The sequence below is a fragment of the Theropithecus gelada genome, chromosome 14, assembly GCF_003255815.1.
Source record: "Theropithecus gelada isolate Dixy chromosome 14, Tgel_1.0, whole genome shotgun sequence".
Lineage (NCBI taxonomy): Eukaryota > Metazoa > Chordata > Mammalia > Primates > Cercopithecidae > Theropithecus > Theropithecus gelada.
Genome location: NC_037682.1, coordinates 14144666 through 14215617, shown reverse-complemented (window position 1 = coordinate 14215617; position 70952 = coordinate 14144666). Strand labels below are relative to the sequence as shown.

General features: G+C 40.6%; 4 protein-coding genes across 8 annotated transcripts in view; 1 reads left to right on the top strand and 3 right to left on the bottom strand.

Moving 5' to 3' along the window:
- The window catches only part of STX3 (syntaxin 3), a 51372-nt gene extending 43957 nt beyond the window's left edge, over nucleotides 1-7415 (top strand). For 3 of the 4 annotated variants that reach the window (XM_025355660.1, XM_025355658.1, XM_025355661.1), the window contains one exon: nucleotides 2383-7415. In XM_025355660.1, coding sequence (XP_025211445.1) covers nucleotides 2383-2430 — 48 coding nt within the window. In that variant the 3' untranslated portion in view covers nucleotides 2431-7415. Of the gene's footprint in view, nucleotides 1-1200 lie in introns of all 4 variants that reach the window. The other variant, XM_025355659.1, reaches the window with a different exon arrangement.
- Nucleotides 7416-7673: 258 nt separating this feature from the next.
- On the bottom strand, nucleotides 7674-12695 carry MRPL16 (mitochondrial ribosomal protein L16). Its single transcript, XM_025355662.1, has 4 exons — nucleotides 12426-12695; nucleotides 11369-11434; nucleotides 9239-9387; nucleotides 7674-8377 (listed from the first exon to the last, which is right to left on the bottom strand). The coding sequence occupies exons 1-4, from the start codon at nucleotides 12478-12480 to the stop codon at nucleotides 7892-7894; spliced, it is 756 nt and encodes a 251-aa protein (XP_025211447.1). The 5' UTR covers nucleotides 12481-12695; the 3' UTR covers nucleotides 7674-7891.
- Nucleotides 12696-25272: 12577 nt separating this feature from the next.
- Nucleotides 25273-41081, bottom strand: GIF (gastric intrinsic factor). 2 transcript variants are annotated; one of them, XM_025357186.1, is made up of 9 exons: nucleotides 40941-41081; nucleotides 39437-39613; nucleotides 38590-38703; nucleotides 38004-38144; nucleotides 36301-36482; nucleotides 32725-32902; nucleotides 31361-31562; nucleotides 27391-27509; nucleotides 25273-25545 (listed from the first exon to the last, which is right to left on the bottom strand). In XM_025357186.1, the coding sequence occupies exons 1-9, from the start codon at nucleotides 41017-41019 to the stop codon at nucleotides 25484-25486; spliced, it is 1254 nt and encodes a 417-aa protein (XP_025212971.1). In that variant the 5' UTR covers nucleotides 41020-41081; the 3' UTR covers nucleotides 25273-25483. The 2 variants fall into 2 exon arrangements, with proteins under 2 accessions (XP_025212971.1, XP_025212972.1); XM_025357187.1 differs by having other exon boundaries at nucleotides 40811-41065.
- Nucleotides 41082-48299: 7218 nt separating this feature from the next.
- On the bottom strand, nucleotides 48300-62337 carry TCN1 (transcobalamin 1). Its single transcript, XM_025357110.1, has 9 exons — nucleotides 62154-62337; nucleotides 59673-59855; nucleotides 58336-58476; nucleotides 57282-57437; nucleotides 54839-55029; nucleotides 51657-51846; nucleotides 50446-50629; nucleotides 49016-49134; nucleotides 48300-48527 (listed from the first exon to the last, which is right to left on the bottom strand). The coding sequence occupies exons 1-9, from the start codon at nucleotides 62230-62232 to the stop codon at nucleotides 48466-48468; spliced, it is 1305 nt and encodes a 434-aa protein (XP_025212895.1). The 5' UTR covers nucleotides 62233-62337; the 3' UTR covers nucleotides 48300-48465.
- Nucleotides 62338-70952: the final 8615 nt, after the last annotated feature.

The window sequence follows — 70952 nt, the reverse complement described above, 5'->3', positions numbered from 1 at the left end:
GCGTCCAGCCTGAATCACCTTTTTTTGGTTGTTGTTGTTTTTTGTTTGTTTGTTTTTTGAGACGAAGTCTCGTTCTTATGCCCCAGGCTGGAGTGCAATGGCGTGATCTCAGCTCTGCAAACTCTGCCTCCTGGGTTCAAGCAATTCTCCTGCCTCAGCCTCCCAAGTAGCTGGGATTACAGGCGCCTGCCACCATGCCTGGCTAATTTTTGTAGTTTTAGTAGAGACGAGGTTTCACCATGTTGGCCATGCTGGTCTCAAACCCCTGACCCCAGGTGATTCACCTGCCTCAGCCTCCCAAAGTGCTGGGATTATAGGCGTGAGCCACCCCGCCTGGCCTGAATCACGTTTAATAGTAGTGAGCATATCAATCTGGTTATTGGGACTGTTAAGACTTTAGTGACTTTAAAACAAAAATTTTTTTTTTTTTTTTTTGCGATGGTGTCTTGCTCTGTTGCCCAGGCTGGAGCACAGTGGTGTGATCTCAGCTCACCACATCCTCTGCCTCCCAGGCTCAAGCGTCCTTCCGCCTCAGCCTTCTGTGTAGCTGGGACTATAGGTGTACACCAACACGCCAGGATAACTTTTATATTTTTTGTGGAGACGGGGTTTTGTCATGTCACCCAGGCTGGTCTTGAACTCCTGGACTCAAGTGATCCACCTGCCTTGGCCTCCCAAAGTGCTGGGATTACAGGCATAAGCCACTGCGCCCAGCCAGTGACTTTTAAAATATTTTTTCTGAATAAACTATAGCATATATTGTAAAAAAAAAAATCTATACAATACAGAAAATTAAAACTAATGAACTTTTAATATTATTGCTGATAACCTTGTGGCATGTTCACACACTCAGACATAGTTTTACATAGTTCAGACTATATTATCCATAGTTTTTTACCCAGTTACAAAATTATAAGCATCACTCCACAGCATTAAAATCTCTTTGTAAATCTAATTTCCAATATGAGATTGTGGTCATCCTCTCAAATATTTAACATTTTCACAATGTTGGAGGTTTATGTTATTTTGCTATAGCTAACAGTGTGACCTTATTTAATATTTTTCTCATTTAAATTTTGTCTTTATTATCAACTCATATAAGTTGGATTACTGAGATAAGAGGTATAAACATTTTTAAGACTTGGCACATAATACCCTGCCAATACCCAGAGCTGTGCCTTTCTTTTATATTTGTTTCAGTGTGTCTCTTCTTATTCCTCCTTCCTTCCATGTGACCAGAGGATCTAAAAGTCAGCTTATTATAGCATTGAGCATTCAACTTCATCTTGAAAGATAAGCAACAGTGAGATGAGCAACCTCTCATAGACAGGTGGTTTGTTGATTTTTTTTCCCCCCTCTTTTTTCTGGCACTTGGAGTCTAGCCCTTGACTTTTTTGCAGGTGAAGTTTAAATTTTGTTTTGGCTCTGAACAATCTGATTGAAATAGATGTTGAAATTTTAAAAAGATAGAATAGTTGTTATTTTTCCATATCCTTGGATGAAAGGTGATATGCAAATTCGTGGTGCCCCTTTCTATTCCTAATTCCAGGACTTCAGAAGGTGTATGAATCATTTTTCAGGACGTAACTCCTCAAAGAGGAGCAGACTAGTTAATACGTTGTTTTTGGTTGACTAACGTATCTTTAACCTGCTAAATTGCTGAGCAGTTGTTAAGCTGCTTTTTTTTTGTAGTTTATTCCATGTTCCCTAATAAAAGTCAAAACTGATGTGTTGCCTAGGTCTGGACTCCCCTTTTCCTCCATGTCACCCACGGGGGAGAGGTCTCTGAACAGGAGGGCAGACGGTGTGTTTATATTTCCTAGTAATGCGCCAGCTGCTTGCTCTAAGTTCATAGTATCCTCATTTTACAGACGGGGAAAGAGCAATGAAGTTAAGGAACTTGCCCAGGGCTACATAGCTCATAAGGTGGAGCCACCATAATACGACCCCTGAACTTTTTCCATGTGCTTTTCATTGTGCCCTTCTGCTTTCTAAAAGAAAGGCAGCAGGGAGTTCATGAAGATCGAGAACCCGAAAGCAGCTCCTGCAGCCTGTCTTTGTGGTGGTGCTGCTGTGGGACCTGCAGAGCAGGTGTTTTCACTAGGGATTGTCCCTTCCCACCACGTCTTCATGGGTGTGGACAGCCTGTGAGAAGGCTTATAAAAGGCCTAGAGGCTTTTCTATTTTTTTTTCCCTCTCATAGTAGGGCCTTTTGTCCTTTATACAGTAGGATATTTAACTCCAGGTTCTGTCCTGGGTTTGTGTATTTCATAGTGATTGCTGGTCTTTCCTCCCCACCTTCTAGGTTTGTGGCTGACTCCTTCTGTTGCCCTTTGCCGCCTTCGTGTGTATTGATCAGCTCCTCCTTTCCCTGCCTCCTAGAAACTGATTTCACTCCAGCCTGGTGTGGCCACCCTTGTCTTCAGATGAGAATGGAGTCTGAATGGCCTTCCTGAGAGCGAGTGCAACCCGTTCCTTTGTTTCCTTGCGACCACCCTTGGACCTGACTCAGCTAACAATCTAGCCCTGGGGGAATGTGATCTACCTGATGCGACCCTGAGTTCTCCTCAGAGCCTCCTCGTGCCCCACCAGCTCTCAAGTACCTTTTCTCCTGGACTGTGTGAACTACCCAGCTTCCTTCCTCCCTGTGGTGTGTCAGATTATGCCTTGCACCTGGGAAAGCTCTTGTGAGACCCTCCCAAGGTGCTGTATTTTTCTACCTCATGGAGTATTCTCCCAGAAACTGCAATGTTTTTTTTGTAGGGGAGTATCTTTAACAAAGCAGAAGGATTCTTCTAAGTTTGGCAACAATAAGGCTTGGATCTGCGTCTTCTACCTGGCAGGATGCCAATCCTGTTTGTTGTCCCTATGTCCTGAAAACATGAGGGACTGGCAGATGTCATTTTAGTCTGAAGAGCTGACTTGTTTGAAATTCAGCCTTAAATTAAGCTCTTAGTTGTTCAGCTTGGGGGGCAACTTGGATTTTTCTCTGTGTTGTAGTCTCTCGTATTTACTCAGGGAGGGACCAGGGTGATACAGTCAGCTGAAGTTACGCTTTGCAAAAGGCTGAGGATATGGAATATGTTTCCATGTCTGAGTCTTAGAAACTGGCTGTTCATTGTTAGAAAGCGATGCTTTGTGAAACTATTGCCTTGGGGCCACAAATAATCAGGGATTTTAAATTGGGCAAGGGACAAGGTGCTAGAATCCTAAGCTCTGGAAATATTTCATGACACTGGTGTATTCACTCATGTGTTCCAGATGTATTCTAATTGTGTATGAGATGTATGTACACATACGTGTGTGTCTCTCAGGAAGTAGGAAATAAAAATGGAAGCTATTATGACCTCAAAAAAAAAGAAAGCCAACTTTGAGCCAGGATAAAAATTGGGTAAAGGATATTTACTTACCTGCAAATGAATCCTTGTGGAAATGTGATCTTCCCATATCATCAAGAAACTTGTTTTCTGGATGAATACTGGGAGAATAAAATGAGAACTCTGGAGTGAGCTAAATTGATCCCAATTAAGTTCTTCTGCTTAGCAGACAGTAAGTATAATTTTTTGACACCCTTCCCCGCCTGCTGCCTATGCTAGGCTTGTCCTGAGAGCATCCCTCAGTAATTTGATATTCATGTGGCCTACAGGATGTCTCATCTGGAGGGCTGAGTCAGTTGGGGGACAGCACAGGCTACACAGTAGCTCTTCCTGCTACTGGGTTAATGAGTTTGGCAGGTTCTTTGTCTCACTCAATTCTTATCATGGAAGCAGCAGCAGCCGCCGCCGCCAGGAAATCTTCAAGTGTAGTGTCTGTGCTAACCCAATGGTAAATCCCTTAGATCCCCTCCTGTTCTCTGGCAGTCTCCTTGATTTTGGGTACCATGTATATTTTCAGCTTTGACTTTAATGCTTTCTAGGATAGGGTGAGCACCCTTAATCCAGGCACTGTCCGTTACGTTAGCTTCCTTTGCAAAGGCTACTTACTGCCGGTCACAATCCAGCACTCAGACAGAGCCAAGGGGAGGTCCTCTTGCCCATGGCTATGATGTCAGACAGTGGATGGGCTCTAGCCACAAGAGACAAAATCACTAAAGGCCTTTGCTCTCCTCTTACATTGAGGCCTGGGGCTTACAGTTTGGAATACGACATGTGAAGGTTTTTGTTGTTATTTGTATTTTTTAAATGTAAACTTGATTATTTTATTGCTAATTTAAAAATAAAAATGACTTTGTATTGATTGTGAAACGGTTCTGGCTCTGTCTCCATGCAGAAACACTGATCTGGTGCCACCGTGTGGTGATTTTTATTCAGGTTTTAGAATGCAGTTCACATCTTTTTAAGCCACGTGCTGGATCAGATTCAAAAGCGCAATTTTTGAATAAGGTTTAACTCTCACAGAATGCAGTGTACCTATGTGTTTCAGATTTGAGGTGTTCCCCCCAAAAGAATTTGGTTCAGTCCTTGGGAGTGTCTGGCTGTAGGAGAAAATGGGGGAGATCTGTCATGATGTTATCTAGAAGGCGGAATGACCACACCAAACATCCTCTGGGATCCTTTTGATCTAACTTTTGAATGTCTCACCAAAAATAACATTTCTGTTGGCATTCTGGGTCCTAGAAGCCAGATCCATCTCCTTTTTCCTTCTGTTGCTCTCTTCCTTCATACCCTCTTCCATGTCCACGTGCACTTGTCTCCCTGCAGAATACTTTTTGCAGTGATGTTTCTCATGTGTTCTTTCTTTCCTTGTCTGGATGAGCAGAAGAAGATCATGATCATGATCTGCTGTATTATCCTTGCGATCATCTTAGCTTCCACCATTGGGAGCATATTTGCCTGAAAAAGGTGAGCCATCTGTGGGGACGGTCAGGCCGCCTTTCACTTACTTGAAACCTTTGCGTCTTGGGGGCACTCTAGGTGCCTTAATCTGGGTGGGATTCAGTGCTAATAAAGGGTAGAGAAAACTAAGGAAAGGGATGTTTCAGAGACAGAAAAGTGAGTGAAGAATGAGCTGTTAGCAGGTAGTCTGTGGGAGGAGATGGGGGGACAGAAGGTGGCAATCTGTCCTATAACCTGGTGTGGCAGAATGCTTTGTACAGGTCAAGGATGTTGATTCCTGCTAAACAGTTTGAGCCTTGGTATCTGGAAGTGACAAAAGGAACAAGAATTCGTTCTTAATAAGGTGCATCTTCAACTTTTTGGAAGAGGGCCAGCCACACAGTAAATTCAAATTAAATTTCTTCCCTTTCAAGGTTAATGAAAGTTAACACAGCCTTGTGTATATAGTCCCTTACCCCGGGTAAGAGGGATTTGGTGATCCCAGCCACGAACACCACGCTATATAATCTATGATTTTTTTTTCCTCCATTTTTCTGTTATCTCCCACAGCCCTCACAGATTGATCGACTGGCGTTTCTAATCCTCCTTCCACTTCTGTGGCACCATCACTTCTCCACGCAGACTCCTCATCAGCTTCTCCTCTTTCCATTATGAAACTTCTTATGAAACAGGGCACCAATCAACTACTTACTAAGAATTATGCAAAGAAGAACAAACTTATACAGAATTGGGTGGAGGACAGGGACAGGGAGTACAGATACATAGCTGAATAGGCAGATGGCTTAAAGGAGGACTGCAGGGTAGAGAAGAAAGTGGAGTGGGTGCCTCTTTAGGAAGTGAAACTTACAGCCTGCACGTGCAGTATGGCTGTGAAGGGGCAGCTATCGTAGCACACCTGACTCAACAGGATCTTACTTGAACTGCTGTGAATTGGTCAAGTCTGGGCACTTCTGTTCTTCAAGCTCCTCTAGGTCTCACCTTTGACCCCTCTACATCTGTTTCCTCTTTCAGGCTCCAGTAGTAGTCTTAAAAGTGAAGTTTAAGGATAAGCACATGCCTATCTTGCTCACTGCTGTGTTCCCACTGTTTAGCACAGTGCCTGCTGCTTATAGGTACTCAAATATCTGCTGACTTAATTACTTATAATTAAGCTCTTATTTCAGTCGGGAACAAATCTTTGGGTTTGACTCCTAAACTCTTTAAGGTACCAATGAGAACACAGTTTGTTACTATCAGAGGCTGTGCAAAGCCGCTTGGGAATAGGCTGATCGACTTATGCAAAAATGCTACCAACCTTTCTCCCCATTACCACAACATAAAGTGCTTTTTCTGTGGGTGGTCGTGGTGGGGTTCTAGCAACAGCCTCTTAATCTGTGGAGAAGATGGCTGGCCCCAGGACTGTGGTTCAGTAACGAAATACAGGCCCACAAAATAAAAGAAACAGGTTTATAGTATGACTGAACTCACACATCAGTAGAACACTTTGTGAACCATAACAAAGAACAGATAAAGGTGTCAGGTGAGAAAGGTGAAATGAGGTTATCACTCACTTCACCTCTCACCTGATTTGTGTTGCTAGCTGAAACTGCTGGCCAGTAATTTATGTGTAAGAAACTGTTATAGGCCGGGCATGGTGGCTCATGCCTGTAATCCCAGCACTTTGGGAGGCCGAGGCAGGTGGATCACCTGAGGTCAGGAGTTTGAGACCAGCCTTACCAACATACCTACTAAAAATACAAAATTAGCCAGGCATGGTGGCTTGCACCTGTAATCCCAGCTACCTGGGAGGCTGAGGCATGAGAACTGCATGAATGCAGGAGGCGGAGGTTGTGCTGAGCTGAGCGCCACTGCACTCCAGCCTGGGCAACAAGAGCAAAATTCTGTCTCAAAAAAAAAAATAAAGAAAAACTGTTCTAAATACTGTCCCCAATTCCATTCAAGGTTCAGTTGTGTTCACCTTTAAAACCAGCTATGTGAATATGAGTTCTAGTGCAGATAACTTATTTAGTGATTATGTAACAAAAATCCATTTAAAAAATCACAGTATATGATGGTGAACAGCACACAACTGCTAAGTTTGTACTTTTGAAAGTAAATTATTTGTTTGATACCTTATTTTTTAAGAAAGTGGGATTAAAAAATATTTTGGTCAGTGCTATTTTCTACCCACCTTCAAAAGCCAATGGTTTAATATTTCTATTAATTTGTGCTTCCTTTAATTTGAATAGGGGATAGAACACTACAGCTGGTTACGTCTGGAAAACGTTAATCTGGGCAAACAGGGAGCTGGAGCTGTGAGGATCTGAGTCCCAGGGGGCCCTCATTCACTAGCTGTAAGAATTTACGTGTTTCATGGCACATAGCACTGTACTAGATTCTGCAGGGGCACAAACAGAGAGCCAAACGCCCTCCCTCTTTGGAGAATTTCAGACCTAGAAAAGGCCACACAGTTCTAACTTTTGTTATTGGTTCCTTTTGCTAAAAGGCAAAGGGTATGTTCCTTGCATATTGTCTAACATCCCCCTTCCAAGATTGTGAGAAGCTGGGTAACTGGGCATCAATAAATGTTGAATCAATTGATCTACGTAGTGTTGCTTTTTTTCTTACTCTAAAAATATGTTTTAAACCTAGTAAAATGTCACAGAAACTGGCTCCTGAAGTGTGTACATATAAAAGGCAGTATAAACATTTAAGTGAGACTTGCATCATAGATAGGGGAATGCAAACATTTGTTTCAGCCTTCATGTTCATCTTACACCCCAGGAGAACCAAGAACTCTTCACAGTCATTCAGGCCTATTTCTTAATCTTTTAAGGGATTAAGAATGACCAATGAGAATTTATATCCTGAAGTGATGTTCAAATTTTATTTAATAAAAATATAATACAGTTTTCTTTTTAAATCAACAAATAACATTGTTTTTCAGAAATCATCTCATATGCTGCTCCTTAGTTATGGCTTAAGAGCTACCCAAAGACATTAGTGGGTAGGCTGAGGGGAATATAAATGCAGAATCCTTCTTTCAATAGCCTATATACAGTTATCTCCTACAGTCACTACACACGTTTGGGCATGTAGAACTTGCCCCAGTATTTCCCCTTGTGGGTCAAGTCATATGGGCTCAGTACTTTCCGTATGCCCAGCATGTTGGCAGTGGCTATTCGCTCAAACGTCCAGGGGTTTTGGTTGTTACGTTCTCTTTCCTCTTGATCTTTTCGCATCTTCTCTAGAGTCTTGCGGCTCACAGCCTTTGCTGCGAAGGGCAACTTGTGGGCAACCTGGTCAAGGAAACCTTGCACTTCTTTGAATTCACAACGCCCACCCATCTCTACTACAAGGCGGCCAGCCTTCACAGGTGTCACGTAGTGGTCAATGGAACCTTTGCCTCCCCCCATGCGGTGCCCTACACCTTTGCGAGTGATGGGCTTGAAAGGGGCTGGTACTCGCCATATGGCAAACATGTTCTTGGGGTCCATAGAGCGGTTGATTGTCAGGCGCATCATTTCAAAGTGGCCCCAATGCAGGTAGCCACCACCCAATGCCTAAAAGTGAATGGGAGAATTAGAAACACTTGCGGACTTTGATATCTTCCATGGGCTCTATTATTTTGTCTCTTCTAGTAACTGTGGCTTCAATGATACAATTGAAAATAAAACTTTAGTTTTAGTAAGTCCCACGAAGGAAAAGCCTAGGGTACATAGTAATAAAGACAGCGAAGGGGGACCCATTTCAGTGGAGAGCCAGGGAAGGCTTCTTTGAAGATGTGACATCTAAAGCTAAGGCCAGAATAAAAAGAACAACTAGCCAAGGGAAAAGAGGAGTATGCCAGGCATAAGAAAGGCTTATGTGAAGGCCCTGGCACAGCAGAGGGCTTGGCAAGTTGAACAGAAGCCAATGTGGATGGAGTAGGGTGAGGAATGGGGAGAGTGGGCAGGAGGTTCTGAGAGGTCAGTGGGGGTGATTAGGCTGCAGGAAGGGGACTTTAGAATATCACTCTGGCTGCCTGGTGGAAAATAAATCCTAGTGCACACCCATCTGTGTAGCTGCTGACATCAAGTCTTCATGGAAGCTACTCAACAAGTAAGGAAACTGCTGTTTTCCACATCTTAAATTGTGGGTGGTTTTATTTTACCAGGGCTTGAAAAGATCTCATGATCTGATTATGGGGCAAATTAGCCTCTTCCTTCCGCTTTTACATTATTTTCATTCTCCATTTAAAAAAAAATGTATAACCCAAATGTTTACTGGGTACTCAGTAGCCTCTGTACGTATCAGTTTAAAGAGCTACTGGTGGCAGTTCTAATACAAACTGTAAAGGAAGAGACTAAATTATCCCAAAGATTATGAGATTTTGTTATTCCCTGGCTTCCATCCCATTGCTGCTTGATGCTGAATTCACTCACCAAGATTGCAAAATTGCCTTCTGTGAACTCTGTAGCTTCAGTGGAAGGTCCCCGTATGTCACTCAAATTTTTAGGCTCTCTTCTTACTTTTGGCACAAGTGGTGCCCTTTCAATAAATCTAAGCTTGGGTTTTTCAGGAATGGAAACATCTAAAAGGAGCACAGACAACCAGGATAAAGTAAAACTACACATCTCAAAAGATCTATTTTCTTCCTAGAAAGATTTGTAACAGGAGAAAGTCTTAATTTCTTTCTTCTTCGTTTTTTGGTAGAGACAGGGTCTCACTATGTTGCCTAGGTTGGTTTCAAACTCCTGGCCTCAAGTGATTTTCCTGCCTTTACCTCCCAAAGTGTTGGGATTACAAGTGTGAGCCACCGTATCCAGCCTGCAAGTCTTAAAAGTTACCACTGAATAGTAATTCTAAAGGTATATTGCATTTTTGCAGATGCTTTTAGTGACAATGGAATCTTCTGGCTATGACAGTGGCTAATGCAAATGTTTCTAAAACTTTAAACATAGCAAAGTTTTGTCCTCTGAGTCCAAATGCATTTATTAATCACCAACTCTGTGCTTAACACTGTAACAGGGATTTTTTGGAAATCACTAGTTCACTTAATCTTTAAGACAACTGGATAGCCTTGATATTCTTTTAGGGCTCCCTTTTAAAAAAGTTTTAACTTGTCAAAGTTTAACACAGATATATCAAAGGGCCAAACTGAAAATATACAGCTCAGTGAATTACCAGAAAGTGAACACATGAACACACATCACTATTACCCAGATCAAAAAATGGGACGTTAGGCAGGTAGTATTTTTAATCTCCATTTTATAGAAGAGGAACCCAAGGGCTAGAAACATCTTATAATTTGGTCTATGCCATCCAGTTCAACAGCAAAGCTACACAGCATGTCACAAAAATGTATACACATATTTCTCTGCCTCTCTGGATGTTAATGGGGTAGTGGAAGAATATTGTACATAAAAATATCTAAGTTCTCTAGCTCTGCCACATTCTTGTTGAGAAACTTACAACCTAGGAATCCTTTGATCAATGCTCTTTCTCTCATATATGCAGGGACTTTTCATGCTGAGACCTGCACAGGTCAGTGTGCCAGGTTTGGGTGGGCGGACAAAACTTCAGGCCAGACATGTGACATCTTTATCATCCTTGACAATTTGGGGAAAAAAATTAACATATAAATTATTTTAAAAAATTTATAAAGTGAACCAAGTATGGCTTTATAATGGAGACAAATACAAAACAGAAGAGTTTGAGGAAATATCAAATTATTACTATCAGAGTTTCAGAAGCTGCCCCTCAGCTTCTATATGCAGCTACAGAGAAACTTAGTAATGCTTTCCTTCACCTACAAGTCAAATGTACTTTCCAAACATATAGTGGTTTAACAGTTCTGTACAGAAGACCGTCAGATGTACAGACCCTATTCATTGTTTTGAGGGTTCCAGTATATTTCTTTTTTAAAAAGTAAACTAGTTTTACAATATTGTGGCTTATCTTAACAGAGCTTTTTCACACATCGTTAGATGACTGCATATATGGAACCTTATTTGGAGAGAACATCAAAAGTCCAGTTTTTTTTTTCTTTTGAGACAAAGCCTCACTCTGTTGCCCAGACTGGAGTGCACTGGCCTCCTGAGAAGCTGGGATTACAGGTGTGCACTACCCCCTAATTTTTGGTATTTTTAGTAGAGACAGGGTTTCGCCAGGTTGGCAGGCTGGTCTCCAACTCCTGGCCTGGAGTGATCCACCCGCCTCTGCCTCCTAAAGTGCTGGGATTACAGGCGTGAACCACCGTGTCTGGCCAAAAATCCAGATTTCAGGCCAACTGATTACTGGCTGAGTGGACCATGGCCCACACACCAGTGGCAGGCGTTAGGGGAGCTATCTCATTAGACGCTGCTCCCTAAGAGGAGGGAACTTTTTTGGTTTCCTTTGTTCTTTATTTCTAGTGCTCAGAATATTGGTTGGCAGGACAGTACACTCTAAAAACATTTATTGAAAGAGTGAACGGGGACAGGAAACACAAGAACACTCCTATGTCATCTCCCACCCTCTCCTGGTTTCCATCAGAGAAAAGATTTACAAACAGCAGAAAGGCAAGCTCTCACCTTCAAAACTTGGTACTGGGAGCAGTGTCTTTAGGCCAGCACTGGCGGGAAGGGGTGCCCAAGAATCTACAAAGACAAACCAAGTTAAACGACGAAGGTAACAAGGCCAGGACCCCGATACAACCTGGGCCAAAGATACTACTACTTTTTTTTTTTTTTTTTTTTTTTTGTGAGACGGAGTCTCGCTCTGTCGCCCAGGCTGGAGTGCAGTGGCCGGATCTCAGCTCACTGCAAGCTCCGCCTCCCGGGTTCCCGCCATTCTCCTGCCTCAGCCTCCCGAGTAGCTGGGACTACAGGCGCCCACAACCGCGCCCGGCTAATTTTTTTGTATTTTTAGTAGAGACGAGGTTTCACCGTGGTCTCGATCTCCTGACCTTGTGATCCGCCCGCCTCGGCCTCCCAAAGTGCTGGGATTACAGGCGTGAGCCACCGCGCCCGGCAAAGATACTACTTCTTATTCTTATTTATTTTATTTTTTTGAGACGGAGTCTTACTCTGTCGCCCAGGCCCCAGTGCAGTGGCGCGATCTCGGCTTACTGCAACCTCCGCCTCCCAGGTTCAAGAGATTCTCCTGCCTCAGACCCGGAGTAGCTGGGATTACAGGCGCCCGCCACCACGCCCAGCTAATTTTTTTTGTATTTTTAGTAGAGACAGGGTTTCACCATGTTGGCCTGGCTGGTTTCAAACTCCTGACCGCAAGTGATCCGCCCACCTCAGCCTCCCAAAGTGCTGGGATTAAAGGCGTGAGCCACCAAGCCGGCCCAAAAGTACTTCCGCCGGAAGAGTCTTGAGGTTGGGATGTGAGTTCCACTAAATGTGCTCAGAGGCTCAGGCTCCGCAGAAGGCCAGCCGGGGTCTCTGGGCGCCGACTCCCAGACGCAGTTGTGACCCTCTTGCACGAACCCCTACGGTGGAGGTTAGCGGTGGGATAGCGTAGTCCCTAATCAGTGCTTCACCGAGCATATGCAGAGCCACCTTTTGGGTTAGGGAGGAAAAGCACTAGAGGGTGGGGGAGGAAGAGGGATAAAGTCTTTAGGAACCAAAAGGGATTTCTGACCTGACAAGCGCACCCGCAGGAGCGGCACACCAGCGCGAGCCAGTAGCCTCCACATGGTCACGGACGTCTGGCGGCGCGGAGGTCCCCACAGCGACTACAGCGCTCCCCTCCACCCTGGTAGGCAGCGGCGCTCTAGTAGCTAGCTGGAATCAGCTCAGGATACCGCTCAGTGTGGCCGGAAGTTATGTTTACTCCGGTCCACTTCGCGGAGTCCCGACGGAAGCGGAAGAAACTCGAGCGACTGAGGTTGAGTTCCGTCGGAGGTTGAGTTCCGCCGGTCAAAGGCGCTGTCCGCCCAGCCACGCCCAGGGGCCTTGTTGGCCCTCTAGGGTTCTCCTTCCAGTCCCCAGTTTTTCCCCAGAAGAGGGCGGCGGAGCGGGGAGTTTTTTGTTTTATTTATTTATTTTTTCTGCGGAGTACAACTGTCAATGCCTGCCGGTTCCTTAGCAAGGTAGTCCCTTATGATTCACAGTCTTTGAGACCTTTTTCTAGGGGACCCCTCGAAGACATTAGGAGAATACCAGATTTGGCAATGGTTTAACATTTATAGGGCAATTGCAGTGTGTCATTGAGTACCTCATTCGTTAGTCGTGCCAACGAATCTATGAGATAAGTCATTATACTTATTTTGCAGATTCCATCCTGAAGGTGAAATAATTTAACTTGTTCTGGGTCATACAACAGGAAAACAGTACCATCAGAATTTGAGCACAGTCTGGGATTCCAGAGATCTCAGTGAATGAACAATATTGTCGATGAAAAGAGTGAAACACTGTAAGATATTGGAAGAGATTTATTCTGAGCCATATATGAGCAACCATGACCTGAGAACATGTGCCCAAGGTGGTGGAGGTGTAGCTTGGCTTTATACATTTTAGAGGGGCATGAGACATCAATCAAATGCATTTAAGAAATACATTGGTTTGGATCAGAAAGGCGGGACAAGTCAAGGTGGGCTTCTAGGCTTCTAGGTGACCATTCAACAAACATCTCTTGAGCATCTACCATAGTGCCATGAGCAAAATTAATGTGTCTACACTTATTCCAGAGGTTTCAAGGTAAAATAAATTCAGTCTCAACTGGAAGAGTTACTGAAGTTTTACAAGAAAGCTATTTCAGCTGTTCTCATCTATTAAATCAACAGGTGCAAAGAATGCATCAACTCCTTAATTGTTTGACCAAGAAGAAAGAACAATGCCATTAGTCTTGTTTTCTGTCTCAGTATTCACTGGTTATATTAAAGTATTTCTATGAATGTGTTCATCATAGTGAATAATTATTGTTGCTCAGTTAAATTATTTACAAATCTGTTGTTATAGGCCATGCTGCAGTAAACATCCTTGTACATTTTTGTTATTTTGTATTTCTTTTGGGCACTTTCAAAAGGAGAAATTTATGGATCAAAGGGAATGTTCATTTTAAATCTTTTGACTTTATATAGTTGTGCAAAATTGGCCTCCATGAACAGCTTATCAGAGTGCTTTCTTGATCAACATCCTTGCTAAAGAAGGATATTATAATTTTTCTAGAGCTTTGTCAATATGAAAGGTGAAAAACACCACTCAATGTTACATTTATAACAGGATGTTAAAATGCGATTGTTTCTGCCTCAGTTTTGCTTGAGACCACAAGGTAATCTCCACATTTCAAAGTGAGGTACTGGGCCTCTTAGGCAGAGTTTATGCAGCAGGTGGTAGGAACTGGCTTTGCTATTTTTAGCTGCCCATTCTCTGCCGGCCTGTAAAAAACACTAGAAAAGCCAAGACAGGAAGTGGAGACTGGAGATTATAATAAAGATTTCGTTAATAGAGTTGTTGGTGTACTGTGACTTTCATGCCTTCCTCTATTCAATGGCAAGGGTTGAGGGGTGCTCTGTGAAGCCCAGTGAAAGACATTTCTAGATCATTCAGAGAGTTTAATATAATTCTTCTGCAGTTTGAGGGACACTGGACATTGGGGTTTGACACCGGCTTGAGAAAATGGTATGTTTGGAGGCTAGTAGAAGCTGCCTGTGGCATCAAAAGTAGAGAGTTGCAGTTGGGAAGTAGCCACATTTCCATTGATGGGGGGGCAAAGGTGTGCATGTCCTGTTGACTAGGTGTGGACTGCATGACTAGGTGTGGACTCCAGTGTAGAGTGCCAAGGTAGGGTTTCTTACATCCTGTCCAACAGAACTGTATCAAAGACAGGGAGAAAGAAGGTGGAGTAGGTGTGAGGATGGATGTCCTGGGCCTGAGGGAAGAATCATGTGCAACCAGCCAACAACTCAGCAGAGATGAATTTGCCTGCATCAAGGGAACGGCAGATGAGAGATCCTCAGCAGGGGTGTGTGTGTGTGTGTGTATGTGTGTGCATGTGCGTGTGTGTGTGTTTGTGCATGTGAAACATTTGATATCTTGAAGTCCTGACTTCTAGCACTTCAAAATGTCAAAGAGAGGTCCTGGAAAAGATCCTTCCTCACAACCCTTGGAAGCAACAAGCAATCCTGCAGACACCTTGATTTCAGACTTCCAGCCTCCAGAACAGTGAGGCGATAAGCTTCTGTTGTTTAAGCCCCCCAGTGTGTGGCACTTTGTTTAGAGACTGGATATCACTATTAAAGCACCCTCTTTCTCTCATGAGTGCTTTATGAATTCTTCTTTAAGAAGGAAAGCACTGTTGAGTGCTGTACCAGTTTCCTAGATCTGCCATGACAAAGTATCACAGGCTGGACATAGTGGCTCACACCTGTAAGCCAGCACTTTGGGAGGCTGAGGTGGGAGAATTGCTTGAGCCTGGGACTTTAAGAACAGCCTGGGCAACATAGTGAGATCCTGTCTCTAACAAACAAACACACAAACACGAAACAAAGTACCACACACTGGGTGGCTTAAACAACAGAAGCTTATTGCCTCACTGTTCTGGAGGCTGGAAGTCCGAAATCAAGATGTCTGCAGGGTTGCTTGTTGCTTCTAAGGGCTGTGAGGAAGGATCTTTTCCAGGCCTCTCTTTAGCGCGGAGATGACCGTCTTCTTTTCTACATCTCCTCACATCATCTTTCTTCTGTGTATGTCTGTGTGAATGCAAATTTCAGCAAATTGGATTAGAGTCCATCCTAATGACCTCATGTTAACTTGATTACCTCTGTAAAGATACTGTCTCTAAATAAGGTTACATTCTGAAATGCTCGGGGTTAGGTCTTCAAGATGATATACTTTTTGAGGGATCCTATTCAGCTCACACCAGGTGCCACCATCTCAGAGGCATCATAAATAGTGACAGACTGGGGATAGGAAAGATCTTATTGATTAGTAAAAGTGCAAGATGAGGAAACAGGTTCACCCCATGCTCCCCATTTTGTTTTTACTATTATCTCTCTATCTGAAGCAGGGCCGAGCTGGGGGAGCAGAGTCATTTTTCTTTTAAATGGAATTCAGAGTTGTGACTGTTACACAGTATTAGACATTTTAGGTACTGAAGTGAGAATGTTTTCTGTGATTAGAAGTGACAACACAACTTTTTAATTTTTATGTTTTAAATAAGAGAGTAATGAGAAAATACAAAAACCAAACAAACAAAAAACACACACACAAAATCAAACCCAACCCAGCCTCACAGAGTTGATTTGGATAACCAGTCGTAACTAAAGTTGATTTCTGATGGCGTTCTCCGAATTTTACTTAATATAACCTACATACTGGTTATAGGTTAGTTTGCATTTCCTTAATGATAAGTGATGTCACACCTTTTCTCATGTCCTTGATTTCACATATTTTTGTCTATTTGTTTTCTGTGTGTGTGATTTGCTTGTATAGTTTGTCTATTTTTAAAATTATTTTGCTTTTTTTCTTATCAATTCAAAATTGCTTATGTATTAAGTATAGCACCTCCTATTAGGTTGTATATGTTTTATTTTTATTTATTTATTTTTTGAGACAGAGTTTCACTCTTGTCATCCAGGCTGGAGTGCAGTGGGGTGATCTCAGCTCACTGGGAACTCTGTCTCCCAGGTTCAAGAGATTCTTCTGCCTTAGCCTCCTGAGTAGCTGGGATTACAGGTGCCCACCACCATGCCCGGCCAATTTTTGTGTTTTTAGTAGAGATGGGTCTTCACCATGTAGACCATGCTGATCTTGAACCCCTGACCTCAAGTGATCCGCCGGCCTCGGCCTCCCAAAGTGTTGGGATTACAGGTGTGAGCCACCGTGCCCGGCTGGTTGTATGTTTTAATTGTTTTCAGTTTTCAATATATCTTGATTGTTTTTGAAGTAGGACTATTTATAACTTTTATGCAGTAAAAACCTGTCAGTAATTGTCTTAAGAATTTTGACTTTCAGCCAGGTGCAGTGGCTCACGCCTGTAATCCCAACACTTTGGGAGGCTGAGATGAGAGTATTGCCTAGCCCAGGAGTCCAAGACTAGCTTGGGCAAAACAGCAAGAACCCACCTCTACACAAATAAAATATTGGCCAGACGTGGTGGCTCACGGCTGTCCTCCTGTTACTTGAGAGGCTGAGGTAAGAGGATTGCTTGAGCCCAGGAGGCTGACACTTTGATAAGTCAAAATATATTAATACTGCTTATAAAGGCCAGAGATAGGGATATAACATAATTCTTTCTCAAAGTGGAAAATTCTCATTTAATATGTGACTTTATTTATTTATTTATTTATTGAGGTGGAGTCTCGCTCTGTCACCCATGCTGGAGTGCAGTGGAGCGATCTCAGCTCACTGCAAGCTCCGCCTTCCAGGTTCACGCCATTCTCCTGCCTCAGCCTCCCGAGTAACTGAGACTACAGGTGCCCACCACCATGCCCAGTAATTTTTTGTAGTTTTAGTAGAGACGGGGTTTCACTGTGTTAGCCAGGATGGTCTCGATCTCCTGACATCGTGATCTGCCCGCCTCGGCCTCCCAAAGTCCTGGGATTACAGTGGCTCCACTGCTCTCGGCCTATTTTATTTTTATTTTTTATTTTTTTGAGACAGAATCTTGCTCTTTTCCCTAGACTGGAGTGCAGTGATCTCTGCTCACTGCAGCCTCTGCCTCCCGGGTTCAAGTGATTCTCCTGCCTCAGCCTACCAAGTGGCTGGTATTATAGGCACGTGCCACCACGCCTGGCTAATTTTTGTAGTTTTAGTAGAGACGGGGTTTCACCACGTTGGCCAGGCTGGTCTTGAACTTCTGACTTCAAATAGTTCACCTGCTTCATCCTCCCAAAGTGCTAGGATTACAGGCATGAGCCACCGGACCCGGTCTTAATATGTGACTTTATAACGTACTAAATTCTCACAGCTTTTGGGAGTTCCTTTTGACATTTTCTTCCATTCCCATGTTCTGAGACTGGTCCTACGTTGTTTTAGTCATTGTCACTTTATTACACATTTTTATATCTGTTCCATCAAGTTGTTTTTGCAATCTATAAAAAACGTACTGGCTATGTTTAACATGTTTGTTCTTCGAGAGAAAATTTAGAACTATTTTGTTAAGTTCCACACTCTCTATTTTCTTGGCTAGAATTCTCATTCCTCTCTTTTCTTTTTTTCATTTTAATCTCAGAACCGTTTGCTCTTCTGACCAAGTTGAGGCTTTTGCTATTTCAAAGAGTTGTAGGAGCTCAGTTTGAAGGGACTGGAGGTGTCAGATATTTAGCTCCAGTTCCTCAACAGTGTACTTCAACCACATACTTGTTATAGGTTATTCACACATCTAATTAAAGGCAAGTGCAATTGTATACAATCCCTAAATGGAGGGAACGTATTTGCTAACAAGCTTCCTTTCTTTCTTTTCTGCATCTTCACAAAATAGTCATGCTTAGTCGACCCTGCCCCACTTTACCCTCCCAAGTAGCTGTCATTATAGACCTCTGCTACTAGGCCGGGCTAATATTTACATTTTTCATAGAGACAGTGTTTCATTATGTTGCCCCAGCTGGTCTACGAACTCCTGGACTCATACAAGACTTTACCCTGTGTGTCCAGTAGAGGTCACAAAGTGCTTATTATAGCCACTGAAACCCCAACCAAATGCGTGCTTTGGCAATCGCATTATGCAACAATGAACACACATAAATGATTATAATTAGAGGGAATTGTTACACTTTAATTCATTCTTCTCTAGTACACTCAATACATTAGGATAGAGAGCTTGTTACATATCTCAGAGAATACAATTCTTAAGACTTTTCCAAAAATTAAGAGAATTTTGGAGATGATTCTATACCAAATCTCTGATTGTATAGATAAAGAAACTGATCTTTGAGTTCATTAGAGACTTGTCCGGGTCACTCAGCTTGTTTATGAGCGAATACAGGAGTGATAACTCAAAATATTTTGATTCTAAGATCAGATTTCTTCTCACACTGTATCTGTAGACTATATTTTCCAATGGTAACTTATCTTTTCTGAACTAAAATAATTAATTAATTCAATATAAATTTTTATGCCAGGTGCTGTGCTAGGTGGTGAAGATACATTGTTAAGCAAAAATGATCCTGGCTTGTGAGACTGTGAGAAAAATGTGAGTAGAAGCAGTAAAATAATGGTCAGAAGAACCTCAGAGGTAATGTTAGCTTTCTTCCTGACAGGTACTTTCTATGCGTATTCAGTACTGATTTTGCTTGGTATCTTCAGAAATTTTGTGTCATTCTATTTTTAAAATTTAATTTACTTTTTGAAGTTAGAATTTGCATTCTAACTTCAAAATATATATTGTATTCTCTGAGATATGCATACTGCTTATAATAAGCTCTCTATCTTAATGTATTGAGTGTAATAGAGAAGAATGAATTAAAGTGTAACAATTCCCTCTAATGATAATCATATGAAATAATATGAAGAAAAACAGTTATCATATTACAAATTTCTTCTCATTAATTCCTATGAGAGTTTACCACTACACAACATAAAACAGAGTGCATAATAAACACAAATGCATCTTTCCATAAAGCTCCCCTCATAAAAATGGAAGTAAACATTACATTTCCAAGTGAAATGAAACACTACAGTGTTTAATAAATGTATTTGCTTCGTCTTCCAAATCTATGTGCATCCATTCTTTTTTTTTTTTTTTTTTTTTTTTTTTTTTTGAGGCGGAGTCTTGCTCTGTCGCCCAGGCTGGCGTGCAGCCGCGCAATCTCTGCTCACCGCAAGCTCCGCCTCCCGGGTTCACGCCGTTCTCCTGCCTCAGCCTCCCGAGTAGCTGGGACCACAGGCGCCTGTCCCCGCGCCCGGCTAATTCTTTTGTATTTTTAGTAGAGACAGGGTTTCACTGTGTTAGCCAGGATGGTCTCGATCTCCTGACCTCGTGATCCTCCCACCTCGGCCTCCCAAAGTGCTGGGATTACAGGCGTGAGCCACCGCGCCCGGCCGCATCCATCATTTTTAAAATTTTATTTTTATTTTTATTTTTTATTTTAGATTCAGGGGTTACACGTGTAGGTTTGTTACATAGGTATATTGCATGATGCTGTGGTTTGGGCTTCTAATGATCCTGTCACGCAAGTAGTGAACATAGTACCTGATAGGTAGTTTTTCAACACTTGCCCCACTGCTTCCCGTCTCGTCTCCAGTGTTTATTGTTTCCATCTCTGTGTCCATGTGTACTCAACGTTTAGCTTCCACTTATTTTATTTTTTATGTTTTTTTGAGATGGAGTCTTGCTCTGTCATCCAGACTGGAGTTCAGTGGTGTGATCATTGCTCACTGCAGCTTCAACCTCTCTGGCCCAAGTGATCCTCCCACTTTATCCTCCCAAGTAGCTGTCATTATACACATGTGCTACTATGCCCGGCGAATGTTTAAATTTTTCATAGAGACAGTATTTCGTTATGTTACCCCAGCTGGTCTACGAACTCCTGGACTCAAGCAATCTTCCCAATTTGGCCTCCCAACATGCTGGGATTACAGGTGTGAGCCACTCCCCTCAGCCTTAGCTCCCACTTATAAGTGAGAACATTCAATATTTGGTTTTCTGTTTCTGCATTAATTCATTTAGGATTGCAGCCTCCAGCTGCATCCATGCTGCTACAAAGGACGTGATTTCATTTTTTTTTTATGGCTATGTAGTATTCCATGACCTATATGTAACATATTGTTTTTTGTCCAATCCACTGTCATGGGCACCTGGGTTGATTCCATGTCTTTGCTATTGTGAATAGTGTTGTGATCAACATATGAGTGCAGGTGTCTTTTTGGCAGAGAATTTGTTTTCTTTTGAGTATATATGCAGTAATGAGATTTCTGGGTTGAATGGTAATTCTATTTTTAGTTCTTAGAGAAATCTCCAAACTGCTTTTCATAGGAGCTGAACTAATTTGCATTTCCACCAACAGTGTATTAGCATTTCCTTTTCTCTTCAACCTTGCCGACATCTGTTATTTATTGATCATTTAATAATATCCATTCTGACTTGAGTGATATGGCCTCTCATTGTGATTTTGATGTGCATCTCTCTGATGATTAACGATGTAGAACATTTTTTCATATGTTCGTTGGCTGCTTGCATGTTTTCTTTTGAGAAGTCTCTGTTCATATACTTTGCCTACTTTTTAATGGGATTGTTTTTTTTTTCTTGTTTATTTGTTTAAGTTCCTTATAGATTCTGGATGTTAGTTCTTTGCTGGATTCACAGTTTGCAAATATTTTCTCCCATTCTGCAGGTTGTCTGTTTACTCTGTTGGTAACTTCTTTTTTTTTTCTTGGTTGTTTTTATTTTTATTTTTATTTATTTATTTTTTTTGAGACAGAGTCTCCTTTCGTTGCGCAGGCTGGAGTGCAGTGGCGCAATCTCGGCTCACTGCAACCTCTGCCTCCCAGGTTCAAGCAATTCTCCTGCCTCAGCCTCCCAAGTAACTGGGATTATAGGTGCCCACCACCATGCCTGGCTGATATTTGTATTTTTAGTAGATATGGCGTTTCACCGTGTTGCCCAGGCTGGTCTCGAACTCCTGACCTCAAGTGATCTGCCCACTTCACCCTCCCAAAGTGCTGGGATTACTGGCATGAGCCACCATACCCAGACGGTAATTTGTTTTGCTGAACAGAAGAGTTTTAGTTTAATTAGGTCTCAATTGTCAGTTTTTGTTTTTGTTGCATTTGCTTTTGAGGGCTTAATCATAAATTCTTTCCCTAAGCCAACGTCTAGAAGGGTACTTCCTAGGGTTTCTTCTAGGATTCTTATAGTTTGAAGTCTTACATTTAAGTCTTTAATCCATTTTGAGCTAATTTTTATATATGGTAAGAGGTAGGGATCCCGTTTTATTCTTCTGCATATGGCAGCAATATTTATTGAGTAGGATATCCTTCCCCATTGTTTATTTTGTTGACTTTGTCAAAGGTCAGTTGGTTGTAGGCTGTGGCTTTGTTTCAGGGGTATTCTGTTTCATTGTTACCACCTTTTTAAAAGAAATCAGGTACTGTATATTAATAAGTCAACCACTTGACTGTGTCTTCTTAGATAATTTACTGGTGCTAAATGACTGTAACACGGGAATTATGGGCAAGAGAAACAAGAAAAGCAATATTTGGAAAAAAAATCCTTATACTGTGTAGTCATTGCCAAAAGAACAAGGAAAGAGTAGAAATCCTTAATCTGTGAGATAATTACAAATGGAAACAAGCTGGAAAATGTATTGGAAACATTAAAAAGTGGAAATAAGTCTTGGAAAATGGGTATTTTTATATATATGCACTCATATATATGATATATAAGCTTATCATATATGTATAAGATACATATATGATATACAAGCATATATATTATATATGATATATAAATACATAATAGATATATATTTATATGCCATATATCATCATATAAGTATTATATAAGTATATAATATATAATACATAGCTATAATATTGTGTATTATATAGATATTATATATTATATAGATTTATATATAATAGGTGTATTTATTATATATAAACCTATATATAATACCTATCATATGTTTTTAAGTAATAGGTATATATACCTATTATTATATGTTATATATAAATATATATTATGGGTGTATATAATGGTATATTTTATACATATACATTTACACTATATATTTAAAAAGATACATATTTTTAGACAGGAGCTGGTTCTGCAGCCCAGGCTGAAGTGCAGTGACGTGATCATGGCTCACTGCAGCCTTGACCTCCTGGACTCAAGTATCAAGCAATTCTCTCACGTCAGCCTCTCAAGTAGCTGGCATGTGCCATGGGCATGTTCCACCATGACCGGCTAATTTATTTTTATTTTTATTTTTTGTAGAGATAGGGTTTCCCTATGTTGCCCAGGTTGGAGGTGTATTTTATAAACAGAAGTTATGTGACTTCCTGCCCCAAGGTACTTAACTTCCTGCCCCAAAGTACTTAAGATGATATTCTTTTGCTGTATATTCGCACTTTAAGAAAATTACTTATGACAACTACCTTCATTTTTATAGTGTATGCCAATATAAGTACATTTTAAAGCATTTCCTTGGCTGGGTGTGGTGGCTTATGCTTGTAATCCCAGCACTTTGGGAGGCCGAGGTGGGTGGATCACCTGAGGTCAGGAGTTCAAGACCAGCCTGGCTGACATGGTGAAACCCCGTCTCTACTAAAAATACAAAAATCAGCCTGGCGTGGTGGTGGGCGCCTGTAATCCCAGCTACTTGAGAGGCTGAGGCAGAATTGCTTGAACCTGGAAGACAGAGGTTGCAGTGAACCAAGATCGCATCATTGTACTCCAGCTTGGGTGATGAAACAAGACTCTATCTCAAAAATAAACAAACAAACAAACAAACAAATAAATAAATAAAGCACTTGTTCAAAACAGAATTACAACTTTCGAACCCATTTCCCTCTCTCGAGCTCTGCCAATGTAGATGAACACACACACAATTAAGTCCTAGATAGGTAGCTAGAACAAGGTTTTCATTATATGAAACAAATCTGTGATTTCTCTCTGTTTCCTCCCTAGCCTTGTTTCTTCAATTTCTATTATTACAGCAAACTCTACACACACACACACACACACACACACACACACACACACACACACACACACAGAGAGAAATCTCTTTGGTTGCCCAATTTATTGTTAAACAAGCAAAAATAATCTTTGTATAAAATAATGTTTTTTTTCCATTTTCCAGTTGCTCAATTATTATGTGTTGAATGGCTAAAACTTAGAAAACAGAGAGGCAAACAAAAAAACCCAATCACCAATCATTCTGCCACACAGAGATCGCCACTGAAACACTGCAGCATGGATAATATTATAATGTGGTCGTGTACTTGCCTTCATTCACTTGGAGTTGCTTTCATTCACTTCATTCACTCACTTCATTCATGTTCATCATGAACGTCTTTTCATGTCGGCAAGAATTTATCTTCAACATGAATTTTAGTAACTTTTAAGTATCCTATCATATGGATGCACCAGAGGTTGTCTATTGTCCTATTGTTGGACATCTAGATTGTTCTATTTTTTTCCATATTATAAACATTATGTTATGTTATGAGAGAGCACTTTACTCACCACCCCTGAGATTTCCTTCTATTACAGTGACAGTCTTGGCCTTTTTCTGGGATAGAGAGATTTACCTAATAGATAAGTTTGAAATTAGGACCTGGGCCTGTGTGGCCCACACCTTCTTCTCCTAGCAACCAGACTGTTACCAGAGAGCAGGTACTTGCTCTGAGATGCCCAGATGGGAGGCTTGTACCTGGGCAGTTCAGTCTATCTGATTCTGGGATTCAGTTTTAGGAAGTGTATTGTGGCTGTACACCTAAGCTCTGGTCTATAATAGTTACAGCTGACCTTTTGATTCTTGTATATTTATGTGTCCATATATATATATATATATGTATACATTTAAGAATTGGGATTTTTTTTTGGCTGAAGGTGAGTATATTTTAGGCCTGTTTTTTTTTTTTTTTTTTTTTTTTTGGAGATGGAGTTTTGTTCTTGTTCCCCAGGCTGGAGTGCAATGGTGTGATCTTGGTTCATTTAACCTCTGCCTCCTGGGTTCAAGTGGTTCTCCTCCCTCAGCCTCCCAAGTAAGTGGAATTACAGGCACGTGCCACCACACTGAGCTAATTTTTGTATTTTTAGTAGAGACAGGTTTCGCCATGGCCAGGCTGGTCTCGAACTCCTGACCTCAGGTGATCCACCTTCCTTGGCCTCCCAAAGTGCTGGGATTACAGACAGGAGCCACTAGGCCCGGTCATTTTAGATCTTTCGATACAGATTTTTATATTATTCTCTAGAAAGTTTGTACCAGTGTTGACTCCTACCGGCAGAGATTGGAGTTATGTTTATCTTTGAAAGCTTAAATTTTTTCAAAGATCTATATGTATTTATCATATAAAATATATAATATGATAAATTATATATAATCATAAAATATATTCCGTTATAGATAATCATATAAAATATATAATATATTAAATTATGTATAATATATTGAATATAAGTTAATTTGCACATTACATATGTAAATGATCTAAGTATATATTTTAAATATGAATTTAACCAAAAAAATTGGAAACGGAAGGAAAGAGTTAAGACATAAAATCATTTACCAAGTTTTTGAGCCATCTGGGAGTTTTATATGTTGATGGAGTTTTATATGTTGATGGAGTTTTATATGTTGAAATGTTTGGCCATTTCATGTACACATGTATGTACATACGTGGGCATGTTTACGTTAGGCAATTTGAAAAGGAGTACTTGGTATAATATGAAAATACGACATTAAGAAATATACCATTTGTAGGAATAGGGAGTGTGCTATTAAATTAATCAAGAAATCAGAATGATATCCAAAAATATCAGCTACTCTCCCTTTTCCCCCCACCTGAGGTTTAAACGATGATTGGCAGGCATTGTGTTGAGAAGCTGAAAATTTTATTTTCATGAGTCATAGATGTTGAGACTCCAATGAACTTTGCATTTTTATTCTACATAGTGGTTTTCCATGTTTTTACCAGGAATATGGTAGCATCACAGGCATTCACTTTTTTGCATAGATTTAAAATGAACTGGAAAAAATTTCACCCATCCTTTGAAGATGTTTGATAGAAGCTGAACCCACCTCTTCCTTAGTACTGTGTGAAATTGGCTGTGATGTGCTCGTGGTTGAAGGGTATGTAGTCAGCAACCCCTGGAAATAAGCATAGAATAATATGAGGTGACTGTGGTGCATGTAACCATCTCCATCCCCCAAGGGATGCAGTGAGCTAGATGCAGTGAACTCACTAAATATGTTAAAGGAGTAAAATCATCCTAGAGAGAAATAGGCAGTTTGATTATGGAGAGAACATGAAATTGAGATTTAGGGTGTTCTTGTTTCCAGTCTCTGGTACCATTTAATGGAGTAAGTCTTTGGGTATATCTTTTAAGATGCACGAGCCTCTTTTTCCTCACATACAAGATTTTGTTAATAATATTTACTCTGAAGAGTTATTTTCAGAATTAGAAATAATGACTGCTGGGTGCCTGAGACAGTACCTGACACAGAATAATTGTGCAATAAATGGTGGTTATTGCTAAAATGGCTTATTTAGGCCAAAATTAGGGCATTCAAGGGAGAACCTCAGGTTCATTTTTGAAGTTTTTGTAAGATGTAAGAAAGAGCAGTGGGTTGAGAATTTTTGTCTTTCAGGACAGGAAAGATAGATGATGGCAATATCTGTTACCTTTCAGGTAGCCGGGCAACAGAAAGAATGACAGTTTCAGGCCCGCATCTTTTTGTTTCTCAGAGGACTTTACCATTCTTTCTCCAAGGGAAGAAAAGTAATTGGTAGACATGAGAATATGCCTGATTTAAGTTCCTGGGGCAATTACTTTCTTTTTTTAAAAAAATTTTGAGCATTTAAAAATTTTTAAATTTTTGTGGCTACATAATAGGTGTGTACATTTATGGGGTATGTGGGATATTTTGATCCAGACATTTCTTGAGATGAAGGTGATGGGAAAACTAATAATAATGATGATTAATATTTTTGAATACATGCCATGCAAAACACTGTACTTAATCATTCTAAGTATATTATTTCCAATCCTCACAATAACCCAAGAAATGATTAGTGCAATTTCCATTTTAAAGCTGTGCAAACTGGCTCACAGATTTACTACTAATGTACTGCAGCTATTAAATAAGAGAAGGAGCTTCTAACCAAGTCCTCTGTGACTCCAAGATCTTTATTATGTGCTTTGCTGCAATTCCACAAATTCTGACTGGCAAGATTTGTTAAATACATGATAGACTCTAAGAAGAACACCTCCCCCACTGTAATATTGGATAATGAAGCATCTTTACCAACCTATGACCTTGGCTCTACTGTGACTTTGTTTGGCTTTATCTGTCTCTGCATAGTGACAGTTAACATCAGGTTAACTAGGTAACATCATGCTTAGACAAAAACCATACACCAGTGCTCTTTAAATTGGAGAATATTTCAATATGTGTGCAAAAGCTTTAACCAATGTTAAGGTTTGGCTGAAGTCTGAGTTTTATTCTTCCCACTTTCTCCTAATTTTTTCAGGGGAAACATGCACCAACATCCACATACAGGCATTCCTCTCTTTGGAGATTTTTGTAAAAAAGAAGGTGAAGCGTGAATTTTGAGTGAAACTATTGTGCAAAGCACATTTGTACAATAGAGTTACAGAGACTTTGGAAACCTGGGTTTGATTATCCACTTTTACGTTCTAGATGCATGCCTTGTACAAGACCCTTTAATGTCTCTTAAGACTTACTTTCCTTCTCTGTAAAAGGTATTACCACTGCCTACAGAATTAATCTCTTTCTCTAATGATTATATATATAAAATAGATATTTGTATACATATAAGCAATCACTGTCTATAGGATTATTGTATATACACATATGATCTCATAATTATCAATTGATTAAATGAATGAATGAATAAATTAAATGAAAAATAATTAAGGAATGTAGCCTTCAAACTACGGAAGATAACACCTATGCCTTTTCTTCCCTCACCTTCATTCAAAGGTGTTATGCCACTAAGGAACTGCCAGTACGTCTTGTGATTAACATTTTCAGCGATATTGTTGATAGAAGAGACGACAAGGCCCCAAGATGTCATAGTGGTTTCAAATCTTAAAAAAAAAGTTGTCTATGATTAACATCTCACTTTAGGTCAGGGAATAAGGGGTAAGATGAAGGGATGGAGACATTCAATTAATTAATTAGTTAATTAAGTTTTTAGAGACAAGGTGTCACTTTGTTACCCAGGCTAGTGGTGAGATCCTAGCTCATGGCAGCCTCGAAATCCTGGGCTCAAGCAATCCTCCCGCCAGGATAGAGACACTTTAAATGCTTCAGATAAATGCTTCAGACAAATGCTTCAGACATTTTAAATGATATTCTCTTTTGAGCACGATTTTATCTGATAAAGTGATCAGATTATATCAAATGAGAAAATGCTTTAACCAGTTTACTATTGATGGGCATTTAGGTTGATTCCATTTCTTTGCTATTGTGAATCGTGCTGCAATGAACATGGATGGAGGCCATTTATCCTTAGCAAACTAACACAGGAACAGAAAACCAAATACTGCATGTTCTTACTTATAAGTGGGAGCAAAATGATGAGAACACATGAATACACAGAGGTGAACAACACATACTGGGGCCTATCAGAGGGTACGGGTTGGGAGGAGGGAGAGGATCAGGAAAATAACTAATGGGTAGTAGAATTAATACCCGGGTGGTAAAATAATCTGTACAACAAACCCCCATGACACAGTTTACCTATGTAGCAAACCTGCAAATGTACCCAAAACTTAAAATAAAAATTAAGTAAAAACAAAAGAAAATGGGCCAGGTGCGGTGGCTCATGCCTGTAATCCCAGCACTTTGAGAGACTGAGGAGGGCAGACTGCTTGAGCCCAGAAGTTCGAGATCAGCCTTGGCAATATGGTGAAACCCCATCTCTAACAAAAATACAAAAATTAGCCAGTGTCATAACCTGATCTCAAAATAAATAAATAAATAAATTTTAAAAAAGCAAACATGCAAATGACTAATGAATGTGAAAGTACTTCACTTAGAATAAAATGAAATGAAAATGAATGGATTTTGAAAACACCTATTAATAATCAAATTTTAAAAATGTAAATTCCCCCAAATGAGTAAATAATTATATGAGTCATGGAATGAATATCCAAGATTAAATATTTGGAAGCCATGAAAATAATTGTCAATAATTTTCAGTAACACAGGAAACTACTTATGCAATAATGTTAAGTGAAAATATGAGATACAAATTTTACGTGACATATCTCTCTGTCCCATGTATATGATGGATCACATCTATTTGTAATATGCATGGAGAAAAACACCTACAAAAGTTATAAAAATATTAACAGCTGTGATATTGTGTGTGGACTGTAGATGATTTTTCCTTTTTATGCTTTTTCCCTCAAAATTTCTGCTATATGTATTTATTACATTTATAATCAGAAAAAGAAAAATTAGGCAAAATTAAAGCTAAGCTCAGAGAAGTAAAGTACAGTATATTCAGAGGGTTTTAAAATTAAATATTTTTGGGCCAAACACAGTGGCTTATGCCAATAATTCTAGCACTTTGGGAGGCTGAGGTGAGTGGATCACCTGAGGTCAGGAGTTCAAGACCAGCATGGCCAACATGCTGAAACCCCATCTCTACTAAAAATACAAAAATTAGCAGAGTGTGGTGGCGGGTGCCTATAATCCCAGCTACTCAGGAGGCTGAGGCAGGGGAGAATCACTTGAACCCAGGAGGCGAAGTTTGCAGTGAGCCGAGATTGCGCCATTACACTCCAGCCTGGGTGACAAGAGCAAAACTCTGTCTCAAAAAAAAAAAAAAAAAAAAAAAATTAAATGGTTTTGTAGTGCAATTTTTATCCTGACCTGTCTATGGAAGTTAGGGAAGTTATGGAGTCGTGCAGTAAGCAGCAGACACAATGTGCTCAACAGAACCAGGTGGAATAGACCGTCACGTGGTATCACTCAGTTGTCAATTCCTTAGCCTTTGTCAGTGTTCCTTCTTGATATCTTCCTGAAGAATTTGGATCATCTTTTCTTTGAAAATATCTGCTTTTTTCCTTTCCATGACTTGGCATTTTCCTCCTCTCCTCCTATAGCTTAGACTTCTCCATGTTTATTTATTGCTTCCTCTTTTTGCAAACTATAAATATTCCCTAAAAGTTAATTTTCTTATTATTAAGAAAATTAATTTAAAAATTAATTAATTTTTAATTAATTTTGTGATTTGTTTCTGTGATTTATTTCTGTATTTTCCCCTACCCTGACAGGGGCATGGAAAGAACATGAGCATCAGATTCAGTCCAACCTGGGTTCCACTCTCAACTCTTATTAGTTACGTGTTATGTGATCTTAGGAATATTGCTAACTTCTTTGGGCCTAAGGGTTCTATCTGTAAAATGAGAATAACTAAATATGTCTTATGGTTTTGCTGGGTGCATGTATCTGCTACCTACTACATGGATTCTTGACTTTGGTCATCACCTCTAAGAGATGACTGTCCAATTTTTTTCCCTGTCCTGACCTTTTTTCCTAGTACTTCCTCTATACCTCCAAAGCCTTTCTTTCTCCTTCCTTCCTTCTTTCCTTCCTTCCTTTCTTCTTTCCTTCCTTTCTTTTTTTGCTTTTTTTTTTTTTTTTTGAGACAGAATCTCACTCTGTCTCCCAGGCTGGAGTGCAGTGGCACGATCTCGGCTCACTGCAACCTCCACCTACCAGTCTCAAGCAGTTTTCCCGTCTCAGCCTCCTGGGTAGCTGGGACCACAGGCACACACCACCATGCCTGGCTAATTTTTGTATTTTTAGTAGAGACAGGGTTTCGCCATGTTGGCCAGGCTGGTCTCGAACTCCTAACCTCAAGTGATCCACCTGCCTCAGCCTCTTAAAGTGCTGTAATTATAGGCGTGAGCCACTGTGCCTGGACTATACCTCCAAAAGCCTTCTAATGTTCCTATTTCAAATGCCCACCATTAAACATATCTAAGGAATTTAATCCCTTTCTTTGAAAGTTGTTCTTTCTTCTTGACCCTTTAATCAATAGTTTTGAAGCTTCTTTCTCTTGACCTCTATGTCCCATCACTCACAGAGCCTTGGTGTGGGTCTATGTATCCTAGAGGAAGTCATCGTCACTTCACAGCTCCATTATTGGAGTCATGTCCTATGTTTTAGCCTTGTCTCCTATTCTCACAACCTAAGCAACATTTTACAAAGTGGATTTTCTTACTCAAAAACTTGCTAAACAAAGTCCAATCTCCTGAACCTGGTATTTCAAGACTTTTACACTGTCACTCAACCTGGTGTGTCCACCTGGCCTATTCATTGGCCCCAAATTCCTTGCTCAGTCTTATTGCAAATGCTTTGTTTGGCCTCCCCTCCCCTCCCCTCCCTTCCTCTCCCCTCCCGTTCTCTTCCTTTCCTTTTTTGTTTTCAGACAGAGTTTTGCTCTTGTTGTCCAGGCTGGAGTGCAGTGGCGTGATCTTGGCTCACCGCAACCTCCACCTCCCGGGTTCAAGCTATTCTCTTGCCTCAGCCTCCCGAGTAGCTGGGATTACAGGCATGTGCCACTGAGCCCAGCCTGTTCTGGCCATTTCTTTTCCTGGACTTACCTCTTCCCATATCTTCCTAAATAGTACCTATTCTTTGTGGTTCAAAGCTACAAAGTCTCTTTCGCCTGTTCTACTCTGCAACGGACTTTTGAATCTCCTCTGAATTTTTGTTTTTAAAACTTCATCATACATTGACTTGTGTGATTTAAGTTTTCATGAGAGCCTTATCTATTTATTAGATTGTAAGCTGCTCAAGGGGTTATTAAATAAAAATCTGTTACCAAAAGGAAAAAAAATTAAGAAAACAGAGGATGGAGAAAAAATGGGAATTCAGATCAGGCCTGAAGAGAATGATGAATGACACTTGTAACACTCACTTGAACATAGGATTTTTGCGCTGTGCTTCTTCTAGGACAACAAGTAACACTGACCCACTTTTCACACTCACATTGATGGTCTCATTGAAGAGCAGCTCAACCCCCCTCAGCTGGTTATTTATGGTGTATATGACAGTGATGTTAGATGCGGAGGTGGGGCCAGGGCCAGGTTGACTGGGTAGAGTTGGTTGTACCTCATGATCTGTGAAGGGCAAAGAGGCCACATTTGTGAAAAGTTATGGGGTTTGTGTTATAGGTTTAAAATCTCTGTTATTGGCAACTCGTCCCAGAAGACGTTTCAAGAAAGTAGTGAGTTTCATACCATTTAACAAAGTAGTTGGACCACTAGCATGGAGTTCCGGCAAAAACTCCATGGCCACCTTGCTAAGGTTGGGACATCACTGGGAAGCAACCTAAGGGGTTGAGTGAGTGTGGTAGTGTTTGGTAGGATTGGGATCAGTTTGCTTGATTTTGTCTCCACGTTCTGCATTGAGATAGACAAGAAACTTATTAATGTCTTCTTGTCTTAGGAAGTTCATGCAATGCAAGAGAAATGATGCTTTATGTTGTCATTTTATTAAAAAAAAAGAGTTCGAGGAATCCATATCAAACACTAGTAATCTCTGGAGTGGTAAGGTTTTTATGCAAGACCTCCACTTTCTAAATGCATATTTCTGTAATGTTTGAATTTTAAGTGTCTTTCAATTGTATGCATAAACGGATAAAATAAAGATGTTTTTAATTAAAAGGTGGCATGCTAGGTTTCCACTCCATCTCATTGGTGTGTGGCATGCATCGAGCTTTCATAGTTAGATCTTTAAGGCTCAACTTAAACATGAATTCTGTTCTTCTCTGAAGCCACCCAAACAAAATCAATAACTGGTCACGATTTTTCTTGTTTGCATTTGCACTGCATGGGGCTTTAACCTCTATTTCATACTTACTTGGTTGTTCCAAATATTGTAGTTTTTGTTTACACATGCCTTCTGACTTTGCGAAAGGCAGATATGATAAGATATGCATAGTGTTTGATGGTACATGTGTCAAAGGAATAAATGAAGCTATATGTTATTTGATATTTGGGACCCTGGAGCTTCCCCTGCCTCTAGTATCCCACAAAATGCTTTGCACATAGTAGGAGCTGCATAAATATATGCCGAATGAAGTAGATATGGGGCAGAGTTCTGAGTGCAAGAAGGTATGTCTGTGTGCTAGCACACACTCTTAAGGACTGGGAGTCAGATGAGGTCTGTCCACATGGAAATAATGGACATTACAAGCCTATATGCCACTTAACATTGATCCGCATGTCATTTCTGGCATACGCTGCTGCTTTATGACATAAGAAGAGGTGGATGTCTTACCAGGGCTACAAGTGACCTGGGGCACATCTAGGTATGTCTTTCCTTTCAGGGAAGGGAGGATTTGAGCAATGGACATGGGGTTGTGGAATTTCCCCTGCTTAATCTCATCGAGTATCATATCCATAGTCTTCTTGCAGTTCCATTCCTTTTTAGGTGGCTGAGGTGTTACAGAGAGAGCCTGGGAAGGAAGAGAGAAAGAGAGAAAGAAAGGGGAATTAGGCATAGCTGAGAGTTGGCTCTTACATGTCTTAATAGATAAACTTGATCACTAATCATTGTGATCACGTAGTCACCCAGAATGCAAAGGCAGTGCTATGTAAGGTTTGGAACACATTTGTCTTCAATGCTATGTCCCCACCACTTAGCACAGTGTCTGTCAGACAGCAGACACAGAACTGTTCAATGATCAGATCCAGGGAACACTATTAGACAGTCATATTTACGAACGATTCTTGAATGTAGAGTGAGGGTGAGAGCTGGGCTCCAGAGGGAGCTTTAGTCTAGGACAAGCTGGGTTCCAGAGGGAGCTTTAGTCTAGGACAATCTAGCCACATAAATGGAGTAGACCCCTTGTTTTATGTTGTCATGTGCCCTCTTTGGTGGACTTTCCCCTCACTTTGTGCTTGTGTCAGGACTGTCAGAGGCTCCACAACCCTGGCCCAGGACGGACTCATGACCGGGGCTGGGCTGATGGTGGTGCACCATCCCCTTGATGACAGTGATTGGTGGACACATGTACTAATCAGAGTCATTCCCTGACATACAGACGTTGGGAGACCGAATGATTTTTTTTTTTTCCCCTCTGCTAAGATTATTCAACTGGAACCACGCAAGTAAACAGTAAGCTGCTGGTGACCATCTTTCTCAGTCACTTTAAAGAAGCCCTGAAGCAGGAAAGAATGAGGAAAATCAGGGCTGGATGATGACAAAAGAGTGGCCCCTAATATCATGATTTGAGCCCTTTATTCTGGTTATTCCTGAAACCACCTAATTCAGCCCTAGACTTCCCAGTGTATGTGAATAGTAAATCCTCATTTTTTTTTTTTTTTTCTTGAGCTAAAAGGATTTGGGTTTCTGCTGCTTGCAAAATGAGTCTTGAGTAATACACCAAGCCATTCAGCCATTTGCCTGTTTTGCTGCATTATCTATCACATGAATAAAATAGAAATAATAATTTGGGGGAGTCCTTTGAGGTTCCAAGGGGCTAATATATAAAAGCATTTCGTGATGTGTGATGTGGAAGCTGTCATTCCCACCTCCCTTCCTTTACGGTGCTGATTATGGCCACCAGAGCATGTGAATAGGCTGAGATTGTTGATGACAGAATATTTTAGATTAGGAAAATGTTATATATTAGACACCTATTGATTTCAGATTTCTGGATGCCTAAGTAAACTCCAGATAGAGGCAGTAAAAAGCGTAGGGAAAGATTATATATTCTTTTTTTTTTTTTTTTTTTTTTTGAGACGGAGTCTTGCTCTGTCACCCAGGCTGGAGTGCAGTGGCGTGATCTCAGCTCACTGCAAGCTCCGCCTCCCGGGTTCACGCCATTCTCCTGCCTCAGCCTCCCGGGTAGCTGGGACTACAGGCGCCCGCCGCCACGCCCGGCTAAGTTTTTGTATTTTTAGTAGAGACGGGGTTTCACCGTGTTAGCCAGGATGGTCTCGATCTCCTGACCTCGTGATCCGCCCGTCTCGGCCTCCCAAAGTGCTGGGATTACAGGCTTGAGCCACCGCGCCCGGCCAAGATTATATATTCTGATAAGAAATCCACATGGCTTGTGGTATTTGGATATATACACGGTCCTGCCTTTTGATAGGAAAAGCTTTAATTCCCAGGTCCAGCTTATCAGAGTGTACTTAGCAAGTGATAAAATCCAAACAGAATTCACAAACCAAGTTAGCAAAAGTAAACACTTCCCCGTCTGGTGCTAAATTGAAGCAAGGTTATTTTTAGTGAGTCACACACATACACACACAAATCCCCAAACCATCTTTTATATCTCTTCCAGACTGCCTTTTCCTTTCCAAAAAGCTTCTAGACCAGAGCACTAGAAATGCTCTTGTAAAATTCAGCCATGGAAAAAACAGGGTTTTTTGTTCTATGACAAAGTCTCCTTGACCGTGACATATAAGTGAGCTTTATTTTAATTAGTCACTTCTATACGTGGTCCTTTGAAGTGCAAATTTTGTTTTTGCTCTTAGGTTTAACATGAACCAATTCTTAGGTTGCTTATATCCTTTTCTAATTTTTAATGTATGAAATCTCAATACTAGTCTCTGTTGTTTTCCCCAGGAGACAATTTCTTTCTAATAGTCCACAACTGTGTTAGGTTTAGGGCTGGCATCATCATGCCATGATTCTGCCTTTCCTGGGCTTTCTGAGTGGAAGAGTCCCTAGTCCTATTAATCCCCATAGGACATTTTGAGACATTGGAGCTCAGAGTTCTTGGTTGGGGTTAGAGGATTCAGCCACAGATGGCCGCTAGTTTTTGATTCGAGTTGGTTACTTCTGCCCACTATCGTTGGTGCATCTGTCTTCTGTAGAGGCTGCTGCCCTAATCAACTAGGGTAGGGTGGGTTGTTGGATTTGGAACTATTAACACTAAGAACATCTTACAGAATCCAAGCCTGGGAATGTATATGCTATTAAAGCATAGAATTGAGTATGGACTTGGCTGCCAGATAGATCTGCTTTACCATTTACTATGGGTTTTTGTGAGGCTGGGTCAATGTTAGGTTATTTTCCTTAATCACTTTGAGTATAAACTTGCTATTTTTAGATCAAGGTAAAACACTGGGCCGGGCGCGGTGGCTCACGCCTGTAATCCCAGCACTTTGGGAGGCTGAGGCGAGCAGATCACGAGGTCAGGAGATCGAGACCATCCTGGTTAACACGGTGAAACCCTGTCTCTACTAAAAATACAAAAAATTAGCCAGGCGTGGTGGCGGGCGCCTATAGTCCCAGCTACTCAGGAGGCTGAGGCAGGAGAATGGCGTGAACCCGGGAGGTGGAGCTTGCAGTGAGCCGAGATCACGCCACTGTACTCCAGCCTGGGTGACAGTGCGAGACTCCTTCTCAAAAAAATAAAATAAAATAAAATAAAAAATAAAAATGAAAATAAAAATAAAAAAATAAAAAAAATAAAAAAACACTTAAAAAGAACACTTGGCTGGTAAGACTGCATCAGAAAATTCTATATTTTTAGAGTGCATGCTTTAATATTCTTATTATTTATACATCAAAATTGCAATAGTCTATAATTATTACAAAAAACTGATCATTACTACTAATAAATTAATATATTTCTTGATTTATTTGTTTCATTTTTTTCCCCAAGGAAGAGAAATGAGTTCATATAGATTTGTTTTCACACTTAACATAAGAGGTAGGGAGGAATTAACACTTACCTGCATTTTACCGGTAGAGAAACTGAGGCCCAGGTACCACAGAGAATATATCTCAGGTCATACTAGCTGGATTTTCACAGAGATGTTAGTAGAAGCCTGGCTTCTTGATTCTGCAATCCAGGCTTATTGGCAGGAACCCAACCAAGAACATCCAGCACATGTTTACCTGCATGGCGAGGCCAGTACTATAGATGTCTCCAATGATACCATTATCTTTGATCTTCGTACTGATATTCTCCACAATAGCCTTTAGTACCTGACCAAACAGGGCTCTGTAACCTTCCTCTGAACCTACAGGGATCTTGTTGTACATGCAGGTCAGAGCCAACGTTGCCATTGCTCCTGTGTCTGTGAATCACAGAGGGGATAAGATCACCATAGTCACCATCACAGCAATATGAACAGCTAGCATTTATTGTGTGCTTATTGTATTCTGGCTCCATGATTTCATTTGCTCCTCAGAACAACCTGTGAAATAGTACCTGTAATCATCTCCCTTTAAGAGACAAAAAATAGAGGCTCAGAAAAATTAATTGCCCAAGGCCACACAGTCAGTAAGTACAAGGCCAAGATCTTAACCCAGATCCATACAACTCAACAGCTCGTGCTTATAATTAATATAGACAGGCAGTACGTTCAATCATACAGCTCTTGTGCCAGAAAAGACAGATGCAGTCTCTGTTTTAAACTCCTTTAGCATTTGTTGTTTATATATCTCTTTTACAATCTTGATGCTCTCTTTTATTTCTATATTTTGTTACTGTGCTCTGTGAACTCTTAGATGGTGGGAATTTTGCATCCACCAAAGCATCCCACAAAGGGACTTTTTCTTGTTTGCATGCAATAAACACGTGGAACAAATGAGCAAGTTCTGGGATGGCAAGACTAGAAGAAATAAAAGACTTGCCAGATATCATCTTTTATTTCATTGATCTTCCCCTCCTCACCTTAATCTCCATTTGGAAGTTGCATAACTTCATTAAGGATGATAGTGTTATTGACAACCAGAAGGAAATAAGTCCATACTTTTGGAGGCAGAGATGCCCCAGAAATGTGTGAGGTCCCGGATGTGAAAGGGAGACCAGTCTGTTCTTGACCCCCAGGGAGGATCCTAGAGCAATGGTTCACCTGTTTGTCTGACAGGAACTGAAACAAGAGAGGCTGCTGATGGGGTGCGTGTAAGGGAGTGAAAACCTGAGACAATACTATTGCTTAGAGAGTTGGCAGAGGAGAAGAGGTGACCATGAATGCGGGCTATGACAGTGGCCCCCACAGAGAAGGATCATTATCCATAGAAGGAGACAGAAGGAGGACATGATGTCGTAGAGGGAAAAGCGTCTACTCACAAGCAGCCATATGCTTGCAGAAGAAAGACGCAAGGTGGTCCCCAAGTTTCCATGAAGGGAAACATCGTGAGTTAGGGTTCCGAGAGTAGCTGTTTAATGGAGAGAGGATATTTGCATGTACTGAGGAGAAGCATCGAAAAGAATGGAGTGTGAGAGCATCAGTAGTGATTAAAGAGGAGATGCAGAGGAGAAGTGAAGCAAGACATTAGTATTTAATTTGGGAAGAACTTCTGACTTGAATGACATGACTATTGTTCCCAGCGGAGATTCTGTAGCTGCCAGACATATCAAGTATTAGCTAGTGTCCTTGTTTCTACATAATGCTCCCTTGCCTTCCTTCATGTACTCCTCAATTCACCTGCCCAACAAACTTCTGGTAAGTATCTCCCATCCACAGGCACATTCACGTCCTTAGCTCCTCCTCCATGGAATGCTCTCCTTTTCCACTTCCCTGTGCCAGCTCCACCATTCAGTGCACAATGCCTCTGATGTTCCCAGCTCAGGGTACTGGTGACCTACTCACCTACATTGAAGGGAGAGGAGTTGGCCAGCAAGGTCTTGGCAAAGCGGACGGCTATTGGCAAGGTCGCCTCAGAGTTCTTCTGGCACAGTGCCAAGATCGCTAGACTGGGCCCATAGAAGGCTGATGCTTCAGCATTGGGGCCTCCAAAAGGGACAGAGAACCTTCATCAGACTCACACTCAACACAATGAGGACATTTGCAAACAAGGAAAAGCCAAGCCTTTGAAGAGGAAATTGCTAGAAAACCTGCCCCCAAAGAGAGACACAGCATAGGCAAAGAGCAACTACAGTGTTTATCAAAAGAATGTCATCAGGCATCTGCAAAGAATAAAAGGGATGACTCTGTCTTCAGACAGGTGATGACTCAACAAGCTTGTGTCCTTGGGATCATGACCTTTTCTAGTTCATTTTGGATTGGAAATGAATCTTTCCATTGTGTGATTATCAGAAGGACCAGAGTGAAGGATACATTGTGTCTCTTCCCTAACTTTCCTTTCTCTTCACCCCCACCCTTTTCCTGTCTGGGTTTAAAGTTCTTGGGAAAAACCATGTGCCTGACTTTCTTCTCCCTTCCAGTGAGGTCTTACTGGAAGGTGCCCAATTCTCCATTTGTCTTTGTAGAATGGATACTTTATCCCCAGGGTCTCGGCAGGAGGAGGTGAGGGCCATGATGGTGAGGCCAAGCTGCCCAATGGTTAGATCTGCAGAGAAGAGAACACAACAGTTAGACCGAGGCATCCTCAGGGGACAGCTCTCCAGGAGCCAGTGATGAGGTCTCTGCTTTTTATCCAGAGCATTTTGCCTTTTTAATAATACGAGCAGTTTTTTGATCTGTCTTTCCAAAGAAAAAAATATGGAAGAATACATAAGGGAATATTTAATATAGTGGCCTCTGTGTAACTTGATGACTCTAGTATTTGCTATTTGAGAATCCCTGGTGTTTGATTGGAAAAGCAGCAAAATACTCATCTAGATTTATATACAGAAATTTGCAGTTACAAAATAATTTAAAATTTATCTACCTTGAGCCTCCACGCAACTCCTGGGAGATAGGCAGAACAGATTTTATCATTATTATCATTGCCATTAGCAGTAGTAGGGTTATTGCTATTAGAATCATCTGGAAGGTGAGGCTGAGCAATATCCAGTGACTTGTCTCAGATCCCAGAGTTATGAAGTGGCAGAGCTGGAACTGGAAGGCTGCTCTTTCGACATCTAGTCCAGAGCTCTCTCTGCTTTACTGACCTCCTCCATGAATGCTCTGACTTCACATGTGTTTCTTTCCAGGTACCTTCCAGGTATGTAGGGAAAGGTGTTTGGGTGGTTTATGTACAATCAGAGGCCGCAGTGGGGTGGGAAGGACACTGAGTTGGGATCTGGAGGTGGTGTGATGTGTGAGATTCAGGGAGAGTGCGAGCGGCTCAGATGTCTCACCATTGGTGTCGCTGGACATGAGCTGGTAAGTCAGGAGTTTCTGGGCCTTCAAATTGTAGGCTCCAGCCAGATTCATGGCAATCAGGATGCTGGGGTTTGGGTAGGCTGATGAAGTCACCGAGTTCTCCATGAGTACTTGTATGCCATTGACCAAGGGCTCCTGGGCTGAGGGAACCGCTGAGAAGAGGAAAGCCATTTACTCACCTTCTAACCCTCATTCCTTCTCAAAAACATTATTCCTGTGTCTTTGATGCTTTTTTTTTTTTTTTAGACAGTTTCTCTCTTGTCGCCCAGGCTAGAGTGCAATGGTGTGATCTCGGCTCACTGCAACCTCCACCTCCCAGATTCAAGTGTTTCTCCTGCCTCAGCTTCCCGAGTAGCTGGGATTACAGGTGCGCACCATCATGCCTGGCTAATTTTTGTATTTTTAGTAGAGACAGGGTTTCACCATGTTGACCAGGGTGGTCTCAAACTTCTGACCTCAGGTAATCCACCCTTCTTGGCCTCCCAAAGTGCTGGGATTACAGGCGTGAACCACCTCGCCTGGCCGTCTTTGGTGCCTTTTAAGCGAATACTTGGTTAGCACTGGTATCCTAAGTGACTAAAGAGAAATGGAGAAAATGGTGAGATTTTACTTTTGAGGACAATTAGTTTCTCCATCTTCTCAAATAATCCATATCCTTAAGAAAGTGATTTTTAAATTTAGTAACTTCAAGCAATATGGCTCATGACATTTCTCATAGTTTCTATCACTTTCCTGGAAATCACTGATTTCCTTGCATTCGTTTTTTTCCTCACTCTTTCATGAAGAATATTAAATATTTGGAATATAATTTATCCTTACTGAGTACCAAAATCTCTTACTAGTATGTAGTGGTGTCTGGTCACAATAGCCACTGAATGTCTGTCTTTGTACCATCAACCATTATTCCTGCAGTAGTACTTTCATCTCTATTATTTTTATTTATTTATTTTTTGAGACAGGGTGTTGCTGTGTCATCTAGGCTGGAGTGCAGTGGTGTGATCATAGCTCACTGTAGCCTCAACCTCCTTGGCTTAAGCAATTCTCCTACCTCAGCTTTCTGAGTAGTTGGGACCACAGGTGCATGCTACTATGCCCAGCTAATTTTTTTTTAAGATTTTTTTTTTTTTTTTTGGTAGAGATTGAGTCTCACCATGTTGCCCAGGCTTGTCTTGAACTCTTGGGCTCAAGCAATCCTCCTGCCTCAGTCTCCCAAAGTGCTGGGATTACAGGTGTGAGCCACTGTACCTGGCCCCATCTCTCTTAATCAAAAACGTATAGACTTGCCTCTCAAAGAACTTATGCTATTAAGTCAGGAAAGATGAACAGCACACAATCACACTTGGACTTACCCATTTTGGAATTCCTATAGTGATTGCTATTTTCAACCACTTTCTCCTCAGCAGAGCTCAGTGTCAGAGGTCACAGCCCCTCCCCAGGGCAACTGCTTCCCTGACCTCCTTGGAAAAACATCATACTCACAGCATGAACTCCGGGACTGGGTACTAGTCCCAGCTGTAGCCCAGAGAAGGCTCAGGAGGTAGAGGGCAAACCAGGCCATCTCATTCTCCTGTCCACGTCTGTCATCCACAGGTACTGCGATTTGCGAGTGGAATATTTCTTTACCTTCTCTTATATGTGCTTCCCTTTGTTAAATAATCTGCTCCCCAACCCAGCCTCTCCTAACTGCCCCTGTGCTGACCTCTCCTTTCCTGATACAAGTAAGTAAATTTTCATCAGCTTATCTAAGTTTACCGACTATAGACCCTCCAAGGTGTCTGAAGGTGACTTCTAGGTTACACAGTCATATGAGAAACCTGGGGTTGGGTATGCAGTGAAGGCAGTGTTGAGAAAATGTCCTTTACCAAAGTCCTGGGTCAGACATCAGGAAGTTTGGATAATGTGCTAGTATCAACAAGACTTCTTCTAGCCCTTATTGTATCCAATCAGTCATCAGGCTGCTTTTTAGTAACTACTTTACTGGGATTTAGGTCATTTATAGACATCAGCTCATTTTATGATCCTGGGCACCTGCTTTACAACACGCCCTTTTAGGCTCTCAGGCAGGCATCTGCCAGGTGACATCTGGCTTTATGAAATTAATGATGTCTACCTGGACCTGGATTCTAGCCTAGACTCTTTGAAGTTGTTTGACTTTAGGGAAGAAATGGACCTCGGTTTCCCAGAAATGGTTTTGTTTGAGTTCTCTTTCCTTATCTGGAGATAAGAGCCGTCTCAAACACTCAAAGCTTTCAGATATTATCTTTTAAAGTAAGTAATTAGAAAATGTGAGATCCATTAAGTATACATATTTCAGATGTGTAGCTATATTATAATGCAAATTATACTTCTTTATAAGAGGGAACTGAAAATAATATCTTGAAATTATAAAGAAAGGAGCCTTTTTTTTTTTTTTCCCCTGGATGTAAAGTAGCTCATTTTAAGGGGGAAATTCTGCAGTGGCGCCCATCTTAGCATAAAAGTCAAAGCCCTTGTCATGACCTACAAGGCGGTAGAAGATCTGGCTTCTGGTTTCCTTTCTGACCTCAGCTCCAGGCGTTTTCTCCTTTGCTCACACTGCTCCCATCACACAGAACTTCTTGTGTCCCTTGAACACATCAGCTACCTTTGCACGTGGTGTCCCCTCAGCCCAGGACCCCTCTTCTTTTTTTTTTTTTTTTTTAGGCTTGAGACGGAGTCTCGCTCTGTCACCCAGGCTGGAGTGCAGTGGCGCCATCTCAGCTCACTGCAAGCTCCGCCTCCCGGGTTCACGCCATTCTCCTGCCTCAGCCTCCCGAGTAGCTGGGACTACAGGCGCCCGCCACCTCGCCCGGCTAGTTTTTTGTATTTTTCAGTAGAGACGGGGTTTCACCGTGTTAGCCAGGATGGTCTTGATCTCCTGACCTCGTGATCCGCCCGTCTCGGCCTCCCAAAGTGCTGGGATTACAGGCTTGAGCCACCGTGCCCGGCCCCCTCTTCTTTTAAATAGCCTCGTGGTGGCTTCCTTACATCCTTCATGTCTCTGCTCAGAGCTAAGCTTTTAGAGAGGCCTTCTCAGGACATCCTACATAAGATCCTGCATCCTCCCCTCCACTGACACCCATCATGCCCCTCGCCTGCTGTAACTCATCGCCCGCTGTCGCACTATGTGTGTGGTTGTTTATCGTTTGTTTATCTCCCTACTAGAATGTCTGCTCCACGAGGGAGGGGCTTTGTCTCTGGCTCACTGCTCTGTCCTTAGCCCTTACAACACAAACTAGCTCACAGCAGAAACAAAATATTTTTTGAATGAGTGAATTAATGAGCAAATGTAAGACGTGGGTAATAAAGCAGTTTTATTCCCCCTTGGGAAACATGGTGAGTTTTGTGAGATGAGGTACGTATTGGGGTATGCTGGACAACTTCTAACATGTCCCCTGTGTTCACCTCCTGGTATTCATGCTTTGTGTAGTCCTCTTCCCTAGAGTGTGGGCTGGCCTGGGGCCACATTCTATTATAATGAATATAATGCGGCAAAGGTGATGGGATGTGTTTGTGAACGACCGATTTCCCTCTTGCTTGCCTTCTCTCTCTGGCCCTTCCTGTTCTCATGAAGGCAGCTGCCAAGTGTGAGCTGCCTTATGGAGAAGCCCACGTATGGCCCCTGAAAGCAGCCTCCCGCCGATGTCCAGGGAGGAAAGAATCCTTCCCCAGTGAGCTTTGCGATGAAGGCAGCCCCAGCTGACATCTTTTTATTTTTATTTTTTTTTACAATTGACATAATTGCTTTATTCAGTCCTTTTTGTTATTAATCTCCAGCTGACATCTTGATTGCAGCCCTGGGAGAGACCCTCCTAAGCCAGAGGACCCAGGTAAACCCTCCCTGGATTCTTGACCCATGGAAACTGTGGGATAATAAAGTTGTCTTAGGCCCCTAAGTTTTAGAGTAACTTGTTATGTAGCAATATATATCCAATACATGGTATATGGTGGAAGACAAGGCTGGAAAGACAGTTTGCATCTACTTGGTGGAGAGCCTTGCATGCTGTGTAAAGGAGTAGGAGGCAGAATAATGCCACTGCCCGGACACCACCAAATGCCCATGCCCTAATCCCTGGAACCTGTGAACATGTTACGTGGGTTATATGGCCAGGAAGAATTAAAGATGCACATGGAATTAAGGTGGCTAATGAGCTGACTTTAAGAGAGGAAGATTAGCTTGGATCATCTGGTTGGGCCCAGTGTCATCACAGAGGTCCTTGTTAGTGGCAGAGGAGGGCAAGAGCATTAGAGTCAGAAAAGCAAATGTGATGTTGGAGGCAGAAGTCAGAATGATGCAATTGCTGGCTGTGAAGGTGGACAGGGGCCATGAGCCATGCAACATGGGCAGCCTCCAGAAGCTGGAAAAGGCAAGGAAACGGATTCTTCTTTACAAGCTCTGTTACTAGAGCAGCCCTAAGGAAATAGCTGGGAAGGCTCCTTATTTTCTTAAACGGTTGTTTCCCCTTAGCCTTTTTATCTATAGGGGCCACTGCTTAAAGAGTTCCAGATCGCCCAGGATGCTGCAGGAGCTCCATGATCCCTTGCCAAATACCAGTGGAAGATAAGACCTGCACAAGACTGGTGCAAACCAGGACCAGTAACCCCTAGTTACTTTTAGATCATTAACATATCATTATAATACTAGATTCTTATCCCTTAAAAGAGAATTGCTGCCATTTTGTGTACACGGGAGGTTATGAAGAAGTATGCCTGGGGACTGCGCCTGTGTGTTTGGAACTCCACCCTCGGCCTGCTTACATACCTCCCTGCCCTGTGTCTAACTCTTGAAAATTCCCCTGCTTCCCATTGCTTAAGGAGAAGGTGCCTTTAGAGCGAGAGCTCCCCTTCTCCATTCCCTGACTGGTGAATACAGCCTGATTGCGTTTGTCCAATTGCATGTTCCTTCTTTGTGACCCGAAGTAGGGAAAGAACTTGCTTTACTGGTGCCACCTCTAGGAGCACAGCTCTTTCCATACCTTGATTTTAGCCCGGTGAGACTCTGGCCTCCAGAACTGTGAGATGATACATTTGTCTTAAGTAACAAAATTTGTGGTAATCTGTTGCAGCAACAATAAGAATCTAATGCAGGATTATGAGTCCAGTATAGTGCTGACTTTGGGTTCCAGAGCCTGCTCCTGATCCTCCTGAGATGATCCACACACCCTTGGCCTGCCAGCCCTTTAACCACTCACTTCCTTGTATTATAAATTACCATTTACAACCAGGGCTGCTGCAAGACTGATCATGACACCATTGTTGCAGTTAGTAAATGATTCCCAGAACAGGAACCACACCGGCCATACATTTCTTAACAGGGACATTTTGACAGTCCTTGGTTAACTATTGACTGGGATTTCACTTATTTCCTTGTTTCTCCTGTGCCTAATATTTTGGTATCAAAGCACCTAGACTCTCCTTGGACATGAGTAAGGTTTATATGTGGTGATTATTCTTTGCTGTGGCAGCAAAAGGAAGTTTCTCTCTTCAGACTCAGTTCAGGTTTTGTAATACTCTCAAGCTGTAGGAGCTTCTTGTAAGGCAAATGTGGCCAGTTAGATTTCTTACTTTTATTTTTATTTTTTTCTGAGATGGAGTCTGGCTCTGTTGCCCAGGCTGGGGTACAATGGTGTGATCTCAGCTCACTGCAACCTCCGCCTCCCGGGTTCAAGTGATTCTCCTGCCTCAGCCTCCTGAATAGCTGGGATTACAATTGCCTGCCACCATGGCCGGCTAATTTTTGTATTTTTAGTAGAGACGGGGTTTCACCATATTAGCCAGGCTGGTCTCAAACTCTTAACCTCAGGTGATCGGCTCGCCTTGGCCTCCCAAAGTGCTGGGATTACAGGCATGAGCCACCGTGCCTGTCCTCAGAACTAGGTTTCACGGGCCAATGTTAGTGGAAACCTAAGGGAGTGTTATTTCATGTCTGCTTCTGAGATTAAAGGCATTTATATCAGACAGCAATATTACTACATTATACTTTAAGACCTCTGGCTGAGAGAAACTCAGCAGTCTCTGTTAGAAATAAAGGCTAGTCGTGCTATTTATGGACAGTAATACCAATTCTGACATTTTGCATGTTTCTTACCTTAAACCAGTATCCTTCAATTTCACATAGCTTGTATAGGCTACAAACAGATCTGACCACTAACAGCACCAGGGATCCTGGAAGGGTAACATGCCTCCCAGCTTCTCTAACTTAGCTTTATTATTATTATTATTATTATTATGTTTTTTAATTTTTGTGGGTACACGGTAAGTGTATATATTTTCCAACTTAGCTTTAAAGATAAGACACAGACCCAAGGAATAGAATCCATTTCTGTTCATTCATGAGGGTCATGTATTACACCTAGGTAATGAAGACCAGGGCAGAGTTGAACCTGAGCACTGAGTATCAATAGCAGAAAGCAGTTTGTTGGAAGAGGGTTCAATCTGACTGTGAAGCAGTGTCAGTGATGGAGGAGAGGAAGCTAGGATAATCATGAAGAAACACCGGAGTAATAAGGAAGACATTGTTAAAGTAATTCAACTGGCCGGGTGCGGTGGCTCACGCCTGTAATCCTAGCACTTTGGGAGGCCAAGGCGGGTGGATCACCTGAGGTTAAGAGTTCGAGACCAGCCTGGCCAACATGGAGAAACCTGTCTCTTCTAAAAATACAAAATTAGCTGGGCATGGTGGTGCATGTAATCCCAGCTACTCAGGAGGCTGAGGCAGGAGAATCACTTGAACCCAGAAGGTGGAGGTTGTGGTGAGCCGAGACCACACTATTGCACTCCAGCCTGGGCAACAAGAGCAAAACCACATCTCAAAAAAAAACAAAAATAGTAATAATTCAACTAATTCTACCTGAAGGCATTTTTCTTTTAAAAAGTACTTTATTTTAAACTTTTACTTTAAGTTCAGGTATACATGTTCAGGTTTGTTATATAGATAAGCCCATGACATGGCGGTTTGTTTTACAGATTATTTCATCACCCAGGCATTAAGCCTAGTACCCATTAGTTATTTTTCCTGATCCTCTCACTCTCCCCACCCTCCACCCTCTCATAGACCCCAGTGTGTGTTGTTCCCCTCTATGTATCCATGTGTTCTCATCATTTATTTCCCACTTATAAGAGAGAATATGCAGTATTTGATTTTCTATTCCTGTGTTAGTTTGCTAAGGATAATGTCCTCTGGCTCCATCCATGTTCCTGCAAAGGATATGATCTCATTTTTTATGACTGCATAGTATTCCATAGTGTATATGTACTGTATTTTCTTTAAAAATCAATCATCGATGGACATTTAGGTTGATTCCATATTTTTGCTATTGTGAATAGTGCTGCAATGCACACACACACGGTTTATATTAGATTTAGATGTAGAATGATTTCTGTTCCTTTGGGTATATACCCAGTAATGAGATTGCTGGGTTGAATGGTAGTTCTGTTTTTAGCTCTTTGAGCAATCTCCACACTGCTTTCCCCAGTGGTTGAACTAATTTACACTCCTACCAACAGCATATGTGTTTCTTTTTCTCCGTAACCTCGCCAGCATTTTCTGACTTTTTTTTCTTCTAATTTCTTTTTTTAAAAATTTTTTAAAATTTTTATTTTTTATTATACTTTAAGTTCTAGGGTACATGTGCACAACGTGCAGATTTGTTACATATGTATACATGAGCCATGTTGGTGTGCTGCACCCATTAACTCGTCATTTACATTAGGTATGTCTCCTAATGCTATCCCTCCCCCCTCCCCCCTCCTCACAATAGGACCCGGTGTGTGATGCTCCCCTTCCTGTGTCCAAGTGTTCTCATTGTTCAATTCCCACCTATGAGTGAGAACATGTGGTATTTGGTTTTCTGTTCTTGCGATAGTTTGCTGAGAATGATGGTTTCCAGCTGCATCCATGTCCCTACAAAGGACACAAACTCATCCTTTTTTATGGCTGCATGGTATTCCATGGTGTATATGTGCCACGTTTTCTTAATCCAGTCTGCATTTTCTGACTTTTTAATAGTAACCATTGTGACTGGTGTGGCATGGTGTCTCATTGTGGTTTTTATTTGCAGGAAATTACTTTAAATGGGTTACTTTACACTTTACATAAAGTACCTTTTGCCCTTTGGCATCTGAAATGTCCTTCTGGTTTCTGACTGTACTGCATGTAGCCCCAGTACTCAGTATAAGTACAAGCTCGTGCTGCCTTGATATGATTCAGCTTTTTTCCTTTAAGATGTGACTTCTTAGCATGACAAAAATTGATTAGAAAAATAAAAAAAGGAAAAAAGTGAATTCTGTGGAAATGAACATTGGAAGTGACTTTTTTGCATGTGTATTTGATGATATGAATATTGGGGTGATTTTATGGGGAAATAAAGGGAAAACAAACGTGAAAGAAGAACAAGTGGGATCCAAGGGAGACAGCTGGAGGCAGAGGATGAGACTGTTTCTCAAACTATGAGCCGACCTTTTACGTATATGCCTCACTTTTCCCCCTTTCCTCTGAGCAACATGGTTTTTCTACCCACTGCCTGTATGAAGTCAGTGTGACCAATGGGTTCTTCTCTTGCATCTGGGCCTCAAAGAGCTCAGTCTCTCACAGACTTTATGCTTGATCTCATTGGTTGTGCTGCAACATTAGACCTAGAACCTTATCCCCATTTTACCCAGTTGCCCAATGCCACTTAGATAGTTAGTAGGAGAACCTTGAGTAGAACCCCACTTATTAGACATGTGGTCTCATTTCTTTTCACTTCAGTTCTTCTTTAGGTGGACTTTCCTCTAACAAATTTTAAAATCCTTTCAGAATGAACTAATTAGAACATGCTCTTTTTGTATGGTTGTTAATTTTTAACAATTTTTATTGAATGTGTAGAGAGAGAAGGGGAGGTTAACTCTCCTATTCGTACTGGGATAAATGAAGAAGGCGTAAGGACAATCGGCATGGAACTCCACTGCAAATGGATTTTATGCAGCTGAAGAAAGTTTGGGCTTATTAGTATTTGCTCCAATGAACCTCCAAGTTTTCTCCATCATGGACAACGTAACTACCAACTCCTGAAAAGGAAGAAGGCCGAGAACTGGGTCAAATGATTCGACCACTAAATCACCAAATAATGGATGTCATCTCTACTAAGCCCTTGGCCCAATCCCCACAAAGGCTCACACCCCTCTCCATTTGGGCATTTTGTTTGTTTGTTTGTTTTTGAGACGGAGTCTCCCTCTGTCGCCCAGGCTGGAGTGCAGTGGCCGGATCTCAACTCACTGCAAGCTCCGCCTCCCGGGTTCACGCCATTCTCCTGCCTCAGCCTCCCGAGTAGCTGGGACTACAGGCGCCCGTCACCACGCCCGGCTAGTTTTTTTTTTTTTGTATTTTTTAGTAGAGACGGGGTTTCACCATGTTAGCCAGGATGGTCTCGATCTCCTGACCTCGTGATCCGCCCGTCTCGGCCTCCCAAAGTGCTGGGATTACAGGCTTGAGCCACCGCGCCCGGCCTCATTTGGGCATTTTTAGCATGGGTCTTTTTGGCCTGTCTCTTCCTTACCTTGGCTCAGTGGTATGCCTCCACTCAGAAGTTCCCAGTAGGTTCTGTCATTATTACTGGCCCATAGGCCCTGAACAGAGGTGATGTAGGGCCCCCATGACCTCTCCTCCATTGTGAAACTGTGGGTGACATCCAATAGGTTACTGGAACTTAGAATTGTCAAAGGAAACCCACAATAGGCATTTCTCAAACTTTAATGTACTTGAGAATCACTTGATGACATTATAAAAAATGCAGATTTCCTGGCCCTATCCATGGATACTTTTATTTTTAGATATGAGCTGGGGGTCAGGAATCTGCATGCTTTATAAACACTCCAGCTGATTCTAATGCAGACACTCCATGCTAAATGAGAGAAATGATGCTCTTGGTTTCTGCTCCCCCCAACCTGCCATGGTAGATACTTTTCAGATAACAGCTTCAACCTTCCACCCCAAGATAGTAACTGCTGAAGATACTGATTCAGTAGAAGAACATGTTATTCTCATGTGCTAGAGGCACCATAAGTTAGTGGGTTTTCCCTTACAAAAGAGGAACAGGAAAGGATAATTTGATATTTCATATTGTGTTTATTAAAAAGTGACATGGTCAATATCTGTTTTATATTCCGTAGTCATTTTTCTACCTCCTTTAAAGCCCACGAGGGTAGCCTTTATAAGATATATTATATTATTATTCTGATTTTGTTTATAGCATCCTACGCAATGTTGTTAAATATGATAAATAACTGTCAATTAGAGTTAAGGAGCCAAATAAATCATACTTTTCAGAGGCAAAGCCATTACTTGACCTCCTTGACCAGTAACTTTAGTTTAGGGATCTATGAATTTTCTGAAAGCGAGGGCAGGGGGAAGCTTCAGGGCATCTGTGAAACCCCCAGTTTAAATGCTAAATTTGGCAGTGGCTCATGCCTGTAACCCCAGCACTTTGGGAGGCTGAGGTGGGCAGATCTCTTGAGCCCAGGAATTCAACACCAGCCTGGGCAACATAGTAAAATGCAGTCTGTAAAATAAATAAGTAAACAAATGCCAATTTTTGTGTGTATGTTCATTTTTTTCTGGGATGAACATTCATTACTTTCACCTGATTTTCAAAGGGGTCAGTGATTCAAAAAGAGTAAGAACCACGGTTCTAGATCTCAGATGTTTGACTTTAGAAGTTGCATTTACTGAAAGAATTTTATTGAAATAAGAGAGAGCTGTGAGATTCATTAATCTATTAAGTAAACATTAATTTACTACCTATTATGTGAAAGAAGATGAAATATCTCACCTCCTATTTTAAAATCCTGCTGTGGGATGCAGATGGACAGCAAAGCTACTGACCCAGAAGCATCTTAAATATACTTTGCATTTAGGTGCAAATGTATTCTTACTGCATCTTTAGAAATGACAGCAAACACCTTAACCTTAGGTTAGGTACAGACCTACCCAAATATAGTATCATTCATTTTCTGAGCTTTCTCCATCACATCGAGGAAGACAGAACCATTTGGCACAGTGACATTGGCGGAATATGTTTCATTGATTGTCACAGAGTAATTGACAGAGATAGATGATTGTGAGCCAGGAGTGGTCACAGTTACAGGCTCATGAGTGGAGTTGCTGAAGTTACCTGGCAGAGACAGAAAAGCCCAGAGCAATATTCGGAAAACTAAAAATGATATTAGAGTTTGCAGACCTCCTCAACCCCTATCCAAGGACTCCTTGCCTTTATGCAGACATGGATTTACTATAAGGAGCAATTATCATCAGTCAAGGGGCAAATTTCTCGTATAACTAAAGCAGAAACTAAGACCAAAACTCACCAGCTTGTGAATGTTGGCACTTGGCTCAACTCCCAGCTGTTTAAGCAATTCAGTTGCTCTAACTTCTATTTCTCACAGAGGAACCTGATTTTTTTCTTTTTTTGCCTTGGTACAGCATACAATCATGCTTGTCTTTTCTCCTTTTTATTGCTTAACATTTATTAAAAACACATGAAGTGCCAGGCACTGTACTAATCATTTTATATGGATTGTCTCATTCAATCTATACAAAAACCTATGTTAGATACTGTCCTTGTTTCCAACTTTTACATTAGAAAACCGAAGCTTAGAGCTTAAACATTTTGTCCAAGTTTCCTAAACCTGTAAGTGGCTGAACCAGGAACAGACAGAGATGTAAGGAAATGTCTCCTTTCTTTCTACCTGGTTGCAAAGTCATTTGTTTGAATAAGTAACGTATGCTATAATTTTCGAATACGGGCATATCCCTTCCACACAGATGTCTCATTTCCCTGAGGCATCACTCACTGTGCAAAGTCAGAGCACGGTGCCAATCCTCTGTACTTTATTTAGGATGAGAATGGTGCTTAGATCCTTCTATATCCAACAGTCAGAAAATATGCCTTTGAAGATAGACATTATTGAATCAGGTCTGCCTTGTTATGTTTGAACTAAGAAGGACATCTAGCACTCATTTAAGAACAAATCCTCAGGTGGCTGTAATCCCTGATAACATGATGAAAACTGAATTGTCTCTGGCAACTGTTTCGTTTTGGAGGTTTATCTGGTCGCTTTTGGTTTCAAAGGACACCTGAATCTCACATGCTTTGGGTGCTATGGTGAAAAGCAGAACAGTCTGCTCTTTAATGCTTTTACCTGCAGCAGAGACGCAAGAAGAGTCTTTGTTAACATCCAAGAAGGTCTTTCCCATCAGGGCAGGTAAGACCTGGGCTGCAGCAGTTGGAGTACTGAATGCTCCTTGAGAAATTTCTGTGAGCACTGTATTCAGAGTTTGTTGGCAATTCCAGTCATTTTCATGATAATAGTCTGATGATACAAAGAGGGCCTAATGAGGCAGGGGGGCGGAGGGGGGACGAGAGATAAAGAGAGACAGAGAACATGAGACACTTTAAGTAAGGGGAAGCCTCTATATAACTAATTCAGTATTAATTGAACATTGACTACCTAGGAGGCACCTCAGATAACTCGGATATCTTTCTTGTTATCCAGAAGCTTACAAACCTGTTTGGGCAGGGAGGTTGGAACTGCTTAATAACCCAAGCTATAATAGTTCCAATGAAAGCAGACTTTGCCACATTCATTTCTATATCCCAATGCTGGGAAATACCTGTCACATAGGAGACACTCAATAAATATTAACAAACTATTGTAAAAGGAGATGCCAGAGGAATGCCCTAAGGGATGCCTCTAGTGGGATGCGTCTTTCTAAAGAGGAGAGGAGCTCACAAACATTTAATGAAGCTAAAAAAAAGCTTCCTGGAGAAGGTGGTATTTGAGTTAGGCCTTGGAGAGTAGGATAGAAGTTTGGCTTCTGAGATGAGGTGAGGAGCTCTGCACTCAAACATGAACAAAGGTGTTAGGTAGGAATGGCCAGGACATGACCTGGCAGTGATGAGAGTATCTGCATTTTAGCAAAGTTCCTCAGGGGATTCCTCCTGGTTTAGGAGAACTGGTGTATGGGGAACATTGGAGGCAACTGTGGAAGAACAGGCTGGAGAAGGAAGTTGGGCTAGACTAGTAGACGCTTGAATTTTATGGTGAGATGTCTGACCTCATTTGATTGACAACAATGAGGAGGTGTCTGACATTATTTGATTGACAATGGGGAGTCTAATAGTTCATTAAACAGAAACTCTCCTGGCAGCAGAATGTAGGATCGATTGAAGGGGCAGAATTGTGAGGTAGTAAAAGTTAGGAGGACATTGGGGTGAGCAAGACAGGAATTAAAGTGGGTCGGACTTGAACATGCTGCTCTGTAGTTTCCCAGGGATGGACTGTTCCTGTTTTCATCTTTTCTTGGAGGTTCTTAAGCTCACCAAGTGGTCCACAAGAATTTGTGGGATATTAAGAAAAAAGAAAAACCGGTCATAGCACATTTCCTCTTAAGACACATCAATAAATGTTATTAACATACATAACAACAAATTAAATGTTATTAATATTTAAAAATACCCAGCAATATCTTGTAGGCAAGTAGCTCTTGATCCTACTGTGAATTTGTATCACCTGTAGGGCTTTTAAACCAGAACAAGGCGCAGGCTCCACCTCTAAATTTCTGTGTCAGTAACTGTGTCTGGTGTGGGCCTGGGTACTAGTGTTGCCTAAGAGCTCCTTCAGGTGATTCGAATGTGCAGCCAAAATGGGAAAGCAGTTTATATTCAGTTCAAACTTAGCAAGGCAATCAACAACTTAAATAGTAACAACAATACAGATAACCTTATGATTGGACCCGTGCTTACACTTCCAGCCTCCCGTTATGTTTCTCACGGACTCTGTGCCGGTCATGCTGAACACCTTGACCTTAAAATGCCTAATATTCTTTTGTGCTTTTGGGTCTTTCTCCTCACTATCTTTGTCTCTCCCTTGAAAGTCCTCTAGCCCAGAGTCAGCCTGGAAAATATCTATTCATACTGATGATGCAGTAAAGTGTTTTTTTTTTTCTGTAAACCTTCCTTGATCACTTCTTATATCTTCCCCTTAGAGTTTGTAGATCAATGGCTCAATGAATGCAGGAATAAAGTCTCAGATCTCGAGGAGCGTATGCATGACAGTGTAGGTGCTGAGTGTGAGTTTTGAGAACAATGGCCCGGGTCCCATCCCAATCTGTACCACTCTCTGGTTTTGTGAGATTAGGTAGTTTACTGACACAGTTACTGTGACTCATGCTCCTAGTTTAGGAAATCGAGGTAATGAAGTAATTCCCTCTTATCAGCGGGGTTACTTTCCAAGACCTACAGTGGATTCCTGAAACCATGGATAGCACTGAGCCTTAAATATACTACGTTTTTTTCTTATACGTCCACACTTATAATAAATTTCAATTTATAAATTAGGCACAGTAAGAGATTTACAACAATAATCAAATAGAACAATTATGATAATATACTACAGCACCATTGCTATAGTATATTAATAAGTACATAAGGGTTACTTGAACACACGCACTTCATTGTTGGGACAGTTGACTGATAACCAGCTACTAAGTGATTAACGTGCATAGACAAAGGGATAAGTCACTTCCTGGGTGGAACTGAGCGGGAAGGTGCAAGATTTTATCACACTACTCAGAATTATGCACCATTTAAAACTTGTGCATTGTTTATTCCTGAAATTTTCCATTTAATATTTTCAGGCCTCGGTTGACCTTGGGTAACTGAAGCTGTGGAAAGTGAAACTGTGGGTAAGGGGGGACTACTGTGTGTGTGAAAGTGTACAACCATGTGTGATAGAACAACAAAGTAGACTGTAGTAGATTCTAGACTTTCTTAGAGAAATTGTAGTTAGGAAAAGCTTCCTGGAAGCATTGGTTATGGGGAAGGAAAGCTGAAGATGAGAAGAGTACGTCAGGCAGGGGAAGGGAATCATATGAGCAAAATCAAAGTTAGTATAGGAACCGCGGAATAGATAGTAAGGTCTTAGGAGGCCAATAAGAAAGGAAAAATATACTGGCCAGGTGCGGTGGCTCACACTTGTAATCCCAGCACTTTGGGAGGCCAAGACGGGTGGATCACCTGAGGTCAGGAGTTCGAGACCAGCTCGGCCAGCATGATGAAACCCTGTCTCTACTAAAAATAGAAAAAAATTAGCTGGGTGTAGTGGAGGGTGCCTGTAATCCCAGCTACTCAGGAGGCTGAGACAGGAGAATCGCTTGAATTTGGGAGGCAGAGGTTGCAGTGAGCCGAGATTGCACCATTGCACTCCAGCTTGGGCAACAAAGGCAAAACTCCATCTCGAAAAAATAAAAAATAAAAAAAAAGATACTGCTTTCTTCCAGAGAAGACTCCCTTCTCTGCCTCCTGTTTCACCCTCTGACTTACCTGCATGGCTTCTCCTGTGCTAAATGTGTTTCCAATTAGACCATTTTCTTTTTTCTCAGACAGAATCTTCTCTACCAGTGACTTTATATAAATACTGATGTTCTTTAAATTGCTTTCATCTGTTTTGACCTGCCCGTTTATTAGACTCCTCTTCACACAGGTCAGAGCCAGGACAGCCATTGCACCAGTATCTGTCAGGAAACAAAACATTGTCGATAGGGGACCAGCCATCTCAGTTTGTCGTTTGTCCTGGACTAAGAGGTTTCCTGGGATGTGAGAGTTTCAGTGCTGAAAGAAAAACAGATCTAGAAAAACTGGTGTGGTTGGTCATGCTAATTGGTGAAGAAAGATTTCAAGATGCAGCAATCATCTCTCCAGCACTAACCAGTCAAATATTTAAAGGTTTCTTCCCAATGTTCACTTGCCATTTACTCCATAGTTCATGCCTCATACTGTAGTGCGATGGGCCTCCCACCAGGTTACTTAAGGGAGATGCACCTCACTAGTGGCCACGATGGCCAGTTTATTTTTCCCGGTGATAATGTACTCTGCCACCTTTAGCTCATATACTAGCATTGTATATTTTGGTACTTATGACACTGTGTCCTGTGTTGTTCAGCTATTTCTGGTGTAATTCATCATTTGACTTAAAGCCAAGCTCCTGGAGGATTAGAGAACAGTGTCTTGTGTGTGTGTATGTGTGTGTGTGTGTGTGTGTGTGTGTCTGCCATCATATGTAAAGTAGTACTTGACATAGGGTCAATGCTCAGCTGAACACATTTAAAAAGAAAATTCAAGATGCATACTGAAAGAGAAACAGGGAAGGGCCCAGAAAAGAGATGTCTGCTGCCTGAACTTTGAAGTCCAGGCCGTGGAGCCCAACTGAGGAACAGGCATGTCTAAGAATCCAAACATCCTAGAAAGTATCTAAGAACTTGCCAAGGAAAAGAGACCCATCACACACACATAGCAGGTAAACAGCCAGGAAATTAGCTTAAAAACAGTTTAGGGATGGGATGTAGCACAGATCTCTAAAGCTCTCTTGCTGCTGTCTAGAGTGTTTTTTTTTTTGGGGGGATAGAGTCTCGTTTTTGCTGCCTAGGCTGGAGTGCGGTGGTCCGATCTCACTGTAAACTCTGCCTCCTGGGCTCAAGTGATTCTCCTGCCTCAGCCTCCTGAGTAGCTGGGATTACAGGAGTGAGCCACCACACTCAGCTAATTTTGTATTTTTAGTAGAGACGGTGTTTCGCCATGTTGGTGAGGCTGGTCTTGAACTCCTGACCTCAGATGATCTGCCCGCCTCGGCCTTCCAAAGTGCTGGGATAAAAGGCGTGAGCCACCATGCCCTGCCTTTTTTTTTTTTAAATACACATTTTTCTCATTACACATACCTTGGTCATAAAACATCTATGGATTTGTAGGTGCATACACATGGACAGTATTTCACTTTTATATCTTGGTTGCTCCCATCTTTTCTATCTTTCTCTAATCTTTTAGCCATGCTGGCTGAGGGATTGAGAAAACCTAGGACAATGCATCAAATAAACTACATCTTTGTAAGCCTCTCAAGGGTTTCATTAGACTGATTAGAAAATAGTACTTAACAGAGTTGTTGCCCAGCAAACCTCTTTACAAAAGAGGATGAGGCCAGAGATTGGAAAAAGGAAAGATAAGGACTCGTTTTCTGGCTTGATACTTGGTCTCTCCTGTGTTCTTTAGCATGGGACCTTTCCTCTCTCATGGGAAAAGAAGTCTGAGAAATCTCACATTCTCCTTACTATCCAGAAATACTAAAATGGTGATTTGCTTTGAACTCAAATTTGAACTTTGAATTTGGAGAAAGAACTTGTGTATCTGGATCCATAGAGGCTAAGCACCTATACTAACTGTCTAAAGACTTCTTTTTGGATGTTAAGGCTGACACAGTGGGAAATTTCTGGTTCATTTCCCAAGGTGAATATATAACCTATTGATTATAATATTGGACTTTGTCACTGGAGAGGTAGTATTGTTCAAGACTATCGAGGTATCCAAATTGTCCCAATAAACTAGAGAAAGAGACGGTGTTAAGTTAAACGAATTCCATTGCATTTCCCTTTTCTAAAACTTACCCTTTCTAAAATATTTCTTGTGAATATACTCATGCTTTATCCTCATTTTCCAGATGGAAAAATTAAGATCAAGAGTTAACATTCGTTGTTTATATAACTCAAAGAAGAGCTGGAGCAGGAACCGGGTATTTCTAGTATACCACACATCTAGAAAGAGGCTTAAATGCCATCCATCATCCATTCTTCTCAAAAAGAAAATTCCCTTTTGAGAGGACTGGAGCAAAGAGGGTAGAAAATAAAATTCAAGTACTTACTGGTAGAAGAACTCAAAGGGCAAGACCTACTGGTGACCATGTCCTCTGTACCAAGGGAATTGGGCTTAGTAAACTCACCTACTGAGAACTGGCTACCAAAATAATAGTTTTTATTTTCAGGAGTGAAGTAGTTGACAACTTTGGTGGTTGAGTAGGTCCCATTGAACAGACACAAGGCCAAAACGTCCAGGCTGAGCTGGTAGTAGTTAGTCAGGGGATTGCCATTGTGTGCTTCTAGAAAAGAGAAGAAATACCTCCTTTAATCATGGAAGTGGTAATGGAGTATGCATTTTCCATCTATTCCTACTTACTCTATTTCAATTTCTTTACATTTAAGGAAAGGTGGGTAATAGAAGTGGGAGGTCACCCATAGAATTAGAAAACCTGAGAAATGTAAAGGCTTTTAAGGGCCACTAAATGCCACTCAATTTCTTTCATTTTATTACTGAGGGGACATAGCCTTAAAGAGATTAAGATGCAATCTAGATATTCAGGTGGTTACAGAGCTAGGGCCAGAATACAGGTTTTCTACCTCCAAGCCTCTTGCGTTTTCCATAGTAAGGTGTTGAAACTGTAAGTAGAAACCTAGGTTGGAGGCCATCTCAAAGGAAGATGGACTTAATGGAAACTAGAATAAATGTTGGGTAGGAATTGAAATAAAACAGTGCACCTCACTAGTGGCCACCATGAGCGGTTGATTTTTCCCAGTAATAATGTACTCTGGCCGCCTTTAGCTCATACACTAGCATTGTGTATTTTGGTACTTATGACACTTTGTCCTGTGTTGTTCAGTTATTTCTGGTGTATTTCATCATTTGACTTAAAGCCAAGCTCCTGGAAGATTAGCGAATGGTGTCGTGTGTGTGTGTGTGTGTGTGTGTGTGTGTGTGTGTGTGTGTCTGCCATCATATGTAAAGTAGTACTTGACATAGGGTCAATGCTCAGCTGAACATATTTAAAAAGAAAATTCAAGATGCATACTGAAAGGGAAAAAGGGAAGTGCCCTGCAAAGACATCGTGAGATGAACAGGATGAAGAGGAGAAGGAAAGAGTGGAGGTAACCTTCCTATAGTTCTGAATCAGCAGAGGAGAAGACAATGTTGTCTAGGGTCTCTAAATATTTGATTCTTACCCATATTTTCAATTTCTGCTTGGAATTTATTTTCTAGCTTGTCAATCAGGTGGTAATCATATATTAAGTTTTCGTCAGGGTTACGACATGCTCCCAAAGCCAGTATAATCAAGGCAAGCTCTCCTGAGCTTACCTGTGACACTGAAAAGAAAAGTATTCAAGCTTAACAAGGTACATGCTTGTGATTTTTTGGGCCTCCTGATTTCCTTGAGACTTATATTTCCTATCACTTCTTTCTTCTGTTGCGCTCTATACAGTCTTGTGTCACTTAATGATAGGGATAAATTCTGAGAAACTGGTTGTTAAGTGATTTTATTACTGTGCAAACATCATAGAGTGTACTTACACAAACCTCGATGGTATAGTTGACTACACACCTAGGCTATAGGGTACAGCTTGTTGCTTTCAGGCTAAAAGCCAGTACAGCATGTTACTGTCCTGAATACTATAGGCAACTGTAGCCCAATAGTATTTGTGTATCTAAACATATCTGAGCACAGAAAAGGTACAATAAAAATAGAGTATTAAAATCTTGTGGGACCACCGTCATATATGTTCACCATTATGTGATACATTCCTGTACGAATATTTGATTCCTCTCTTCTTTATCCTCAAAGCAGAGCCTTTTAGAGCAGTATTATATAAATGCAAACTAAATCTTGGTCTTTTCCATAAAATCACAGAATTGTTTTGGAATTATGCAATCCTTATGAAAGTGAAAAAAAGAGGAAACATAGATAAACAACAAGATCTTGGGTTTTTTTTTTTTTTTCTTTCTCTTTGTGGTACCAGCTTGCTAGGATAGTAATACTTGACTTTTTATGTTCTGTCTTATAGAGTATCAAAACTCTCAGGCTTCTCATAATTCTTATAATAATATTATGAGGTAGGTAAGAGTGGCTTCATTTCCCCTTATACTAATTGGAAAACTGAGGCTCAGTATTAACATGACGGGTTCAAGCCCAACCCACACCTAGTCCAAATCTGGATTGTTCCATGGTTGCCTCTCCATCACCAGCTTTCTTAGTTATGATCTGTATTCTCATGTGGTTGTGAACTAAGCTAACTTATATAACAGCATTAATGGATAAGAATCCATAGCTTTTGTTTGTGGCTTCTTGCAGAAAAATGATTTTTAAGACCAAAAGAAGCAAGACCTAGCTCTAGGGGGAGTGGCGTGGGATTGTATTTTGGGCATGTTTCTGTTACCTCAAGTTTGGTACCATTAGAATGGATATAGCAGGGATATTTCGGATGCATAATTTTTAGGATTAGTAGCAGATAATCTTTAAATAGGTAAAGTTTTTCTAAATCTTCCAGAGAATACAGCAACTTACGTCTCCTTTTCACAGTGTATTCGATTTGTTGGATTAGCTTTTGCTTCAGGTTTTGGTTCTGTATTCCAACAAGTTGGAGGGACAACAGGACATTGGCAGAGAAGCTGGTTCCCCTGGTATACTCTGACTGGTTCATTGTATTCAACAAAGGTTTTAGGCGGATGTAGTTTTCTTCACTTACCTCTGTGGCAGAGAAGGAAGGAAATAAGAAACACACACTCAGAATATAGTAAGACTTGGAGCAGGGGTTATATAAAAATATTTAGTAACAGGTATGGCACAGACCTAGACCAATCCAGTGGCTGCTGACTGTGTTGGTGGAATAATACAAAGGTGGGTCTTGAACCTACCCCCATGCCAGACATTACTCCTTTAACAACCAGCATGAAAATGTTTTCATATTTTAACAACTGGTGCAGAGTTATCATTGTGTACTCGCAGACTCCTGCTTGGGAAATTTAGCATCATTCCCTAATTTTGTATATGAAACTTAGAGAGAGTCTCCTTAAAAAACTTCCATAACTGGAGGCTGAGCTGAAACTAGATTACGTGTCTTCTGACTCCCAGTAAGCAGGACTTTCTACTTCCTGGATTCAGTTCTTTCCTTCTCCATCTTCTAAATCAATTGGGTTAATGCTGAGAAAATGCAGGTAAAAATTCTATGTTATACTGATGATTGACCCCAAAACTTTATTGTCTGATTGCCCAGCTGGCTGGGCATCGAGGTCATTATTCAACATTATACAGGTTGTGAAAAACTCTCCAGTTTTAGCCTACAACATGCCCCAATTCCAGAGATGGAGGGAAGCCACATTATACTGTGGAAGTAGGAGAATCCAGAGCTCCCAAGGAAATAGAGGAGAATAAAAAGAGTTACTATTTAAAACACAGGACACTTTCTCAATATATTTTTCCATAATCTTGAGGAGTAGCCCCAAATCCTACACACCTCCGGATTACCTAATAGATTAGTGGGAGAGTGAAAAGAACGTGAGCTTTAGATTCAGATTTTGGCCACATTCTGTGCTCCTTAACTTATGACTGTGGATAATAAGTTATGGAACTCGTGTTACCCTTAGTTTTCTCATTTAAACATTGTGGCTATTAACACTTACCTTATAGATATTGGACAAGAAACCACTGAATAAACTGTAAAATGCTGCACATACTATTTTTTCCAGCGTAACTGGAGTTTTTATCACTATACTTGAGAATCAAGGAAATGTAATTTCCCTTGCCCAGTTTTCTTTGCTTTAAAAGAAAGAGTCAAGAAGATCTGAATAGAGTGATTGTAGAAAGGCCATGGTTTGTTGCAGACGCAATGGAACAATTGTGAGTCAATTCTCTGAGATTTTGTGGAAGCATCCAGCTCAGCAGATTTTTTGGCCCTTAAACAGACTTTTCAGTTCCTGGTCAACAACTCAAATCAGCTTCCTTGACTCTCAAAGATCAATTTAATTATTATTATTATTTAAAATGAATAGAAAGCCAAAACCTACATAGCCATCCCCTATTCTTAGGATCCAACAAGGGAAATGTCAGGTCAAGAAGAAAAATTAAAGTCAGAAGAGTCTATGCTTTAGCCTGTATGTATACAAACCTGTCTTCTGTGGTATTTTCTTACTGGTTAGAGAGCACAGATAGTACTACCTAGTCATCTTTGGACTGGTTTGAAGCTTAATTTCAGAGTAAAGTCTCAGAAAAGAGAAGTCATGCACCTGAGAACTGCACCAGACTTCAGGAGATAATTTGCTTCAAGCGTCTCCCCTCATTATCCTTTTTTTATGAATGAAGCTAAAGAAATTCAGAAACGTTGGGTCATTCAATGACTAAGGGATCAAACTGAGCTTGAATTTAGTTTTCCTTTCTCTTACTTTAATGTTCTTTTACAGAACCACACAATCTCTGGGGCTAACACCCATGCAAGAGATGATGGAACTTTATCCCATGTGTCCTTGGAAAGAGTTGAAGGGAGGTGGACATGCAACTTGGAACATCTAAATTAACTCATGACAAGATAGCAGTCATCACTATTTGAAAGAGATTTTTTTTTTTTTTCTGTGTAGTTACAAGGGGGCTAACCCAAAAATCTTGTGTCAAATTTCAGGAAAAAAAAAATCGCATATCAAAACCAAAAGATAACTTTCCATGATCTAGAAAAGTTTCTGGGAGCATAAATTTTTTGTCATTGGAAATTCACATGAATAGAGAGTTGGTTGGTAGTGATGCTGTGCTAGAGAGGATCTGAGCATAGAAAGAGCAGTTAGGCAAATGAACACACAATCTATAATTCCTCTTACAACAAAATGCATTGTGAGACTTTCCTCACCATCTCCTGCCACCCTTTTCATCATTCATGGAGTCCAACCACATATGAAACTGGAATGGGATCTTTTCTCAGGTAACTCTACATAGAGTCTCTTGTCAAGAGTATTCAGTAGACTATCACTCCGGAGTAATTTTAGCTCAAAGTGTACTCACCACAGATCTCACATAGTTGACTTGGAATAAGAGAAAACAATAAGAGCCCCACTAGGGGCAGCTGGTGTGACTGTCTCATCTCTCCAACAATGTACCAGAATGTTGAGGAATTGGCTGGCTATTTATTAAGTGATGGGCAGAAGGTAATGAGAGCTCCTCCTTCAGGTTGCCTCAGCCTCTTTTCACTCAAGCAAATATTGAGCAATGTCAGGAGGTGTGGTCAAGTGTATTTGTCCATGTGATGTAATAAATAAGGAAGAAGACTTGAAGGATGTGGTTAGGGAGAATGAGGAAATAACTTTCTTTTGTTTCCTGTCCTAAACCTTCGGGGTTCACATCTATTATTTGCCTTCCGCCCAATGAACATATATTAGGTGAATGACTGTTTCCTGTAATGTTTCCTTTTTTTTTTTTTCCATTTCACTTTATGTTTTATGTTTCCTGATAAAGTAGATTTTATCATGCAAACACATACAACATATAAAAATGGAAGTAAAAGAAGACATCTAAATGGGAAGCAGGCATATGAAAAGGTGCTTGAAAAGGTGCTTAACATCACTTTTCATCAGAGAAATGGAAATCAAAGCTACAATGAGATATTCTCTCATCTCAGTTAAAAATGGCTTTATTCAAAAGACAGGCAATAACAAATGCTGACAAGGATGTAGAGAAAAGCAAAGCCTTGTACACTGTTGGTGGGAATGTAAATTAGTACAATCACTATGGAGAACAGTTTGGAGATTCCTCAGAAAACTAAACATAGCTACCATATGATCCAGCAATCCCACTGCTGGCTATATACCCAAAAGAAACAAGACCAGTATATTGAAGAGATATCTGCGCTCCCATGTTTGTTGCAGCACTGTTCACAATAACTAAGATTTGGAAGCAACCTAAGTGTTCATCAACAGATGAATGAATACAGAAAATGTCCTACATATACACAGTGGAGTAATATTCAGCCATATAAAAGAATGAGATCCTGTCAGTTGTGACAAAATGGATGGAACTGGAGATCATTATGTTAAGTGAAATAAGCCAGGCACAGAAAGACAAAGATTGCATATTCTTACTTATTTGTGTGATCTAAAAATCAAAACAATTGAACTCATAGAGATAGAGAATAAAAAGATGGTTACGGGGGGCTCGGAAGGGTAGTGGTGGGAAGGAGGTGGGGAGGGTTAATGGGTACAACATATTAGAAAGAATGAATGAGCTCTACTATTGGTAGCATAACAGGGTGACTATAGTCAATAACAATTTAATTGTACATTTTAAATAACTGATAGTATAATTGGATTGTTTGTAACATAAAGGATAAATGCTTGAGAGGATGGATACCCCCTTTTCTATGATGTGATTATTATGCATTGCATGCCTGTATCAAAACATTTCATGTGCCCCATAAATGTATACACTTACTATGTACCCACAAAAATTGAAATAAAAAAACGGGAGTAAAAGTTGTAAGTCTGAAACTGAAGCAGGCAGTATTGGAGAACCCAGCACATGAGGCGATCTTTGGCATAGTGGTTTCCAAACTATGATTTTTCTCCTAAGATAGATTCCCTGCGAGTTTCCTAACCAAGGAGGAAAACCAGAGAGCTATACATCAAATGTGAATTTCTGCCCTGCTGGGACAGTTGCTACATGTGAGAAGTGTTGCCTGTCACAGTTCTGAGAACTATTAGAGAATACTGTCAGCCTAGCTAAGGACGTCATGACTTAATGAGCCACTATTTGCATTGTACCTCTGTGATGGTTAATTTTCTGTGTCAATTTGACTGGCACCTGAGTGCCCAGATTAAACACTATTTCTGGATGTATCTGTGAGGGTGTTTCCACATGGGATTAGCATTTTAATTGGTGGACTCAGGAAAGTAGAAATGCTGTCTCCAATGTAGGTGGGCATCAATCCATCTATTGAGATCCTGAATAGAAAAAAATGGTGAAGGAAGGCGGAATTCACCCCTTTTTTGCTTCCTGCCAACCTGTTTGAGCTAGGATATCTTATCTTCCCCAACCCTCAAACTGAGATTTACACCATTGGCTCCCCTGCTTCTTGGGCCTTCAGTTTGGCCTGAATCACCGCACTGACTTTTCTGGATCTCTAGCATGCAGACAGTAGATTGTGGGGCTTCTTAGCCTACATAACTGCATGAATCAACTCCTTGTAATAAATCTCTTTCTCTCTCTCTTATATTTATATAATACATACGTGGAAACCACCATTCTACTCTCTGTTACCATGTATTTGATATTTGATGTTTTTAGAATCTACATATAAATGAGACCATAGTATTTGTCTGTGACTTATTTCATTTAGTATGATATTCTTCAGGTTCATCCATGCTGTCTCAAATGGCACTATTTCCTTCTTTTTTTATGGCTGAATACTATTCCATTATAGAAATATAAATATATATATGTACGCACACACATATATATATAAATCACAATTTTTATCCCTTCATCCATCAACAGATACGTTGTTTCTATGTCTTTGCTATTGTGAATAATGCTACAATGAACATGGGAGTACATATTTTATATATATATGTATATATTTTTAAAAATTTATTTTTATTTTTATTTTTGAGATGGAGTTTCTCTCTTGTTGCCCAGGCTGGAGTGCAATGGCATAATCTCGGCTCACTGGAAACTCCACCTCCTGGGTCCAAGTGATTCTCCTGCCTCAGCCTCCCGAGTAGCTGGGATTACAGGTGTCAGCTACCACACCTGGCTAATTTTTCTATTTTTTTTTTTTAGTAGAGACAGGGTTTCACCATGTTGGTCAGGCTGGTCTCAAATTCCTGACCTCAGGTCATCCACCCGCCTCGGCCTCTCAAAGCCCTGGGATTACAGGCGTGAGCCACCACACCCAGCTGGGAGTACATATATTTCTTTGAAACACTGCTTTTGTTTCCTTTGGATACGTACCCAGAAGTAAGATTGTTGGATCATATTGCAGTTCTATTTATAATTTTTTGAGGAACCACCACACTGTCTTCCATAATGGTTGTGCAAATTTATATTCTGCAAACACAAAGGATTCTCTTTTCTCTACATCCTTGCCAATACTTTGTTATCTTTTGTCTTTTTCATAATAGTCACCCTAGCAGGTATAAGGTGATATCATATGATGATTCTGATTTGAATTTCTCCGATGATTAGTGATATTGTGCATGTTTTCACATGCCTGTTTGCCATTTTTATGTCTTCTTTGGAAAATGTTGTGGTCCTTAGCCTATTTTAAAATCAGGTTATTTGTTTTGTTTTTGTTTTCATTTTGCTATTGAATTGCATGTTTCTTACATATTTTGGATATTAATCTATTACCAGATACAGGTTCACAAATATTTTCTCAAATATTCCACAGCAACTTGGATGGAGTTGGAGGCAATTATTCTAAGTAACACAGAAGTGGAAAACCAAAAACCATATTTTCTCACTTATTATTAACATTATTTTGTTCCTTTTAATGGCTCAGTAGTAGAATTCTTCTATGCCCAATTTGTTGAGAGTTTTTTTTTTTTTTAAATCACGAAAGGATGCTAAAGTTTTTCGATTGCTTTTTTTTTGCATCTATGTCTTTTAATGTGCTGTTGAATTTGGTTTGCTTGTATTTTGTTGAGGATTTTTGCATCTATGTTTATTATGGATATTGGCCTGTGATTTTTTGTTTTTTGATGGTGTCCTTATCTGGCTTTGATATTAGGGTAAGACTCATCTTGTAAAATAAGTTTGGAAATACTCTTTCTACAATTTTTTGGGAACAGTTTGCGAGGAATGGCCATTAATCCTTTAGATATTTGGTAGAATTCACCAGTGAAGTATATGGTCCTAGGCTTTTCTTTGTAGGGAGGTTTTTGATTGCTGATTCAGTCCCCTTATTTATATTTTTTGTCTTCTCAGATTTTCTATTTCTTCGTGATTCAGTGTTGGTACATTGTGTGTGGCTAGGAATTTATGCATTTCTTCTAGGTTATCCAATTTGCTGGCATATAATTGTTCGTAGTAGTCTCTTATAATTCTTTGTATTTCTGTGATAGCAGTTGTAATGTCTTCACTTCTTTCATTTATAATTTTACTTATTTGAGTTTTCTCTCTTTTTTTCTTGGTTAGTCTAGCTAAAGGTTTGTTGATTTTTTTTTTATCTTTTCCAAAACCCAACTCTTAGTTTTGTTGATCTTTTCCATTGTTTTTCTATTCTCTATTTTACTTGTTTCTGCTCTGATCTTTGTTGTTTCCTTCTTTCTGGTAACTTTGGGTTTAGATTATTATTTTTCTAGTTCCTTAATATTTAAACTTAGTTTGTTCATTTGAAATCTTTACTTTTTCTTAATGTAGATATTTATAACTATGAATTTTCCTCTCAGTACTGCTTTTGCTGCATCCTATATGTTTTCAGATACTGAGTTTACCTTTTCATTTGTCTCAAGATACTTTTTTGCTTCCTCATTAATTTCCTCTTTGGCTCATTGATTGTTCAGGAGTATATTATTTAATTTCCATGTATTTGTAAATTTTCCAATTTTTCTCACATTACTGATTTCCAGTTTCATACCATTGGGGTCAGAAAAGATACTTGATATAATTTCAACATTCTTAAATTTGTTAACACTTATTTTATGACTTAATGTGATCTATCCTGGAGAATGTTTTATATGTGCTTGAGAAGAATGTGTACTTCCCTGCTGTTGGATGGAATGTTCTGTATATGTCTATTAGGTCTCTTTGGTCTAAGTATTGTTCAAATATGGTAGCTCCTTATTGATTTTCTGTCTCGATTATCTATCCATTGTTGAGTGTGGGATATTAAAGTCACCGACTGTTACTGTTTTGCTGTTTATTTTTCACATTAGTTCTGTTAATATTTGCTTTATGCACCCAATGTTGGGTACATAAATATTGAAATAATTTTTATATCTTTTTGATGAATTGGCTCCTTTATCATTATATAATGATTTTCTTTGTCTTTTGTAACAATTTTTGGAAATGTCTCTTTTGTTTGATATAAGTGTAGCCACCCTTGCTCTCCTTTGGTTACCATTTGCATGGAATATCTTTTCTCATTCATTCATTTTTAGTCTTTGTGTGTCCTTATAGCTACTATGCTACTATGAGTCTTTTGCAGGTAGAATCTTGTTTTTTGTTTGTTTGTTTGTTTGCTTGTTTTTGAGACCGAGTCTTGCTTTGTGGCCCAGGCTGGAGTGCAATGGTGTGATCTTGGCTCAGTGCAGCTTCTGCCTCCTGGGTTCTTCTGCCTCAGCCTCTGGAATAGCTGGGACTACAGGTGAGCACCACCATGCCTGGCTAATTTTTATATTTTTAATAGAGATGGGGTTTCACCCTGTTGTCCAGGCTGATCTCAGACTCCTGACCTCAAGTGATCTGGTCGCCTCAGCCTCCCAAAGTGTAGGGATTACAAGCGTGAGGCACCATGCCTGGCCAAGAATCTTGTCTTTTATTCATGCAGCCACTCTGTCTTTTGATTGGAGAATTTAATCCATTTAAGTTTCAAGTAATTTTGATAAGTAAGGACTTACCATTGCCATTTTGTTAATTGTTTTCTGACCGTTTGATAGTTCTTTTTTTTCCTTTTTTCTTCTATTGCTTTCTTTGTGATTTGATGACTTTGTAGTTGTATGCTTCAATTCCTTTGTCTTAATATTTTGTGTCTCTATTACAGATTTTTCTAAAACTGGTTTTTAACAAGTCACTTCTACTTTGCTGCTTCCAACAGTGATTCTAAATTCTCATTTTACTTGAACTGATAGTTGACTACTCTCTTTTTCTGACTTCATTTGGCTGGAACACCATCCTTTTTTGGAGTTTTTCTACCTTTTTGACTCTTCCTTTTTTGTCTTTTCTTGCTACTTTCTCCTAATATATTTGACTTCCAAATGTTGCAATCTCTTAAGGTTCAGTTTCTAAAACTCTTCATTCTCCTATGTTGATCTCATTTAAATTCCAAGGCTTGAAATGACATTCATGTGCTAACGTTTCTAAAATTTATATCTTTATATAGAACATCTTTCTAAATTTAGATTTAAATTAAGGCCTGGTCATGTGACTGTCTTGGGTCAAGAGGTAGTTAACAAATATGAAATAGGTGGAAATTTAAAAATTCCTTCTGCATTGGGTTTTGTGTTTTGAATTCTGTGACCCACAATGTGTATAAACCTGAGCTCATGTTCTAGTTGTTATAGCTGTGACCTTCTAGAAAGGTCATATAGAGGAGAACTGAAACATGCTGGCTGTAGGCTACCAACTGCCTGACATTGAATGAAGTGCCTTTAGCTTTAGTTGAGCTACCAGATGACTAAAGTCGTGTGAATAACACTGGCCAAGACCAGTAGAAGTGCCTAGCTAAATTTAGCCTAAGTTTCTACACATAGATTTGTGAGAAAATGATTGTTTTAAGCCACTAAGTCTTGGGGTAGTTATGTGGCAGTAGAAAAATAACACACTATACTAAGAATTTTTTCCAGTTATATAGTTCAAGCAGTATTTTAATCAGCTGACCATCTATTTCGTTCCCAGTTACCTCATGTTTTGTTAGATGATATCATAAATCACTGTGGATCAAAACACTTCTATTGTCACTCTGATTCTGTAGCCAGCTATGGTAATTTCTACAACTTGTCTTTGATGATTAGGTGCTGCCATCTAATTTTGGCTCATCTGGAATTGCATTATAGTGACTGAGATAATTTCAATGGCTAAATCTTTCACTGTCAATCCTAACAAATTCCCTTTACTAATTCATATGTTAATGTCTAGTTAAGGTAGTATTCTCTGGGCCTTTCAGGAAAGAAAGAGGCCAGGTGAGTTGGAACAGATTTTGTACTTGTCTCCTTGGGGCATAATGGGATCCAATCCTAATGATGGTTCTAGAAGCAACTTAATATTGTACATAGTAAATCTCCTAAATTCTTATCTCTCTTAGGTTTTGGCCACAAATTTCTGGCATCTCACTGAACTGAAGTATATAGTTTAATGGTTTTTAGTGTATTCACAAATATGTGCAAACTATCACCCCATAATCAATGATAAAGCATTTTCATCACCTCAAAAGAAACCTCACACCCATCAGCAGTGACTAACCAGTCCTCCTAGTCTTAGGAAACCACTTATCTACTTTCTGTCTCTATACTTTGCCTTTTCTGGACATTCATATAAATGGAATCATACAATATATAACTTTTATAACTAGTTTTTCATTCAGCATAATGTTTTCAAGTTTCACTTATGTTGTAGCATGTATCAGAACTTCATTTTTTTTTTTTTTGAGACGGAGTTTCATTCTTGTTGCCTAGGCTTGAGTACAATGGCGAGACCTTGGCTTACTGCGACCTCGACCTCCCGGGTTCAAGTGATTCTCCTGCCTCAGCCTTCTGAGTAGCTGGGATCATAGGTGTCCGCCACCACATCTGGCTAATTTTGTATTTTTAGTAGAAACGGGGTTTCGCCATGTTTGCCAGGCTGGTCTTGAACTCCTGACCTCCTGCATTTCGAATAAAACTCCAGACTTGAAATGTGATCTCTAAGAACCAGTACTTTCTGGCCGTTTGTTAGCCACTCTCTTGACACTCTGTACTTTTGTTTGCGGCACTTATGAGAATAGCAATTAATTTTTGCAGAATTATTTCTTAACTGTGTATATTTAATGTTTGTCTCCCTGCCTGACTGTGAATTCATCAAAGGCGGGATACGTCTTTCTCGTTCACTATTGTGTCCTCCACTGTACCATGCTAAATGCCTATGATGTAAGAGGTTATCAAATGTTTGCTGAAAGGAACCTCAGATCCCTAAGCCAAATGATAAATTAATAACACATATCAGTATATAATCTCATTGGATAAATATTAGAAGTTTTTACAGGAGCAAACTAGAAAAAAAGTAAATGATAGAGAGGCCTTCCATGGAAATCAAGAGTGCCGTGGGGATGTAAACATCTGGGGTTGAAGTCAAAGTGGCCCAAGCATTAAGTATGTTGTTGACATTTACCCGGAATTCCTTTATCTCATCAAACAGATCCACTTTGAAATAATCAACACCTTTTGTTTCACCTCTCTCCATGCTAAGTAAGAGTTACGTAATTCTGATTATTTGTTTGACTTACTGAGGGTGAACTTTGACCAGTGACCTAAGCACAAAGATGTTTAGTAAAACTCAGCTCCTTTCAGGCTTTTTGGCAAAGCAAGACAAGGCCCTAAGAGAGTTCCCAAGGAAATCAGTAGATCTCTCCCAAGATAAGTTATTAGGGTGGCGCAAAACTAATCACGATTTTTGCCATTAAAAGTAACTGCAAATTAAAAGTAATGGCAAAAACCGAGATTACTTTTGCACCACCCTAATACTTTGCGTGGAGGACAAATGGCCCCAAGTCTGCTCCCACCTCACATGCATGGGGACTGGAGCAAGGGTACAAGTGGAGGCACATACATGTATATTTATGTAAAAGCTTTAAATGAAGAAACTGTTAAACAAGATACATTATGTCTCCTATTTTGACAAACTGACTTTCATAATGAGATAGAAAGATAGACTTTAATCTAGAATTCTCAGAGTATAGAATCTCTAGAATTTCACACTGGAACACTGCAATGTGGTGAGAGCCACCATCTATCTCCACTCTACTACCCTCCCCTGCCTATGGCCCATGGTTAAATCCTTCCTCTTTCTAACTCCACTCTGACCTGCATTGTAGGGGGCCTCAAGTGCACATGTGTGGACACTCCAGGCGTTGTGTCCAAGCTCCGTCCATATTTCCAGCAGACAACTGCCCCTTGG

Excerpts from the sequence above, each read along its gene's own strand:
- MRPL16 (XM_025355662.1), bottom strand. The coding sequence starts at position 12,480 with ATGTGGAGGCTACTGGCTCGCGCTGGTGTGCCGCTCCTGCGGGTGCGC. Across the intron at positions 11,435-12,425 it reads CCTGCGGGTGCGCTTGTCAG|ATTCTTGGGCACCCCTTCCC; the intron begins GTCAGAAATCCC and ends TTGTCTTTGTAG. Across the intron at positions 8,378-9,238 it reads AAGGCAATTTTGCAATCTTG|GCATTGGGTGGTGGCTACCT; the intron begins GTGAGTGAATTC and ends ATTCACTTTTAG.
- GIF (XM_025357186.1), bottom strand. The coding sequence starts at position 41,019 with ATGGCCTGGTTTGCCCTCTACCTCCTGAGCCTTCTCTGGGCTACAGCT. Across the intron at positions 27,510-31,360 it reads CGCAAAAATCCTATGTTCAA|ATTTGAAACCACTATGACAT; the intron begins GTGAGTGTTACA and ends TTTTTTTTTAAG. Across the intron at positions 25,546-27,390 it reads CATAACACCTTTGAATGAAG|GGGTTGCTGACTACATACCC; the intron begins GTGAGGGAAGAA and ends GCTTATTTCCAG.
- TCN1 (XM_025357110.1), bottom strand. The coding sequence starts at position 62,232 with ATGAGACAGTCACACCAGCTGCCCCTAGTGGGGCTCTTATTGTTTTCT. Across the intron at positions 49,135-50,445 it reads ATGAATGATACTATATTTGG|TTTCACAATGGAGGAGAGGT; the intron begins GTAGGTCTGTAC and ends TGTCACCCACAG. Across the intron at positions 48,528-49,015 it reads AGGCATACCACTGAGCCAAG|GAGTTGGTAGTTACGTTGTC; the intron begins GTAAGGAAGAGA and ends CTTCCTTTTCAG.